This window comes from Ranitomeya variabilis, chromosome 2 (genome assembly GCF_051348905.1).
Source record: "Ranitomeya variabilis isolate aRanVar5 chromosome 2, aRanVar5.hap1, whole genome shotgun sequence".
In the NCBI taxonomy this organism is placed as follows: Eukaryota; Metazoa; Chordata; class Amphibia; order Anura; family Dendrobatidae; genus Ranitomeya; species Ranitomeya variabilis.
The window spans coordinates 375423370-375495458 of record NC_135233.1 but is presented as its reverse complement, the minus strand read 5'-3'; the positions used below and the strand labels follow the sequence as shown (position 1 = coordinate 375495458).

Below are 72089 nucleotides of genomic sequence, written 5' to 3'. Positions count from 1 at the left end.
ATAAAGCAGTTTTATTCTTCGGGTCAGTACGATTACAGCGATATCTCATTTATATCATTTTTTTTATGTTTTGGCGCTTTTATACGATAAAAACTATTTTATAGAAAAAATAATTATTTTGGTTTTGCATTATTCTCAGGACTATAACTTTTTTATTTTTTTGCTGATGATGCTGTATGGCGGCTCGTTTTTTGCGGGACAAGATGACGTTTTCAGCGGTACCATGGTTATTTATATCAGTCTTTTTGATCACGTGTTATTCCACTTTTTGTTCTGCGGTATGATAATAAAGCGCTGTTTTTTGCCTCGTTTTTTTTTTCTTTTCTTACGGTGTTTACTGAAGGGGTTAACTAGTGGGGCAGTTTTATAGGTTGGGTCGTTACGGACGCGGCGATACTAAATATGTGTACTTTTATTGTTTTTTTATTTTATTTAGCTAAAGAAATGTATTTATGGGAATAATATATATATATTTTTTTCTTTATTTAGGATATTTTTTTTTATTTTTTTTTTACACACATGTGGGGAATTTTTTTTAACTTTTTTACTTTGTCCCAGGGGGGGACATCACAGATCATTGATCTGGCAGTGTGCACAGCACTCTGTCAGATCGGCGATCTGCTGTGCAGGGCTGCAGGCTTACCAAGTGTCTGCTCTGAGCAGGCACTCGGTAAGCCACCTCCCTCCCTGCAGGACCCGGATGCCGCGGCCATCTTGGATCCGGGACCTGCGGCGAGGAGGGAGGTAGGAGACCCTCAGAGCAACGCGATCACATCGCGTTGCTCCGGGGGTCTCAGGGAAGCCCGCAGGGAGCCCCCTCCCTGCGCGATGCTTCCCTATACCGCCGGTACACCGCGATCATGTTTGATCGCGGTGTGCCGGGGGTTAATGTGCCGGGGGCGGTCCGTGACCGCTCCTGGCACATAGTGCCGGATGTCAGCTGCAATATGCAGCTGACACCCGGCCGCGATCGGCCGCGCTCCCCCCGTGAGCGCCGCTGATCGGTGATGACGTACTATCCCGTCGATGGTCATACGGGCCCACCCCACCTCGACGGGATAGTACGTCAGATGTCAGAAAGGGGTTAAAGAGTGGCAGGAAGACAGTCATTTTTGAAAGCCATAAAAACTCCTGTTTGCAGTTTGCAAAAAGTCATGTAGGGAACACAGCTAACATGTGGTAGAAGGTGCTCTGGTCAGATGAGACGAGACCAAAGTAGAACGCTTTGGCTGAATGCAAAACGCTATGTGTGGCGGAAAACTAACACTGCAAATCAACCTGAAAATACCATCCCCACCGTCACACACGATGGTGACAGCATCCTGCTGAGGGGAGACTTTTCTTCAGCTGTGACAGGGAAGCTGGTCAGAGATGATGGGCAGATGGATGGAGTGAAATACAGGACAATCCTGGAGGAAAACCTGATAGAGGTTGCAAAAAACTTGAGAGTGGGATGTATTTTCACCTTCCATCCATTCCAAACCTTACACTATTGCAATGCTATTACTCATTATTGAATGTCATTCAGTAACCATTAACCAAGAGTCTCCTCATCTGACCCCAACTGATCACTTAAGGGAAATTCTAAAGAGTCAAGTTGTCATCGCTCACCATCCAGCATCCCGGCTCTAAAAGAGCTTGTTCTTGAAGAAAGTAAAAAGATTGTTGTTGCAATATGTCGCCAACTTGTCGATTCCATGCCTATGAGACTTAGTTCTGCCCTTAAAAATCATAGAGGTCATACAAAATTCTAGATGTTGTAGTTTTTGATGAGGGGTATACTCATTTTTGCATCAACTAGTTTGAGTCAAACTGAAGTTTTTGCAATGAAAATTATATTATTAAGCCCTTAACCCCCGAGCTTTTTTCGGTCTTGCATTTTCGTTTTTTGCTCCCCTTCTTCCCAGAGCCATAACTTTTTTATTTTTTCGTCAATATGGCCATGTGGGGGCTTGTTTTTTGTGGGACGAGTTGCACTTTTGAAAAACACCATTGATTTTACCATGTCGTGTAATAAAAAAATGGGAAAAAAAATTCCAAGTACTGTGAAATTGCAAAAAAGTGCAATCCCTTACTTGTTTTTTGTTTGGCTTTTTTGCTAGGTTCACTAAATTCTAAAACTGACCTGCCATTATGATTCTCCAGGTCATTATGAGTACGTAGATGCCAAACATGTCTAGGTTCTTTTTTATCTAAGTGGTAAAAAAATTTCTAAACTTTGTTAAAAAAAAATAAAAAATTGTGCCATTTTCCGATAGCTGTAGTGTCTCCATTTTTTGTGATCTTGGGTTGGGTGAAAGCTTATTTTTTGCATGCTGAGCTGACATTTTTAATGATAGTACTTTGGTGCAGATATGATTTTTTGATTGCCCGTTATTGCATTTTAATGCAATGTCACGGTGAGTCGGCGACCAAAAAAACATAATTTTGACGTTTTGACTTTTTTCTGGCTACGCCGTTTAGCAGTCAGGTTAATCCTTTTTTATATTGATAGATTGGGCGAGGCGATTCTGAATGCGACGATACCAAATATGTGTAGGTTTGATTTTATTTTTATTGTTTTATTTTAAATGGGGCGAAAGGGGGGTGATTTGAACTTTTATATTTTTTTAGTTTTTTATATTTTTATATTTTTAAAAACATTTTCTTTTAATTTTGCCATGCTCCAATAGTCTCCATGGGAGACTAGAAGCTGCCATAGCCAGATCCGCTCTGCTACATAGAGGCAATGTTCAAATCGCCTCTATATAGCAGATTTACTGACTGGCTATGAGCACCGACCACGGGGTGGTGCTCACAGCAAGCCGGCACTGACATAGAGGTCTCCATGAGACCTCAGGTTGTCATGTCAACACACCGGTTACCCGCGATCACGTGGCGGGGGTGTGCGTATTTTCGACCCTATGGCCGGAAGCGCAATTTAAATGCCGCTGTCAGAATTTGACAGCGGCATTTAGCTGGTTAATTGCCGCGGGTGGATCGTGATTCCACCCGTGGCTATTGCGGGCACATGTCAGCTGTTCAAAACAGCTGACAAGTTCCCAGAAAGATGTGGGCTCCGGCGGTGAGGGAGGGAGGCCAACATCGACGTAAATGTACACCCGATATCGGTAAGGGGTTAAACTTATTTTCATGCTATGGGTTAAAAAAATGTTCTATGAAACTCGGAATTGTCAAAATTTTAGAAACTGCTCTTGGGTTCAGTGAGATATTGATTGACATCTTACTTTTAAAACGGGGTGTACTCATTTATGTTGCACACAATGTACACTGCTCAAAAAAATAAAAGAAACACTTAAATAACAGAATATAACTCCAAGTAAATCAAACTTCTGTGAAATCAAACTGTCCACTTAGGAAGCAACACTGATTGACAATCAATTTCACATGCTGTTGTGCAAATGGAATAGACAACAGATGGAAATTATTGGCAATTATCAAGACACACTCAATAAAGGAGTGGTTCTGCAGGTGGGGACCAAAAGACTGCTACCTCAGCCTTTGTGCAAGGAGGAACAGGAGGAGTACTGCCAGAGCCCTGCAAAATGACCTCCAGCAGGCCACAAATGCGCATGTGTCTGCACAAATGGTTAGAAACCGACTCCATGAGGATGGTCTGAGTGCCCGACATCCACAGATGGAGGTTGTGCTCACAGCCCAACACCGTGCAGGATGATTGGCATTTGCAACAGAACACCAGGATTGGCAAATTCACCACTGGCGTCCTGTGCTCTTCACAGATGAAAGCGGGTTTACACTGAGCACATGTGACAGACGTCACAGAGTCTGGAGACGCCGTGGAGAGCGATCTGCTGCCTGCAACATCCTTCAGCATGACCGGTTTGGCAGTGGGTCAGTAATGGTGTGGGGTGCCATTTCTTTGGAGGGTCGCACAGCCGTCCATGTGCTCGCCAGAGGTAGCCTGACTGCCATTAGGTACCGAGATGAGATCCTCAGACCACTTGTGAGACTATATGCTGGTGCGGTTGGACCTGGGTTCCTCCTAATGCAGGACAATGCTAGACCTCATGTGGCTGGAGTGTGTCAGCAGTTCCTGCAAGATGAAGGCATTGAAGCTATGGACTGGCCCGCCCGTTCCCCAGGCCTGAATCCGATTGAGCACATCTATCCCATCCACCAACGTCACATTGCACCACAGACTGTCCAGGAGTTGGTGGATGCTTTAGTCCAAGTCTGGGAGGAGATCCCTCAGGAGACCATCCGTCGCCTCATCAGGAGCATGCCCAGGCATTGTAGGGAGGTCATATAGGCACGTGGAAGCCACACACACTACTGAGCATCATTTTCTTGTCTTGAGGCATTTCCACTGAAGTTGGATCAGCCTGTAACTTAATTTTCCACTTTGATTTTGAGCATCATTCCAACTCCAGAGCTCCGTGGGATATTAGTTGTGATTTACGTTGATCATTTTTAGGTTTTATTGTTCTCAACAAATTCCACTATGTAATGAATAAAGATTTACAACTGGAATATCTCATTCAGTGATATCTATGATGTGGGATTTTAGTGTTCCCTTTATTTTTTTGAGCAGTGTATGTATATATATTGTGGTGCAGTGACCAATGTTACAGCCAGGGGGCGCTGTGTATGCACTTCAAGGTGCACTTGGAGGCATAGTTGTGATGAAACAGTGACTTGCAGTGTTGTGAATGGCCGATAAGTATCGCAGAGGTGGGTGGCCCTGTGATGGAAGACTGGGTATGTTTTGCTCAAGCAGATCTACTGCTGAGGGATTTGTTTACATTGGGAAGGCTTCCAGGTGATTGGAGAGATGGGTGGGTCCAGTCACCTACAAACCCACCCAAAGAGGCGAGTCTGAACACCTAAGATGGTTTTGTGTTTAAGGACCTGTGGTGATGTCACACTCACATGACTGGCCATGTGACAGGTACCTGGGTGTGGTTACACCTATGTAAAGGAGGTGTGTGTGTGTAGCACATGGTGAGTGTTTTGGGAGTCTGTCAGGGTGGACACACTTCCATGTGTCCTGGCTGGACACTGCAGAGTGGCCTGTGTGCTGTAGGTCCTGGATGGTCAGTGTTGGAGGCTCCTGGGAGTGGAGTCATCCTGAAAGCACCTAGAGACCATAGACCTGGATGGTCAGTGTTGGAGGCTCCTGGGAGTGGAGTCGTCCTGGAAGCACCTAGAGACCATAGACCTGGACGGTCAGTGTTGGAGGCTCCTGGGAGTGGAGTCATCCTGGAAGCACCTGGAGACCGTAGACCTGGACGGTCTGAGTTGAGGACCTGGGACTGATGTGAAGTCAGCATGAGGAGTGGAACTCCTGAAAGGTAACCCCGGACAAGGAGATTGTAATATATGGCAGAGAAGTTTATCTGCTGCATGAACAGACTGGTGGTCGTGATAAGTTCATGGACATAATGAAATAGACTGTATGTCATGTGGTTTATGATATTTAATAAACCGGATTTGACCAGATTTGTGTGAGGTACCGTGCCTGAGTGCTTGAATCCTATGCCAAGCGAGTGTCCCCCAACACACTCAGATAGCGTATCACCACAATACATACAGTACAGACCAAAAGTTTGGACACACCTTCTCATTTAAAGATTTTTCTGTATTTTCATGAAAATTGTACATTCACACTGAAGGCATCAAAACTATGAATTAACATGTGGAATTATATACTTAACAAAAAAGTGTGAAACAACTGAAAATATGTCTAATATTCTAGGTTCTTCAAAGTAGCCACCTTTTGCTTTGATGACTGCTTTGTACACTCTTGGCATTCTCTTGCTGAGCTTCAAGAGGTAGTCACCGGAAATGGTTTTCACTTCACAGGTGTGCCCTGTCAGGTTTAATAAGTGGGATTTCTTGCCTTATAAATGGGGTTGGGACCATCAGTTGTGTTGAGCAGAAGTCTGGTGGATACACAGCTGATAGTCCTACTGAATAGACTGTTAGAATTTGTATTATGGCAAGAAAAAAGCAGATCAGTAAAGAAAAACGAGTGGCCATCATTACTTTAAGAAATGAAGGTCAGTCAGTCCGAAAAATTGGGAAAACTTTGAAAGTGTCCCCAAGTGCAGTTGCAAAAACCATCAAGCGCTACAAAGAAACTGGCTCACATGAGGACCGCCCCAGGGAAGGAAGACCAAGAGTCACCTCTGCTTCTGAGGATAAGTTTATCCGAGTCACCAGCCTCCGATATCGCAGGTTAACAGCAGTTCAGATTAGAGACCAGGTAAATGCCACACAGAGTTCTAGCAGCAGACACATCTCTATAACAACTGTTAAGAGGAGACTTTGTACAGCAGGCATTCATGCTAAAATAGCTGCTAGGAAACCACTGCTAAGGACAGGCAACAAGCAGAAGAGACTTGTTTGGGCTAAAGAACACAAGGAATGGACATTAGACCAGTGGAAATCTGTGCTTTGGTCTGATGAGTCCAAATTTGAGATCTTTGGTTCCAACCACCGTGTCTTTGTGCAACGCAGAAAAAGGTGAACGGATGGACTCTACATGCCTGGTTCCCACCGTGAAGCATGGAGGAGGAGGTGTGATGGTGTGGGGGTGCTTTGCTGGTGATACTGTTGGGGATTTATTCAAAATTGAAGGCATACTGAACCAGCATGGCTACCACAGAATCTTTTAGCGGCATGCTATTCCATCCGGTTTGGGTTTAGTTGGACCATCATTTATTTTTCAACAGGACAATGACCCCAAACACACCTCCAGGCTGTGTAAGGGCTATTTGACCAAGAAGGAGAGTGATGGGGTGCTATGCCAGATGACCTGGCCTCCACAGTCACCAGACCTGAACCCAATCGAGATGGTTTGGGGTGAGCTGGACCACAGAGTGAAGGCAAAAGGGCCAACAAGTGCTAAGCATCTCTGGGAACTCCTTCAAGATTGTTGGAAGACCATTTCCGGTGACTACCTCTTGAAGCTCATCAAGAGAATGCCAAGAGTGTGCAGAGCAGTCATCAAAGCAAAAGGTGGCTACTTTGAAGAACCTAGAATATAAGACATAACAAAAAGTGTGAAACAACTGAAATTAAGTATATAATTCCACATGTGTTAATTCATAGTTTTGATGCCTTCAGTGTGAATTTACAATTTTCATAGTCATGAAAATACAGAATAATCTTTAAATGAAAAGGTGTGTCCAAACTTTTGGTCTGTATTGTATATATGTTTTATTGTTGCACATGGCTTTACCCACATGTACGGGTGAGATTTGCAGCAAAAAGCAGCTTTTTTTTTGTTTGTTTATTTAATAGTTTTGCTGGCAATGAATCATGATGAACAATATTCGTCAGAAATCTTGATTGCTGCCGGCTGCTTGTGTTTGTACAGGATTGGGTACAACCTACAACCTGTGGTGCCTGCAGTGTGCGCAGGTGAGATGCATGCAAGTGCCACCACACCCATATATCTTTCTGGCTCAGATACTCATCCTGCGGCAATATGTAAATAAGGGATTAAAAAAGAAGAAAATGCACCCGAAGTGTATAATGTCCGGATCTATATATAGTGAGGGAAGCACTGCTATTGGAAAAGGGGAATATTAATGCATCCAGAGGCACAGTACAGTACACAACTGCATTCACAATTCTGCAAGCTTCATAGTAGAAATTTCCCAGCAGCCCCTGCTGGTTCAGTTTCTGCACAAATCTGATGGTGCATTCAGGCCAATGTCCAAATTGAAGTGAAATAGCGTGAGGATAAGTGGTACCAAATTTTCTGGGTGCTCAAAATTTCAGACAGTCAAATGATCCAGTTCACTAGGCAATGCACCTCTTCTTCTTCTTGGCTGGGGTTAGGGTTAGGATTCAGGAGAGGGCTAGACTTAGGCTTAGGGCTAGGTTAATAAAATAGGTACATTAAAAAAAAAACACAAAAATGTAATAAAAATATGTATAAAAATGTTTAACTTTTAGTTTATAAATTGTATTGCACAGCTGGCATCTGTCGGTAACAGTAGTGAAGACTGAAAAAAAAGAAAAGTAAAGCAAAAAAACATTAAAATACTGACTTGGAGACCCTTGGTGCAAGGTACTGTACAAGCAAAACTCAAAATACAATGTCGAAATAGCAGTTTTTTCCCGACTTTACTGCACTTTTAATTTTTCAGTATATTATATAACAAAATTAATGGTGTCATAATTTGAGATGGGCGAACCCAAACAGTAAAATTCGGGGTCCATACTGAACACCTAGTGTCCATGCACGAACCCTGAACACAGACTTCTCCAGGAAATCTGTGTTACTGTTCGGGTTCGGAACCCCAAATGCTGACTGTTTCTGTCATGTCGGACGCTATTCACACTAGGGCGTCCGACAGACAGCGGTAATTCCGCATTCGTCCACTATACGCTCAGTGGCGCCTACTAGATTTTATCTAGGTTGTCCGGGGTTAATTTAGCTGGTACTCGGTTGGAGGCTGGGTCACGCCCACTGCCTTTAAATAGTTCTGCTGGACTTTGGGCGTCGCCGATTGTAGCTTATGCCTCGTGCCTAGTGATTCCGGTCTGGAGTGGTGGTCTTGGAGTAGAAATATCGTATCTGGTGGTGTATTATCCTTTGTCATATTTCTCCTTCCTATATTTGTATTTGTTTTGCCCTGTGCACGTTATAGTGTTTTCCTGTGTGTCTGCGGCGTGGTGCGTTTTTTGTTTTCCCTGTCTGTGCTTTCTGTTGAGGTTGGTGTGTGGTCTAATCACTGGGTGGCGGGTGGAGGTTTCAGCATAGGGCTGAAACAGGAGTCAGGGTCAGGCCTGGTGGCCCAGACAAGCACACCATTAGTGTAAATTCTGGGAGAGGGACAGACAGGGTTTTCCCTAGTCTGAGGGATATCACAGGGGCCCGGGTAACCAGCCTTAGTCTACCCAGTACCCCCGTGACATTATAATCGGCCCCAAAATTTTGTATTCCATGGATCCCATGACTTCCATAACCCACCAGTTGGAGGCGCTGTCCTTACAGGTCACTGAGTTGAAGGGGGCGGTTCAGCAACAGGGTCTAGTAGTATCTAATGTGCAAGCTGAAACTGCAGGTAGAGTTGCAGAGCCAAAGATCCCTTTACCTGAGAGGTTTGCTGGGGAATGCAGTAAATTTGTTGTTTTTCGTGAAGCTTGCAAATTATTTTTTCATGTGCCCGATTTCCTCAGGTAATGAGGCTCAGTGTGTGGGCCTGGTATTGTCCTTACTGAACGGAGACCCCCAAGCTTGGGCATTTTCTTTACCATCTGATTCAGCTGCATTTAACTCAGTGGAGAGGTTTTCTGCTCTTGGGCTCATTTATGATGATCCTGACAGAATGGCTCTAGCAGAATCTAAAATTCGCGCTCTCCGCCAAGGGGAGCGAATGGCGGAGGATTACAATTCTGAATTTCGCAGCTGGGCGGTGGACTCACAATGGAATGACCCCACACTGCGGAGTCAGTTTGTTCATGGGGTTTCGAGAAGGGTTAAACAAGCCCTCCTGATGTATGAGACTCCTGCTATGAGTCTTGTCGTCCGCATTGATCGCCGTTTGCGTCAGGGGGTGCAAGAGACGCCGCCTATGGGGGAGGACGTAGGTGCATGAGAGGTTGCTGCAGGTGAGCCCACGGAGCCTATGCAAATCGCAGGGGTGTCACATCATCGAGCCCCCTCGCTCAGGAAGCAGGGAGCCTGTTTTTGCTGTGGTAAAAATGGGCATTATGTAAATGCTTGTCCTCTGTTATCTAAGAAAAGCGCAATGGCGGAAAACTACTAAGCTCAGAGGGTGTGGAAGAGGCTAATCTGAGCTTATGCATGTCTTCCATTGTGGTCTCTCAATGTATGCTTCCTGCCAAAGTTATGGTCGCTGGCAGAGAGCTGCCAATCACTGTTTTTGTGGATAATGGTTCGGCCACTAATCTCATTGATGAGGAGATTGCGCGCACGGCCGGGTTCACGGTCGAAAAACTGCCTCATCCTATCCGGGTGGTCACCATCAATTCTGCTCCTCTCCCACAGGGGGAGATTACTGAGTTTGTGGCTGAGGTGAAACTCCATATTGGGGTCCTACATTTCGAGCAGGTTACATGTACGGTACTCAGTAATCTTCCTGCACAAATGGTTTTGGGTTTTCCATGGTTATCTATGCACAACCCGGTGATTGACTGGAAAACTCAGGACATAATCCAGTGGAGCGGATTCTGCCAGGAGAATTGCCTGGCCACATGTGTGTCCGCTGTGACTCCTAGCATTCCTGAGTCACTGCTGGATTTCGCGGATGTGTTCTCAGAGAAGGGTTGCTCAGAATTGCCACCACATCGCCCCTATGACTGTACTATTAGGTTTAAACCAGGGGCCAAATTGCCGAAAGCAAGGATATTTAACATCTCTGGTCCTGAGAGGCAAGCTTTAAAAGACTACATTGCTGAGAGTTTGAGCAAAGGGCACATCAGGCCTTCTGTTATGGACCTGGTGGTTAGGAGCACCCGGAATGACCTGATGAGTAAACTAGTAATCGGAACAAGCTCTGGGAAAGTGGGAACTCTGCTGACCGCAAATCCTACTCCTATCACACACACACTAGAAATAGCCGTGGAGCGTACCTAACTCTCCCTAGACGCCTCTTCACAGCCTAAGAGCTAACTACCCCTAAAGATAGAAATAGAAGCCTAACCTTGCCTCAGAGAAATTCCCCAAAGGTAAAGGCAGCCCCCCACATATATTGACTGTGAGTTAAGAGGAAAGTCACAAACACAGGAATGAAACAGGTTTTAGCAGAGGAGGCCAGACTTCACTAAATAGTCAGAGGATAGAAAAGGGAACTATGCGGTCAGCACAAAAGACTACAAAAAACCACGCAGAGTAAGCAAAAAGACTCCCCACACCGACTCACGGTGTGGAGGTGCCACTCTGCACCCCAGAGCTTCCAGCTAGCAAGGGAATATCATGATAGCAAGCTGGACAAGAAATTGGCAGTACTAAGAAATATATTCAGGAAGCAGTAACAACAAATGAACTAGCAAAGACTTAGCTTCTGCTGGAGTAGACAGGTCCTCAGAGAAGTCCAAGAGAGATCTGAACCAATACTGAAACATTGACAGCTGGCATGAAGTAACGATCTGAGTGGAGTTAAATAGGGAAGCCAACATAGCAATAAACGAGAGCAGCTGAAAAAGCCAACCTCAGTGACCAGCAGTTCTGCTCAAAACCACCAGAGGGAGTCCAAGAGCAGAACTAACCAAAGTACCATTCATGACCACCGGAGGGAGTCCGAGAACGGAATTCATAACAGTACCCCCCCCTTGAGTAGGGGTCACCGAACCCTCACCAGGGCCCCCAGGCCGATCAGGACGAGCCAAATGAAAGGCACGAACTAAATCGGCAGCGTGGACATCGGAGGCAACAACCCAGGAATTATCCTCCTGACCATAGCCCTTCCACTTAACCAGGTACTGAAGCTTCCGTCTCGAAATACGAGAATCCAAAATTTTTTCCACCACATACTCCAACTCCCCCTCAACCAACACCGGGGCAGGAGGATCAACGGAGGGAACCATAGGCGCCACGTACCTCCACAACAACGACCTATGGAACACATTATGGATGGCAAAAGAAGCTGGAAGGACCAAACGAAATGACACAGGGTTGAGAATTTCAGAAATCTTATAAGGACCAATGAAACGAGGCTTAAACTTAGGAGAAGAAACCTTCATAGGAACATAACGAGAAGACAACCAAACCAAATCCCCAACACGAAGTCGGGGACCAACACAACGACGGCGGTTAGCGAAACGTTGAGCCTTCTCCTAGGACAACGTCAGATTGTCCACTACGTGAGTCCAAATCTGCTGCAACCTGTCCACCACAGAATCCACACCAGGACAGTCAGAAGGCTCAACCTGCCCCGAAGAAAAACGAGGATGAAAACCAGAATTGCAAAAAAAAGCCGAAACCAAAGTAGCCGAACTAGCCCGATTATTAAGGGCGAACTCAGCCAATGGCAAGAAGGTCACCCAATCATCCTGATCAGCAGAAACAAAGCATCTCAGATAGGTTTCCAAAGTCTGGTTGGTTCGTTCGGTTTGGCCATTTGTCTGAGGATGGAAAGCCGAAGAAAAAGACAAATCAATGCCCATCTTAGCACAAAAGGACCGCCAAAACCTAGAGACAAACTGGGAACCTCTGTCCGACACAATGTTCTCCGGAATGCCATGCAAACGAACCACATGTTGAAAAAATAATGGCACCAAATCAGAGGAGGAAGGTAATTTAGGCAAGGGTACCAAATGGACCATCTTAGAAAAGTGATCACAAACCACCCAGATGACAGACATCCTTTGAGAGATAGGAAGATCTGAAATAAAATCCATGGAAACATGCGTCCAAGGCCTTTTCGGGACTGGCAAGGGCAAAAGCAACCCACTGGCACGAGAACAGCAGGGCTTAGCCCGAGCACAAGTCCCACAGGACTGCACAAAAGAACGCACATCCCGATACAAGGAAGGCCACCAAAAGGACCTAGCCACCAAATCTCTGGTCCCAAAAATCCCAGGATGACCAGCCAACACTGAGCAATGAACCTCAGAAATAACTCTGCTAGTCCATCTATCAGGGACAAATAGTTTCTCCGCTGGACAACGGTCAGGTCTATCAGCCTGAAACTCCTGCAGCACCCGCCGCAAATCAGGGGAGATGGCAGACAGAATTACCCCCTCTTTGAGAATACCAGCCGTCTCAGGGACACCCGGAGAATCAGGCACAAAACTCCTAGAAAGGGCATCCGCCTTCACATTCTTAGAACCCGGAAGGTACGAGACCACAAAATCGAAACGGGAGAAAAACAGCGACCATCGAGCCTGTCTAGGATTCAACCGCTTGGCAGACTCGAGATAAGTCAGATTTTTGTGATCCGTCAAGACCACCACGCGGTGCTTGGCTCCCTGAAGCCAATGTCGCCACTCCTCGAATGCCCACTTCATAGCTAGCAGCTCCCGATTGCCAACATCATAATTACGCTCAGCAGGCGAAAATTTTCTAGAAAAGAAGGCACATGGCTTCATCACAGAGCCATCAGAACTTCTTTGAGACAAAACAGCCCCTGCTCCAATCTCAGAAGCATCAACCTCGACCTGAAAAGGAAGCGAAACATTTGGCTGACGCAACACAGGGGCCAAAGAAAAATGACGTTTCAGCTCCTGAAAAGCCTCAACGGCCGCAGAGGACCAATTCACCACATCAGCACCTTTCTTTGTCAAATCAGTCAAAGGTTTAACCACACTAGAAAAATTAGCGATGAAGCGACGGTAAAAATTAGCAAAGCCCAGGAATTTCTGGAGGCTCTTCACAGATGTAGGTTGAGTCCAATCATAAATGGCCTGAACTTTAACAGGATCCATCTCGATAGTAGAAGGGGAAAAATGAAGCCCAAAAAGGAAACCTTCTGAACTCCGAAGAGACATTTAGACCCCTTCACAAACAAGGAATTAGCACGAAGGACCTGGAATACCATTCTGACCTGTTTCACATGAGACTCCCAATCATCCGAAAAGACCAAAATATCATACAAATATACAATCATGAATCTATCCAGATACTTTCGTAAGATGTCATGCATAAAGGTCTGAAACACAGATGGAGCATTTGAAAGCCCGAATGGCATTACCAGGTACTCAAAATGGCCCTCGGGCGTATTAAATGCTGTTTTCCATTCATCGCCCTGTTTAATACGCACAAGGTTATACGCCCCTCGAAGATCTATATTGGTGAACCAACTAGCCCCCTTAATCCGAGCAAACAAATCAGACAGCAGAGGCAAAGGGTACTGAAATTCGACCGTGATCTTATTGAGAAGGCGGTAATCTATACAGGGTCTCAGAGAACCATCCTTCTTGGCCACAAAAAAGAACCCTGCTCCCAACGGTGATGAAGACGGGCGAATATGCCCTTTCTCCAAGGACTCCTTTATATAACTCCGCATAGCGGCGTGCTCTGGCACAGATAAATTGAAAAGTCGGCCCTTAGGAAACTTACTACCAGGAATCAAATTTATAGCACAATCACAATCCCTATGAGGGGGTAGGACACTGGATTTGGGCTCATCAAATACATCCTGGTAATCCGACAGAAACTCAGGGACTTCAGAAGGAGTGGAAGCAGAAATTGACACCAACGGAACATCGCCATGTACCCCTTGACAACCCCAACTAGACACAGACATTGATTTCCAATCCAATACTGGATTATGAACCTGTAGCCAAGGCAAACCCAACACGACCACATCATGCAAATTATGCAACACCAAAAAGCGAATATTTCCTGATGTGCAGGAGCCATGCACATGGTCAACTGAGTCCAGTACTGAGGTTTATTCTTGGCCAACGGCGTGGCATCAATTCCCCTTAATGGAATAGGATACTGCAAAGGCTCCAAGAAAAAACCACAGCGCCTGGCAAACTCCAAGTCCATCAAATTCAGGGCAGCGCCTGAATCCACAAATGCCATAACCGAGTAGGATGATAAAGAGCAAATCAGAGTAGCAGACAAAAGAAATTTAGGCTGTACAGTACCAATGGTGACAGACCTAGCGAACCGCTTAGTGCGCTTAGGACAATCAGAGATAGCATGAGTGGGGTCACCACAGTAAAAACACAACCTATTCTGACGTCTGTGTTCTTGCCGTTCAGTTCTGGTCAAAGTTCTATCACATTGCATAAGCTCAGGCCTCTGCTCAGAGGACACTGCCAAATGGTGCACAATTTTGCGCTCACGCAAACGCCGATCAATTTGGATGGCCAAGGACATTGATTCATTCAGACCAGCAGGCGTGGGGAATCCCACCATAACATCCTTAAGGGCTTCAGAAAGACCCTTTCTAAAAATTGCTGCCAGGGCACACTCATTCCATTGAGTAAGCACAGACCATTTTCTAAACTTCTGACAATATATCTCCGCTTCATCCTGACCCTGACACAAAGCTAGCAAGATTTTCTCTGCCTGATCCACTGAATTCGGTTCGTCATAAAGCAATCCAAGTGCCAGAAAAAACGCATCTACATTAAGCAATGCAGGATCTCCTGGCGCAAGGGAGAACGCCCAGTCTTGAGGGTCGCCACGCAACAAAGAAATAATAATTTTTACCTGCTGAATAGGGTCACCAGAGGAGCGGGGTTTCAAAGCAAGAAACAGTTTACAATTATTTTTGAAATTCAGAAACTTAGATCTATCCCCAGAAAACAAATCAGGAACTGGAATTCTAGGCTCTAACATCGGATTCTGAACTACATAATCTTGAATGCTTTGTACTCTTGCAGTGAGATGATCCACACAAGAGGACAGACCTTGAATGTCCATATCTACACCTGAGTCCTGAACCACCCAGAGATTAAGGGGAAAAGAGAGACAAAACAGACTGCAAAGAAAAAAAAATGGGTTCAGAACTTCTCTTATCCCTCTTTTGAGATGCATTAACACTTTGTAGTCCAGCTGTACTGTTATGGACCTGGTGGTTAGGAGCACCCGGAATGACCTGATGAGTAAACTAGTAATCGGAACAAGCTCTGGGAAAGTGGGAACTCTGCTGACCGCAAATCCTACTCCTATCACACACACACTAGAAATAGCCGTGGAGCGTACCTAACTCTCCCTAGACGCCTCTTCACAGCCTAAGAGCTAACTACCCCTAAAGATAGAAATAGAAGCCTAACCTTGCCTCAGAGAAATTCCCCAAAGGTAAAGGCAGCCCCCCACATATATTGACTGTGAGTTAAGAGGAAAGTCACAAACACAGGAATGAAACAGGTTTTAGCAGAGGAGGCCAGACTTCACTAAATAGTCAGAGGATAGAAAAGGGAACTATGCGGTCAGCACAAAAGACTACAAAAAACCACGCAGAGTAAGCAAAAAGACTCCCCACACCGACTCACGGTGTGGAGGTGCCACTCTGCACCCCAGAGCTTCCAGCTAGCAAGGGAATATCATGATAGCAAGCTGGACAAGAAATTGGCAGTACTAAGAAATATATTCAGGAAGCAGTAACAACAAATGAACTAGCAAAGACTTAGCTTCTGCTGGAGTAGACAGGTCCTCAGAGAAGTCCAAAGAGAGATCTGAACCAATACTGAAACATTGACAGCTGGCATGAAGTAACGATCTGAGTGGAGTTAAATAGGGAAGCCAACATAGCAATAAACGAGAGCAGCTGAAAAAGCCAACCTCAGTGACCAGCAGTTCCGCTCAAAGCCACCAGAGGGAGTCCAAGAGCAGAACTAACCAAAGTACCATTCATGACCACCGGAGAGAGTCCGAGAACGGAATTCACAACAGCCTTCGTCCTCGCCTGTGGCAGCGGGGTTCTTCTTCGTTAAGAAGAAAGATGGCAGACTACGCCCGTGTCTGGATTTCAAGAAGTTAAACCAGATTACGGTTCCTGATTAATACCCTATACCACTGATACCTGACTTGTTCAACCATGTGGCTGGTGCTAAGTGGTTCTCCAAGCTTGACCTCAGGGGGAAGTACAACCTCCTAAGAGTCCATCAAGGTGATGAGTGGAAGACGGCTTTTAATACTCCTGAGGGTCGTTTTGAAAATTTGGTGATGCCATTTGGGTTGACAAACGCACCTGCAGTATTTCTACATTTCATAAATGATGTGTTCTCGCATGTCCTGGGGAAATTCGTTATTGTGTACCTAGATGATATTCTCATTTAGTCATGCGACCGTGATACTCATTTAGAGCATGTGAGGCAGGTGTTACAGCTACTCAGAGAGAATAAGTTCTATGCAAACTTGAGAAATGTGTATTTTCGGTTCAGGAGTTGCCTTTCTTGGGTTATATTGTGTCTGCTTCAGGGTTTAAAATGGACGCCGCTAAGGTGCAAGCGGTGCTGCGTTGGGAACAGCCTGATAACCTAAAAGCACTTCAGCGGTTCCTTGGGTTTTCTAACTATTATAGAAAGTTTATCAAAGATTTTTCTACCATTGCTAAACCGCTTACTGACATGACGAAAAAGGGTACCAATTTCTCCGCCTGGTCTGAGGCTGCTGTGCGCGCATTCGAATTTCTGAAGAACAGTTTTGCTTCGGCCCCCATTCTGGTGCAGCCGGATGTATCAAAACCATTTACCATGGAAGTCGATGCGTCTGAGGCTGGAGTGGGGGCGGTGCTGTCACAAGGCTCATCCTTGGGCGAGTTGCATCCATGCGCCTACTTTTCCAAGAAGCTGTCGCCCGCCGAACGTAACTATGATATCGGCAACAGGGAGTTGTTGACTATCAAGTTGGCTTTTGAGGAATGGCGACACTTCTTGGAGAGGTCGGTCCACCAGGTTACAGTTATCACCGACCATAAAAATCTGCTTTATTTAGAGTCAGCCAAGCGTCTGTCCCCCAGGCAGGCTCGCTGGGTGTTGTTTTTCACGCAATTCAACTTTTTTGTTACTTACCGACCGGGGTCTAAGAACACTAAGGCAGATGCTTTATCCAGGTGTTTTCCGGGGGGAGAACCTCAGGAAGATCTGGTACCCATCCTCCAAAAAGGTGTAGTGTTCTCGGCTCTCACGACAGAGGTTGAGGCTGAGATTGCCGAGGCTCAGGGGGAGGTACCACCAGAGCTTCCCATTAACATATCGTTTGTACCTCTCCATCTTCGCCTAAAGGTGTTGGGTGAGCATCATGATACTGTTCTGGCTGGCCATCCAGGGGTTAGGGGTACCTTGGAGTTGGTGTCGCGTCGGTTTTGGTGGCCCAAAATCCGACAGGACGTGGTCTCGTACGTATCAGCATGTACCACGTGTGCTAGGGCTAAGACGCCTCGCTCCCGTCCTGCTGGCACATTACATCCTCTAGGGGTACCAAGTAGGCCATGGACGGAGATCTCCATGGATTTTATTACAGACCTGCCCTCCTCAGCTGGGAACACGGTCATCTTGGTGGTTGTTGATTGGTTCTCAAAGATGTAGCACTTTGTGTCCTTGCCTTCGTTGCCTAACGCGAAGACTCTGGCTCAGGTATTTGTGCAGGAGGTGGTCAGACTTCATGGGGTTCCGTCTGACATCGTGTCTGATAGAGGTACTCAGTTTGTGGCAAAATTTTGGAAAGCATTTTGCTCATGGCTGGGGATCAAGTTATCGCATTCTTCGGCGTTTCATCCTCAGTCAAATGGTCAGACCGAGTGTATGAACCAGAATTTGGAGCAGTACTTACGCTGCTTTGTTTCTGACAATCAGGAGGAGTGGTCGACGTTCCTTCCGTTGGCGGAGTTTGCCATAAATAATCACCGCCAGGAATCGTCTGGGGAGTCCCCGATCTTTTGTGTTTACGGGCATCATCCTCAATTTTGTACTCTGCGTCAGGGGGGCTCTGCTGGCTTCCCGGAGGAGGACCAGTTAGGAGCACAACTGTCATCTGTCTGGAGGAGAGTGAAACAGCGCTTGCTGAGTGTAGGTGCTAGTTACAAATGTGTGGCTGACAGTAGACGGGTGCCAGGTCCGGACCCGAGTGTGGGTGACTGTAGCTCCCCCACCGCCGCAGGGCCGAGGGGCACCCGGTACCGGGCCACTGAGTCTCTGCTCTGGGGTTGTCACGGTGGCTAGACCCGGCCCGTGACCCTGCCGAGGGGCGCTCAGTGAGAGGTGTGAATGGTGGTAGTGATGGTAGTGCAGGCCGCAGCAAATAACGAGGACACCAGGTTGCAGTCTCTTTACCTCTTTACTGAAGGCTTCTGGGTCCTCAGTCTGGAATACGGTTAACCGGGCCGCGCAAGTCCGGCCGGTCCGATGGCACCTCCAGAGTTCCCTTCGCAGGTGGAAATCTGTGCCTTCCTTCTAGCGCTTATGTGTTGTGGTCCTCCCCTGCTGTGCTTGCGGGATAGTACCCCACAACTGTTGTGTCTGTTTCTCGTGTTCCCTCACAACAACTCGATTCTGATGTTCTTCTTAATCTCGTCCCCCAGATCTTATGGTAGGACGCACCCGTATGACGGGAAGGCTCGGAGCTCTTCCGGGACCCTAGCGTCACCCCTCTCCACAAGTTGCCCCCTATGTCTGCGCAGGTGATGTAGGTGAGACAGCCAGCCTATAGCTCTCTGTCCTGCCGTTGGTTTGAAGTAATGCTTAGAGCTCTGTACTTCCTCGGTGTTCCGGCCACCGGTTAGTTACGCCTCAGTAGGATGTTGCCTCGGTCTAACAGCACGACTCCTACTGGTATTTCTCCCTGTTGCGTTGATCTCGTTTCTCACTCAGCACAATAAATCTCGCTTCTTGTCCTTTCTTAGGGCACCGCCGCTACGAAGTGCAGGCGCGGTCCCGTAGCTTTCTCTCTGATTGCCAGGCCTCTGTCAGGATCCCACCCCTGACAGGGACCCTACCGAATCTTCCCCTACAACACCCTCTGCCACAAGGTGTTGCCTGGTTCCAACCCAGTCAGCGTTCTCCCTAACTTCCTGCCTAACCCCCAGTTTTACCAGACTGTGAGGAGTGGCCTAATGAATACTACCCTTAGCTCCCCCTGGAGGCCAGACAGTGAAATGTATTGGTGTCTGTGATACCTGGTCAGATGAACTCCTTCAGTGCCATCAGACGTACCATAGCCCCCCATAGCGGCGGAGCCACAGTACTGCAACGACCAGGACTCTGGGGCGCTGCATGACTGGGTGTGGTTGTCCACAAAAAACATAAAACTCAAAATACCATCCCTGAAATTAGGTCCAAGGTTTATTGGTCCATTTAGGGTCGCCGCCATCATTAACCCGGTAGCCTACCGATTGGAGCTTCCTACGGTTTATAAGATACACAATGTGTTCCACAGATCGTTATTAAAAAAGGTGGTGGGTTACGTGGACGTGACACCGACGCCATCTCCAGTTTTGATGGATGGCAATTTGGAATTTGAAGTCTCCAAGGTGGTTGACTCTCATGTAGTGTGCCGCACATTACAGTACCTGGTACACTGGCGTGGTTATGGGCCGGAGGAGAGGTCTTGGGTACCAGCCTCGGACATTCATGCGGACCGGCTGGTCAGTATGTTTCACCGCCACCATCCAGACAAGCCAGGTCCTATAAGTCGTGAGGGCCCTGGGGTCCCTCGTAGAAGGCCAGGGTACTGTCATGTCGGACGCTATTCACACTAGGGCGTCCGACAGACAGCGGTAATTCCGCATTCGTCCACTATACGCTCAGTGGCGCCTACTAAATTGTATCTAGGTTGCCTGGGGATAATTTAGCTGGTACTCGGGTTGGAGGCTGGGTCACGCCCACTGCCTTTAAATAGTTCTGCTGGACTTTGGGCGTCGCTGATTATAGCTTGTGCCTTGTGCCTAGTGATTCCGGTCTGAAGTGGTGGTCTTGGAGTAGAAATATCGTATCTGGTGGTGTATTATACTTTGTCATATTTCTCCTTCCTATATTTGTATTTGTTTTGCCCTGTGCACGTTATAGTGTTTTCCTGTGTGTCTGCGGCGTGGTGCGTTTTTTGTTTTCCCTGTCTGTGCTTTCTGTTGAGGTTGGTGTGTGGTCTAATCACTGGGTGGCGGGTGGAGGTTTCAGCATAGGGCTGAAACAGGAGTCAGGGTCAGGCCTGGTGGCCCAGACAAGCACACCATTAGTGTAAATTCTGGGAGAGGGACAGACAGGGTTTTCCCTAGTCTGAGGGATATCGCAGGGGCCCGGGTAACCAGCCTTAGTCTACCCAGTACCCCCGTGACAGTTTCCCATGCTGTCATCTATGTAACATCATGAGAAACACCGGCGGTTCTGATCGGTGGTAGGTTAGTCACCACCAGTCAGAGAGAAGAGTTCCGACGCTGTCAGATGACACCATAAGCCAGCAGCTGAGATCGGCCACAAAAAGGTTAGCGCCAGTCACAGGCGTCAGCTGATGAGACAATACTACTTTCATCAGCGTACACCTGCTGTTGCTGATAACAGAGGGAGCATGCGCAGCTGATGAGAGTATTCATCAGCCGGCACCTGTGCTATAAATAAATACAAAAATTGATAACCAGAGCAGACAAAACCGAAATAACTTTTAAACGCAGCAGGGGTCACCGGGGATCATCCCCTGTGAACTCCGATGACATTTCTCACAGGGGCTCAGCGCTACACACTGCAGGTGTGTGATTATGCTCCTGTCTCAGTGTGAGCCAGCAGGCATGGATAGAACTCGCCTCACTGATGTGACCGCTATCCAAATAATCCAAATATTCGTGGTACAAATATGGATTATCTTCACGTCGGACAGGTGAGGAATATGGTTGTTTATTAATTTTCTTCTTTTACAGGGGACATGGGCATCATTGGATCAGGAGTAAAGGTGAGTTTAATATTTTCTGTCCTTTCTTTCTTTTACAGGTGACATGTGCTTCAGTGGCGTAAAGGTGAGTATAACTGTGCTATTTAATTTTTATTTCAAATAAAGGAGTCTGTATTATTATTTAAATTAAAGGATTTTATTCAAGGTGGGTTTTTTTTTACAATCTAACTATGGGGTTAGTAATGGGGGTGTCTTATAGATGCCTCTCCGTTGCTAACCTCTGGGCTTCATTATCCCACTTGCCACCGCTCCAGGGCAAGTGGAAAGAGCTGGGCAAAGCACCAGAATTGACACATCTAATAGATGTACATTTTCTGGGGTGGCTGTGGGCTGCTATTTTTAGGCTGGGTTGGCCAATATCCATGACCCTTTACCAGTCCGAGAATACCAGCCCCCAGCTGTCTGCTTTAGCTTGGCTGGTTGTTAAAAATGGGGGAACCCTGCAAAGTATTATAAAAATGGTGTCAGGACCCCTCTATTGTTGATAACCAGCCATGATGAAGCGAACAGCTGGGGGATGGAGCCTGCAACTGTCAGTTTTGCCTACGCTGGTTATCAAAAATAGAAGCAACCCCATGTCATTTTTTCTTTTAATTTGTTTATTTATAGCACAGGTGGCAGATACTGAATACTGAATACTCCCATCAGCGATGCCTACTCTTACTTTTGTCAGTGACAACAAGCCTACGCAGATGAGAGTAGTATTCACTCATCAGTCGATGCCTGTAACCAGTGGTAACCTTTTTTACTGCCAGTTACAGTTCTCTGACCGGTGGTGACTAACTTAACATCAATCAGAGCCGGTGTTTCTCGCACTGTCAGACAGATGGAGATGTCAGTGCTCAGGGTCCGTGCACGAACACTAGGTGTTCAGTACAGACCCTGAACTTTACTGTTTGGGTTTGGCAATCTCTAGTCATAACATTCGAAACTACAACTTATCCAGCAAAAAATAAACCTTATAAGGACGTGTGGACAGAAAAATAAAAATGTTATGACTCTTGGAAAGAAGAGAAAAAAAAAATATGAAAACTCAAGGTGTGCCCAGTATGGATCACTTTATTCCCCAATTACGTCTATTATATTTTTCACCTTCCTGCCATGGCCAATTTTTCATTTTTGAGCTTTTGGCTTTTCTTCCTGTTGATGTCATGCTGATTGACAGCGAGGAGCCGGGTATCAATCAGCATGATGTCGGCAGTGACGCACCATTGACAAAGCAGAGCGGAAGAGAAGAAGCTGCTCTGTCAAGAGCAAAGCAATTAACTTGTGCCCTTAATGCATGCAATTTATGCCCCCCAGATCATGAACCATTAGCACACCTCGAGTTCCTTCCACTTGCCTGGAAGAGATTCCGATAGCGCTAATGGGTTACAGTTTGGGACGGCACAAACAACTTGCCTTGCCCCTGGCGATGGCAACCCATACTATAAGCCACTGTCTAACTGCCCACTTGCATAATAGTGAAGATTTAAAAGTTGTTGTGTGTTTATAACTGGGCTGGTGCCAGCCACCAGTGCAAGGTGAGGTATTTCATTTTTTTTTGGTTTATATGAGGCCCATTCTGTATGGCACATTTTATGGGGTCCAGCATATACTAGAGCAATATATGGGGCCCGTCATATACTGGATCATAATATGGGGCTCATCATATACTGTATGGAGCAGTATATGGGGCCCATTATATATAGAGCAATATATGGGGCCCATTATTCTGTATGGAGTATTATATGGGGCTCATTATACTGTTTGGAGCAATATATGGGTCTCATTATTCTTTATGTAGCATTATATGGGGCCCCTTATGCTGCATAGAGCAATATATGGTGTTCATTATACTGTCTGGGGCAATATCTGCTGCTCATTATACTATATGGAGCAATATATGGGGCTCATTATTCTGTATGGAGCACTATATGGGGTTCATTATACTGTATGAAGCAATATATGGGGCCATTATTCTGTATGGAGCAATATATGGAGCTCATTATACTGTATGGAGCAATATGTGGGGCTCATTATTCTGTATTAAGCAATATATGGGGCTCACTCTGTATGGAGCAATACATGAGGTTCATTATACTGTGTGGAGCATTAAATGGGGTCCATTATTCTGTATAGAGCAATATATGAGGTTCATTGTACTGTATAGAGCAATATATGGGGTCCATTATATTGAAGGGAGCAATGTACAGTATAGGGTTCGTTATACTGTATGGAGCAATATATGGGGCTCATTAGACTCTATGCATAAATATATGGGGCTCATTATTCTGTATGGAGCAATATATGGTGCTCATTATTCTGTATGGAGCAATATTTGGGGCTCATTATTCTGTATGGAGCAATATATGGGGCTCTTTATTCTGTATGGAGCAATATACGGGGTTCACTGTACTGTATGGAGCAATATATGGGGTCCATTGTTCTGTATGAAGCAATAAATGGGGATCATTATTCTGTATGGAGCAATATATGGGGCTCATTATACTGTATGGAGCAATATATGAGGTCCATTATACTGTATAGAGCAATATATGGGGTCCACTATATTGAATGGAGCAATGTAGAGGGTTCGTTATACTGTATGGAGCAATATATGGGGCTCATTATACTGTATGCAGCAATATATGGGGATCATTATTCTGTATGGAGCAATATATGGGGCTCATTATACTGTATGCAGCAATATATGGGGCTCATTGTTCTGTATGGAGCAATATATGGGGCTCATTATACTGTATGGAGCACTATATGGGGTCCATTGTTCTGTATGAAGCAATAAATGGGGCTCATTATTCTGTATGGAGCAATATATGGGGCTCATTATTCTGTATGGAGCAATATATGGGGCTCATTATACTGTATGCAGCAGTATATGGGGCTCATTGTTCTGTATGGAGCAATATATGGGGCTCATTATACTGTATGGAACAATATATGGGGTCCATTGTTCTGTATGAAGCAATAAATGGGACTCATTATTCTGTATGGAGCAATATATGGGGCTCATTATTCTGTATTGAGCAATATATGGGGCTCATTATACTGTATGCAGCAATATATGGGGCTCATTGTTCTGTATGGAGCAATATATGGGGCTCATTATACTGTATGGAACAATATATGGGGTCCATTGTTCTGTATGAAGCAATAAATGGGGCTCATTCTGTATGGAGCAATATATGGGGCTCATTATACTGTATGCAGCAATATATGGGGCTCATTGTTCTGTATGGAGCAATATATGGGGTCCATTGTTCTGTATGGAGCACTACGTGGTGCCCATAATACTGTATGGAGCAACTGATAGGTGCAATGTTCATGTCCTTACCGTCTACTTTGTTGGGTGTGCCAACAACTCCTTGTTTGGCATCATGAAGCTGTCATCACCAGATACATCTAGAATTGTGTAGGCTATCGGGTATTAATGACTAATGAAGCATGTATGGGCAGTATAAATATATTACGGTATTGCAACTAGTTCCCCACCAAGAAAAATGGAGAAGCTTATGTACAAGCACAGAGACAAGGATGCAAGTTTCATGCTGATACCATTGGGTTTTATTTACAAAAAGTTTGAAGCCCCTGAATCTGGGGATGAGGTAACATGGTGTATGTATACTGCAGTTATAGCGCCGCCCTTCTGGACATGTTCTGTGTGCAGCCTGCAATACAAACACAGAAGGCAAATATTAGGATTATTGTACTAATGCGTTTGTCTATTCTGTTGGCAGGAGCGTGCTGGCTACCTGCTTCCCAGGCTGAGGTGCGCTCCTGAAGATCGACAGTTTGGCCCAGCAGCAGGGTCATGCCACTAGTCCAACCTGTGCACTCTCCATGCTTCCAGGAATGGCAGCTTTATCCCTGCTACTTTGGAGAAGTGCAGGAGCACAGGAACTGGCAAGGATTGTACGCTCTAGCAGGCTTCAGATCAGCGCTTACAAACTGGCCACTTCTGGTAGATTGCAGAGGTGGCTGGTAACCTAAGTAATGAGCAGTAAACTAAGCAATTAAAAATCCCACCATTCTTGCGAACGGAAGGGACTTTTAATAAAAAGTGAACTGCAAAGCTGCCTCTTTTTACCATCAGTATACAATTTTACCTATCCGAGGTTATCCGTTTCTTTGGTTCCCGCTATTATACATATTGGACTAAGAACTTACAGGCATTTACTTGCTAACTACCTGCCTGTTCTGCCCTGCTGAGGTGGTGACTGTCCGGCTTTATTTCATCCTTCACCAACAGAGCAGCTTCTTCTCTTCTGCCCTACTCAGTCAACAGGACTTCACTGCTGATGTCATGCTGATTGACAGCTGGCTCCCCGCAGTTAGGCAGCGGGGAGCCAGCTGGCAATCAGCATGACATCTGCAGTGATGCACCGCTGACAGAGCAGATTGGAAGAGAAGAAGCTGCACCGTCGACGTGACATTACTGGAAGCCGGAGAATCGCAGGCAAAATAGGTTCATGTCTGCTCTGAGAGATCTCTGCCGGGCAGAACAGGCAGGCAGTTGTCAACTACCTTCCTGTAAGTTCCTATCCCCCTTTAAGCACAATATAGCAACATATATTTTTTACCAAATGATGTAAATATAAAATATCTTTTTACTTATATTTTTTTAATGCAATTTTTCAAAAAAATAAAAAATGGCGCTCATGAACATCACAATAACTCACTGGATGTTTTTTTTACGACAGACCCCTCATCCTATTAGGGCATAGTCATGCAAACATCGAACTGTCGACTGTAGACCCTCCTTACAGTACCTCCATATCTGGCAATGATTGGAGCGGAGGTCATGACCACCGGTTCCCGGGTTCTGGAGCCGCATTCTTCCAGTCTTGGGAATGACCCTTTACACATTTGGACTCTAAACAAATCAGTTTCTGATGTTTAGCCCCCATAAACTCATCTCTTCGTCTCCGTACTGACCTGTTTCTTACATGCTGCGTTCGGAGTTGTCCGCAGGCTCAGACTTGGATCCCTAATGGATTGGACACAAACATGAGAATTCATTGGTGCATGAGCCGAACATTGATTACGTGCATTACTAGAGCCTAGTACGACCCATATAGAATAAAACCTCTTATACACCTGCAGAGAATTGCACCCAAACATTGTCAGGGAGGCGCCGCAGACTTTGTGCAACTCATCATCTTTGTTTCCATTCATTTGATTTTTTTTCTCCTTTTTTGTGTTATTTTACTCTCTTTTTCTACTCACCTGGAATTGCACAGATACATGGAGGATTTCCAATAATACCTAAAAAGCAAAAGCCATTCATGTGTTAATTTCTTGCATTTTTCCCAGCTTCCCCAGGGGTTGTCAATCACCATTATACACTCCCATTTAGAGACTATTTTGAACAACTGGACCTTGCATTTGACCTCAGAGGGAAATACTAGCAGTGAATATACTGTATGACTTGACCACTTTTAGGTCTCCTTAGGTCACCATGTCTAATATGGCTCTGACAGGGGATGACACCAGATAGGCATAGTGGGTGCCAAATCACCCCTCTGCACATGCCAGTATAATAAATGCACATGGTTATAAGGGTCTTTGTTATAGATTTTACATTGAGAGTTCACAAATTTTCTCTATTCAGATGTCCTAAAAACATGACTAATGGAGTTTGCCGACTCTTAACGAGAAACTGTCACTTGTCATAAATATGCATTTTTTAACGTTGTGGAAATGCTGCTGTTCTCCTGAATCTGGCGATGTGTTTCTTTTCTTCCTGCGCCTCTCCGTTCCTGAGATATAGCCCCCTCTTCCCTGTATATAAACTGTTTTTTTTTCCAAGTGGGTGTGGTCTTCAACTTTTCTTTGTGCTGATTTTGTGAACCATTCCCAGTTGGCTAAAAAGCCTAGATTTATATATTGGGAAGAAAATGTTATATCTCAGGAACAGAGAGGAGCAAGAACAGAGGAAAAATAACAGAACAGAAGCCTTTATACTAGGCTGAAAAAAAAAAATATTTAGTGTAAGTGACAGGTCATATTTAAAGTGAATCTGCCAGGTCTCTATCTGAAGGCAGCATGAGATAGAGGAAAAGACCCCGAGCTCGGTGATATATAACTTTCTATTATTTGTTTCTTTTTTTTTTTTTTTAAATCATGAATCATGCAGAAAGCCTGTGAGTCCAACTTGCTCCGCCCACACAGTTTGTATACAGTCAGAGCTGCCAATCACTATGTGTGGGCGGAGAAAGCAGGACTCACAGGCTTTTTCTATCTTTTTAATTTTACATGAAAAGACTAAACCAAAATATAGAAAGTTATATATCCACAAACTCAGTGTTTCCTCCTCTATCCAATGCTGCTCTCAGATAGGAGAAACGAGAAATAAGATGAGTCTTATTTTTTGGGGTTAATTATTTGACCAAATTTATAACTAAAGTATGAGAGAAATAATACAGCAGAGTTTGATGTGTGACAGATCAGGATGTATTTACGGCTCCGATTTCAGGCTCAGCTTGTTTCAGCTTTTAGTTGAGTCATTTAATCTCTCATTTTATTTGATCTTCTGCCTTTTGGCACAATAACTCATGTCAATTCTAATCATAATCTTTTTTTTAACTTTCTCTGTCTATACAGCAGTGGCTGCTGTGGCTAAATTACAATTCCCAGCAAGCCCTGAGAGTTGAAGGTGGGAAATTGATTCTTCACCCCAAAACAGCGCCACACTTCTGTACAGGTTGTACCTGGTACTGCAGCTCAGCCCCAATTATTTTAACAGAGCTGAGCTGTAATACCAAATATAACCTATTGACAGGTGTGGCGCTGTTTCTATAAGTAAATTTTTCAAACCAAGAAAAACAACTTTATTAGTATTTTGTCGGTCCCGCTCATATCCTTACCATTGGGGCACTGGTCTGGGCAGGGGTTGAACTCGGGTCCATTGACTATTGGAGGCCTGATTCCAGATGAGACGGGGTTGTTAGGTTGTGAGTCGGTAAAGGCTAAACGTAAGAAATGTGAAGTGCAGATAGTTATGTAAAATAATAGACGACATAACACATAATAAACATATTGTGAGTCACTTCTATTGTCAGGCCACATCTCACCCCCGGGCTGTTGTGTGCCATGCTGCGCCCTGGTAATTTTATTTTAACCATTGTTTTTATTTTAATTGGATAGGACTACTCAATTTACTTGGGATGGATGTGTTAATTTCAATGCTGCCATCTAGTGGCCAGTGTTGGTATTGTATCTATTTAGCTTAAAACTAAGTTATTGTCTAAAAGGAAAAAGTTTTGAAAACTTTCTAAAACTTGTTTGGTCCCTGAGCATTTGCAAGATCTTTTCTTGCTGTTGGTGAAAAAGTAATTTTTATCATCCAGAAAATAAAAAAAATTGTCCTAAATATGTCCAAGCATAATAAAGGCATGGCTCCTTGTAAATCTACAGGAAAAAACTCCTGTGATGTCATTGAGGGCTCATTTTGGCCCTTGGTTTTTGTGTACTAATGAGTTGTGTGTACTACATATCACATGTTAGGTTTATTCTACTGCTCTGCCCGTCCCCTATGATTTACACTGCAGCTCTGCTTGCTCTGTGTATTTGCACTAGCCCTGCGCCAGTACAACAGGAAATCCCAGGATCAGAGGAGCCCCCTACTCCACCAGTCACTGTACATCCTATTCCCAGTCATATAATGTGGGCATTATAAGAAGTATTATGTTTCCTTATCTAACGGCGCTTTTTTAAAAACAGCTGGAAAAAAAGTGATATTTTCTTACCATGAATGGGGAAAGTGCTGATGTTTCTATTATTCACATTGAAGATTGCTGCAATATATAAAATGTGATAATAAGCTTGAGTTCATAAATCACAAAGATTTTGGATTGGGGCCCTTTTACCCTTCAGATTTCCTAAAATTATGACTCAAGGACTTTACTAATTCTTAAAGTGGACCTGTTATATCGTAATCTGAAGGCAGCATGGGATAGAGGAGGAGACGCTGAGCTCGGTGATATATAATTTTATATCATTTGGTTCAGGTTTACTTCCATAAAATCCAAGAATCATGCAGAAAGCCTGTGAGTCCAACTTGCTCCGCCCACAACTGTTTGTATACAGTCCGAGCTGCCAATCACTGTGAGTGGGCGGAGAAAGCAGGACTCACAGGCTTTTTCTTTCATTTTAATTTTACGAGAAAAGACTAAACCAAAACATAGAAAGTTATATATCCCCGAACTCAGCGTTTCCTCCTCTATCCAATGCTGCTCCCAGATAGCAAAATTACAGATTCACTTGAAACAAATTCTGTCTTACATTTTTTCTGAATTATTTAGCCAAATGTTTAGCTAAAATTTGAGAGAAATAACACAGCAAAGTAAACAATGTGCAATAAATCATGGATAAGGGTTTATTTATAGCTTGTTACATCTCAGAAAATAATATAAAAGTGATGCAGCTTTTCATTACTACTTGTTTTTCAATTCTGCTTGCTGTCAGTGAATAGAACACTATTGTTTTACACTCAGAGGCTGAAACACGCACCGATCAAATCCTGTTTCGCACAGCTGGGCGGATTATTGAAGCTTGCACTGGTTTGCATATGAATTAAGGGTGTCCTTATTCACTGACAGTAAGCAGAGGAATTGAAATAAGTACGTTAGAAAGTTGCAGAAAATGTTGGTATACTACGAGTTACATAAAAGTAGAAAATCTCTCTACAGAGGCAGAATTTGACTTACGGACGGTTCCTGTGACTGTACTTGGATGAGCGTCAGCTCTTGGGGTCACAGAGGGTCCTGCTGCAGCAACATTATGTCCAGTCACTGATCCTAGAAACAGGTCAGGCGAGTCAAAAATTACCGATAGAATAAGTCTTCTATTTTGCCTAAACAGATCTGGCTGACAGGGTGGAGACAGTTCTGACAAGGGCACCTGTGGCCTAATGGAAGGCCTGCACATCTACCCAATTATCATTAAAGGGGTTTTCTATGATTGCTTACTTCCATTCACTTCAATGGAGCTGAGCTGCAATACCAAGCACAACCAATAGACAAGTGGGGCACTGTTTTTGGAAGAAAGCAGCCATGTTTTCTTTCTTATGGAATATTAAAGATTGTCCATTCAATTTAGAAAACTGTCAGCATTCAGCCAACGTCTATTTGTCCCGTTGCCCAATATATATGGAAGCTCAGTTCGGCTGAGCATGCATGTGTTCTCAGTGGAAAGAGAGCAATAAGCACCAGACACCCTTTGGTGGCAGCTTATCTTCGTAAAAACAACAGAATAAAACAGTGTAAAATCCAATATGTCCGATTCGTCTTTCCTTGCTCCCTAAATTTGTTGACCGGTGGAGTTGGGACACCCCAATACATGGCAATGTTCTAACTTGGTGCGTTTGGACAACATTCATTAAGTGTTTCTAGCCTCAAATTAATTATTTGAACAGATTCACAATAAAAAAAAAGATCCTGAATAGCACGGGATCTGCTCCACCTTTGAGGTGGTTGTCTACTTGTTGACCTTCTGGACTTGGTCCATTGGAGGATCCTAATTCTACACTGTCACTAGTATCATGGAAAAGAAAGTTCTCCAGGATTGAGTTTCACATAACAACCTCTCTAGATCAAGAGGTATGGTTTCCTCTAACGCTCTTCAGCCACTCTGTCCTAAGGGTTAAGGGGTCTTTGTACTTAAGGGAACCTGTAGGCCCATTAAGGAGACATATGTTCTATCACATGCTTCCTACCGAAGAACCATTGACGGTAGAGGACCATATGGGTCCATATGGAGGCACCATACTTCACACTGGGTGCCTAATGATCCATAATACACACTCCTTGGGCCTCAGTACAGACGAGCATGTGGTCTACTATTCTTAAAGGTGCCTTGTAAGTTGGTGGTTAGATCATCATGTCTACCTGTGGTGGTGCTGGATGAGCCAGGGGTGGTGATAGAAGATGATACGCCTGGAAAACAGAAAAAATATTTATTAGGAAAAGTAAACAATAGCATCAAGGATATGCCCGATAAGGTATGACCCTGACATAGTCTACTTTTTTGGGGACTGTAGGGTAGCTAGAATTTGAGCAATTGCTTGGAGACTCCTAGGGTCAAGTGGCTGCCTACAAAGCCCTACTCTTCAGTGGTTAAAAACATGTACATGCCCAGAAAGCCTACTTTGACCTATTCCTTGAATGCACGGTGACTGAACTTTTTGGTGTCCGTCCCACTCTCCAAAGACATCCTGATAGGGAATTACATTGTGAGCCCCAATGGGGACAGTGATGATGTCTGTAAATCGCTGTGGAATATGATGGTGTCATAACTTCTGCCGCTCTCCTTGGCCACGCAAGGCATATCATATCTTCAATATGAAGATATGGTGGACTTCATGGACAGCTTCAGATAAGCCCCACGGCTAGGAGCTCCACTAGTGTAACAGTACCCATGCCCACCAAGAAAAGTCTTTGTTCGTTGGGTGGACCAGCCTAGGTGTTGCCACAAATGCTGGATTATGATGTGAGGCTCATTTGCATTTTTAATTTAGACAGATTAAAATGACTGACACTGACAACCACAGCACAAGTGCCGACTGGTGATCAACTGCCCTGAGAAACTGAGCAACGCTAAGAAGTACTTGGCGTCTGTACAGGCCACTCATTGCGTGTGATCTTAAGATATTCACAGAATATATTACAAATATTTACAGTAAGGTAGCACCTATTTACCAAAAAGACAGAGCTCTGCTCCATCTTTAAAAGCAGAGTAATGATTGGACTTACATCTAACCACCACTAGTAGCGCTGTTGCACAAGTGTTTATTATACAGATCTGCTGCTACCAGTGGTGAGAAGTGGTAGTGCAATATATTACTCTATTATTGTGCTTGTGTCTGGTGTTACATATAGTGATTTATTATGTATTATATTTAGTGTTCCTTCTCTCTTTTAAAGATGAGAAAGAAAAATGTGAACCATTTCACATCCATTTCAACCATTTCAATCTGCTTTAGTCATTAGATTGTGGGAGAATAATAAGTGTCAGAGGAGCCCAGGATGCCGAGCAGAGGATGCACCACATGTCAAAAAATGCACCATGTGAATGAGATTTTAGAAATTTCATTTATTTTGCTGGAGGTTTAAAGGTAAAAGTTCTCCTTGTGGAGAGTAACAAGTTAGTATTAGGAAACTTATAGTCCATGAACTGCTCCTCTAGAATTTATATATACAAATCGCCTCTTCAGAGAGGAAGAGGACCGGAAATCTAGTGCTACCTATTAAAAAGTAGCAATCCTAAAACTGAATGTTGACCCTTTAAAGAGCCTTGCCACATGACTTAGGATTAGAAATCAAACCAGAAATTCCATTTGAAGACATATGTTTAGGGGGTGGTTGCCCCTCATCAGTGCAAAGCAGGAGAACTAATTTGACATGGTGACTCATTTGGCAATGTTCTTTAAAGGGCAGATATTGACTTTTTGGAGTGGTAGCCCCGAAAACTCGCTCTAAAGTTCTAGTCCTCTTCCTCTCCGAAGAGGCAATTTTCCATATATAAATTCCCAGAGGAGCATTGAAAGCCCTAAAAGTCTTCCTACGTCAACTTGGTACTCAAGAAACGTTTCCCTTAGATTCCCTATCAGAGGTTTCTCATCCAGCCAAATCAGTTCTCTCTTGCTCAGCACTGATGAGGGGCAAACAACCCGAAACACATGTCTGCAGGTAAAGATTATGGTTTCTTATCCTAAGTCATGTGATAAAGCTCAATGTTGACTTTTAGGATCGTTCCTTCTAGCAGGTGGCACTAGAGTTTCGCTTCTTCTAGCTGGTGGCACCAGAGTTCTTGTTCTTTCTCTCACGGATGAATCTTTCTATTTATTAATTTTCCTGTTACGCATTTTTTTTCCCACACAAACAAATTCCATGTGGTGATGTTACGTCAGTGTCTTGTTGACGAGTCAAGAACCCTCAATCCACGAGTGGCTGCTAGTCTCTGGCTTCAGTTCCTGCACTCTGAAATACCAGGCTACTCACCATTGCTCGGAGAGACTGGTTGACTTGAATTATTGTCTGGTCTGGAGGTGACCACTACGGGAGATCCTGTGCTTTTCACTCCTGTCACAGATACTACAATGAAAATTAGACCCAAATTACCAACAATCGGAAATATAGTATAACCTACAGAGTTCAACCTCTCAAGCAGGACTCTGGGACACCTTACCAAGTCTTGGGGCGTTAGAAGATACGAGGTTGCCACCAGCAGGCGTGGGAGCATTAGAGGCACCGCCTGAGACAATGCAAAAAGAATCAGTCAGCATAAACAAGCCACAAAAGATTGACCATCACTTCCAAACAGAAAATAGGTATGTACGGGTGCAAACTAAGAGTAGAAATCTCCATATATAACCAACAAATAAAGTAGTAGAAGACTGAAAAAAATGAGGCAACTTAGCGCATAAATTGGCCAATTCATATGTACCGGACAACTGCGATAAGGCGATTCTCTTTGCTCAGTTACATATAGCGATGGCTTCTCTTAGTTCGCACCTGTACACACCAGTTTTCTGTTTGGAAGTGACGGTCAGTCTTTTGCTATTTGTATACCTAGGCCTTCTGACTTAGCACTCCACCCATAAGCCTGGGGCAGTTTTAATAGCAGTAGGATCCTGTCTACCCTTATAAGTGTAGGCTTCAGCCTAGGAGAGGATTCACGTTAGCCAAGTTCCCAGCAAAGAAAATCGCCTTATCGAGGCTGCTGGGTATACATGAATTGGCCAATTGATGTGCTAAGTATTCTAATTTTTTTTGTATTTTAAAGAACAGTAATGCAGTTCAGATTTCATATATTTCATGTTTTCATGCTATAGCGCTACTTTATTTGTCAGCATAAACAAGAGATTGATAAAAATGAAAAAAAGCTGGACTATCTATATATCCAATATACAAACATTCAATATATGAGATGTATACTGCGTTACTGTTTATAGAAAGCACTTATAACACTGTGTTACTTTAGTGCATTAATTGGAAAAATTTGTGTGAGCTCACCGGACACAACAAGGCGACCTTTCATTGAATAGACTCAAATCATTTCTATCAGACATCCCTCCCCCAAGCCCAGGCTTACACATTTAACAGGCAGGTAGGATCCAGCTCTAAATAAAAACAGCCTTATGGTTTATTTTGATTTCACATATGGAAACAAATCGACTGAGTTTCATCATTGCTTTTAATCAGTGTTTCATCCGCGTTTCAGCAGTGTTACCAGAGTTGGTCCAACTTTTATCAGCTTTTCACAGATGGGTAAAAAAAGTTTCTCCAGCTTTTCCTATTAGACAGTCCAATTTATTGCCCATGTCCCGTGGTGCGGCAAAAAATCATGTGTGCCCACCGCCCATGACAAAGCAACCTCTCTGGGACCTCAAACTCTAAGTAAAGTCTATAGGGAGTGATGCAGTTTAAAATGTATTTATTAAATGTTTGCATATATCCTGGCCAATACTGTGTCTATCTAACTGTGTCTATCTATCTATTATCTATCTATCTATCTATCTATCTATCTATCTATCTATCTGTCTGCCTATCATCTATCTATCTATCTATCTATCTATCTATCTATCTATCTATTATCTGTCTGTTTATCTATCTATCTATCTATCTATTATCTATCTATCTATCTATCTATCTATCTATCATCTATTATCTATCTATCTGTCTGTCAATCTATCTGTCTATCTATTATCTATCTATTATCTATCTATCTATCTATCTATCTATCTATCTATCTGTTATCTATTTATTGTCTATCTATCTATTATCTGTCTGTCTATATATTATCTATCTACTGATATCTATCATCTATCTGTCTATCTATCTATTATCTATCTATCTATCTATCTATCTATCTATCTATCTATCTGTCTGTCTGTCTATCTATCTATCTATCTATCTATTATCTATCTATCTATTATCTATCATCTATCTATCTATCTATCTATCTATCATCTATCTATCTATCTATCTATCTATCTATCTGTCTATCTATCTATTATCTATCTATCTGTCTATCTATCTATCTATCTATCTATCTATCTATCTATCTATCTATCTATCTGTCTATCATCTATCTATCTACCTGTCTGTCTATCTATTATCTATCTATCTATTATCTATCTATCTATTATCTATCTATGTATAATCTATCTATCTATCTATCTATCTATCTATTATCTATCTATCTATCTATCTATTATCTATCTATTATCCATCTATCTATCATCTATTATCTAATATCTATCTATTATCTATCTATCTATCTATCTATCTATCTATCTATCTATCTATCTATCTATCTATCTCTGTCTATCTATCATCTATCTATCTATTATCTATCTATCTATCTATCTATATATTAGTTATCTATCTATATATCTATTATCTATATATCTATCCTTGTTATTCCTGCCTGCTGTATATAATCTGACATATAATTAGGAGATACAAGCCTTGATTTGTACCAATGAGATACTGACTCAACCTAAAAGCCACAGAATTCCTTCAGAGAACACGCAGGTTGCCTCTTGTTTTTTAATCCTTCTTGCTATTTTCTTATTTAGTGTTTGGCATATTCTCTAGTACACAGGATATTGCTGACATCAGCTAAAAGCTTATTATTCCGCAGGGTCCTTTAGGGTTTTCCATCCTGATCTTGCTGCACATTTATAGATTTTTTTCCCCTTTCTGCATAGGTTTCTTGGATGTAAACTTAGAGGCCCCCACCTGTCATAACAAGTTCAACTGTATCGGCTGGATGGTGATACAGTGGAAAGCAATGATGAGAGAGGGAGTGATACGCTCGCTTGTCCATCATTCCCCCTATGCATCTGACGTCAATGACGCAGACATTGACAGCGGGCGCAATGACATCAGTACTTGGTGCCCGCTGTGCTGAGATGAGCAGGCACCAGGAGCAGCAGGGAAATAAGGAGGAGAGGTAACTGGTGAGTATTGTGTTTTTTATTTAGGGAGTGCATTATACTATATTGAGGCCTTTGGAGAGTGCATTATACTGTATAGAGGCCTTTGAGAAGTGCATTACACTATATGGAGGCCCATGGGGAGTGCATTATACTATATGGAGGCCAATGGGGAATGCATTATGCTATATAGAGGTCTATGGGCAGTGCGTCATACTGTATGGAGGCCTATGGGGAGTGCATTATGCTACATGGAGACCTATGGGGTGCATTGTACTGTATGGAGGCCTATGGGAGTTCACTATACTGAATGGGGGCCTATGGGGCATGCATTATACTATATAGAGGCCTATGTGGAGTGCATTATACTATATGGAGGCCTATGGGGAGTTCATTATACTGAATGGAGGCCTATGAGAAGTGCATTATACTATATGGAGGCCTATGAGGAGTGCATTATACTGGATGGAGGCCTATGGGGAGTGCATTATAAAATGTATAGGCCTATGGGGAGTATACTAGATGGAGAACTACAGGATGCATTATATAATTATGGAGGCTATTTAGAGGGCCATCATACAGTCTGGGAGCTAATGTGGGGTCTTTGTACAGTGTGGGGGCTATCATACAGTAGGGGAGCCACCAAACAGTTTGGGGCTACTAAGGTGTCAGTGGGGGCATTATTACTGTGTATAGGTGGAGTATCATACTGTGTAGAGAGGAGCTGCACAGGGGGGGAGACTCGGGACATTGTTAGTGGACGCTTATTGTTATAGAGGCATTCCGGTTATTATGACCGTCAAAGGGGCACACAGGGCATTATTACTTTCTAGGGGGCAAAATATGGGCACTGTTTTCTAGGGCACTTGCACACGGCATTACTATATTCTAGATGGTTTGTTTTACCATCTAGAGGCACACCGCAGGTGCAGTAATAGGGAGACGGCAGCATCGGCTTACTATTGGGGTATCAGCAGGATGAGGAGTTTGTGCAGGTCTGAGATAGATGGGGACGGTGCTGGAAATATGAGAGGTCAGATGTGTCTGTGCTGTAATCTCTGAAGACGAGTTCTGGCTGGAAGAAGTCGTCATGTCGGTCTAGGCCAGATGGAAAAGACGGGAGAAGGTAAATAACTCCACCAGAAAGAACGTCAGCGGTAAGTCACTATGTATAACTGTGCTGTGGTCTCATATATGGCGGCAAGGACTGGAATCTACCACTATGCCACCATATGGCGGTAATTTCAATGTTGGTCTTTGTATGGAGATTTTATATATTTATACAGTCCAGTCATCTGCTGAGGTTCTCCTCCACTGTTAGGGGGAGCCATCCATAGTTGTAATCAGGGTTACCTGGTCAGAAGCCCACTCAGAAGTTTCGCCCTCCCTGAACCAAACCCCTAGCTACGCTTCTGGATGCCCTGTAAGTCTTTACACAGAAGGTGAGACTCCGGCACACTCACCTGTAGGGAGCACAGTTGGCTGCTTCTGTGTGGGAACTGAAGGGATGCTGAGGATTGTGGCTAGAACTGGATAGAAGTAATACAAATCATTAGGTTTACAAAGAGATGGGGCCCACATTTAGGACCCTCCTCTATTAACCAGGATAGCGACGACGCTACTCACCTTCTATGCTGTGTATATTGGTAGGAAGATCCTGCAGAGGTTTTGGAATATCGACCGGCGCAGAGTCTGTCAATACAATAGCAATAATTACAGAGTCTGTGTGCTACGAAATCTATTATGCTCTCTTATATAGCGCCATCATATTCCACGGTGCTTTACAGACATCATCATCACTGTCCCCATTGGGGCTCACAGTCTACATCCCCCATCAGTATAACTTTGAAGTGTGGAAGGAAACCCACGCAAAGAGAGGGAGAACATATAGAGTCCTTGCACATGTGTTCCTTGGTGGGATTTGAACCCAGGACCCCAGTGCTACAATGCTAACTACTGAGCCACCATGCAATATACATACACTGCCCCACCTGCAAGTGTATGAAGAAATATAAGGAGAAAGTGCTTAACTGCACTAGATCTTTCCAAAAATGTCAACCTTTGCTTCCTTAAAATGTGCTGTGAGGCTATGTCTCATGAATGGTGCCCCTCATGCCACCAAAACGGCAATGAACAATAAATCCATGGACTCTACAACAACCTTGAAGGTGTCTTGTGGTATGTGCACATTAGCTGTACCTCCCAAACATTCTGGGTCCAACACTGACAGACCCAAATTTAGGGAGCTGTCCCACTGTCCAGTAAGTGGGGGTTTGTCCCCAGAAGACAGGTACGGTTCCCTATGATGGAGCAGAGACCCGACAGATCCAGATTCAGTTTGGGTAGCGACTGAAGGACCTGCAAGGATATTCTCAAGCGACATGGCTGACAGCAGAGCCCAGCTTGCAGGGGGAAAAACACACAGGCAAGTGGAATGTTTCTGTGTGGGCATCATATTACTTGGGAAGGACAGTGGGGGGCATCACGCTGTGTGAGGGGCATGGAACTGAGTGTGGGAAACACCAGAGGCATCAAAATGTGTGTGAGGGATTGTGGGAAGTATCAAACTGTGTGGAAGACCTGTAGGGGCTTCATACTATGTGTATGTGTTTGTGTGCGGGGGCATCATACTGTGTGTAGGGAATGCGGTGGCATTATACTTTGTGTGTATGGGACTGTGAGGGGCATGATACTGATTATTGTACTGTTGGAAGTATCATACTGTGTGTAGGATATTAAAGGCATCATACTGTGTGGGTGGACTGTTGGGGCATAATACTGTGGCTGGGGGGCATCATACTGTGTGTATTGTGGGGTGGTGTTGGAACGCCCGCCAGGGCCGTGGGGTACTCGGTACCGGGTCCGTTACTTAAAGAGAAGTTTCACAGCAGCGGCGACTCGGTCCATGACCCCGGGCACCCATGTTAAAGGGAATGTATTTAAAGGGTTTTTGTAGAAATAAGGAAAGTTCGTGACGCCATCTGTGGTACTCGGTCAGTAGGGACCAATGCTGCTTAAAGGGGTCCTCTGGGGTGATGTTATGGCAGCTAGATGGTATAACTTCCCACAGGTGAAGTAGGTCCCCAGGAATCCCGATGTAGTAGTTGAAGATGGTGTAATAAGAAACAGAGGATACATGGTTGCAGTCTCTTTACTGAAGCAGTTCAGGCAGCCACAGTCCAGGGTACTGGATCACTGGTGCTGGTGGTGGTCCGGCTGGCTTGGAAGCAAGTTGGGATTTCCCCCTTACCAGGTGGGGTTAGAAGCCTTCCCTCTAGCACTGTGGTGTAGTTCCTTGCTGCCTATAGCTGTCCAACAAGGTCCTCACGACCTCTGTCCTTTGTGTAAGTGAGACACTAACCTGTATGACAGGTGGCTCGAGCCTTTCTACAGGGTCTCTATCATGACCCGGGCTCTATACGCCACTGTGTCTTCAGGTGTTAAGGCGGGCAAGTGACCTGTAGAACAGTTGTCCTGCCGGTTTCTGCTGTGAGTCTTAGAGCCCCTCACAACCTTGGTTTTCCAGCCACCGGTGTCTGCGTTCTGTCAATAGCTAGCTAAATTGCAGCTATTCTCCTCTGGTCTTAACTTCACCTTGCCTCTTTTCCCTTTCAGTCTCTTTATCAGTTTCTCTGATCTGTCTTTCCTTCCCAGGAGCTGCAGAATCACTCGTCTGCACAGCTCCAGCTTTCCTTCCTCACACGTCGCTCTCCTCTCACCAACTACTAACTATTCCTAACTGCCTAGTAATGGCCTAGCAACTGACTCCTCCTGTCCAGAGAGAGCAGTTCCCCTGAAGTTGGGTGTAGAACTCCCTCTTCTGGCCTGGAGTCAGAACAGTGTTGTATGTGCTGATTACCTGTTAAATGGATCCTTCCCTGCTTCCAAGCGTGACACCACTCTCCCCGTGAGGAAAGCGATGCCACTGTAACAACCGATTACATGGGGTGTTACAGTGTAGTTGGCATCATACTGTGTATGTAGGAATGCAGTATGGGGGCATCAAACGGTGTGTGGCAGACTGTAGAGGGTATCATGTGCAGGGGAACATTGTTGACATACTCCTACTTATGGGGTCTATAGGAAGCATTATACAGTGTGCGGGAGACACTAGAGGTATCATACTGTGTGTGAGGAAATGTACAACTGAGGCATCATACTGTGTGTGAGGAAATGTACAACTGAGGCATCATACTGTGTGAGGAAACGTACAACTGAGGCATCATACTGTGTGTGAGGAAACGTACAACTGAGGCATCATACTGTGTGTGAGGAAACATAAAACTGGGGCATCATACTGTGCGTGAGGAAACGTACAACTGGGGTGTCATACTGTGTGTGAGGAAATGTACAACTGAGGCATCATACTGTGTGTGAGGAAACGTACAACTGAGACATCATACTGTGTGTGAGGAAACGTACAACTGAGGCATCATACTGTGTGTGAGGAAACGAACAACTGGGGCGTCATACTGTGTGTGAGGAAACATACAACTGGGGCATCATACTGTGTGTGAGGAAACGTACAACTGAGGCATCATACTGTGTGAGTAAACGTAGAACTGAGGTATCATACTGTGTGTGAGGAAATGTACAACTGGGGCATCATACTGTGTGTGAGGAAACGTACAACTGAGGTATCATACTGTATGTGAGGAAACGTACAACTGAGGTATCATACTGTGTGTGAGGAAACGTGCAACTGAGGTACCATACTGTGTGTGAGGAAACGTACAACTGGGGCGTCATACTGTGTGTGAGGAAACGTACAACTGGGGCGTCATACTTTGTGTGAGGAAACGTACAACTAGGGCATCATACTGTGTGTGAGAAAACGTACAACTGGGGCATCATACTGTGTGTTGGGGAGGGGTCATACTGAGTGGGGGATATTCTGGGGTACTACACTTTGTAAGCGGGTCCAATGTGGGGATCAAATTGTGTGATGGGCTGTGAGCTTCATACTTTGTGGGGGTCACTATAAGGGGTATCATAATATGTGTGAACACTAATAGGCTGCAAAAGTGCTTCTGCAGCGCCCCAGAGTCCTGGTCGTTGCAGTACTGTGGCTCCGCCACTATGGGGAGCTATGGTGCGTCCGATGGCACTGAAGGAGTTCATCTGATCAGGTATCACAGACACCAATACATTTCACAGCCGGGCCTCCGGGGGGAGCTAAGGGTGCTATTCATTAGGCCACTGCCCACCATAGTGGGTAAACTGGGGGTCAGGCAGGAAGTTAGTTGAGAAAGCTGACTGGGTTGGAACCAGGCAACACCTTGTGGCAGAGGGTGTTGTAGGGGAAGATACAGTAGGGTCTCTGTCAGGGGTGGGATCCTGACAGAGGCTTGGCAACGAGAACGAACGTAACGGGACCGTGCCTGCTCCGGGTAGCGGCGGTGCCCAAGAAAGGATTAGAAGAGAGATAGATTGTGCTGAGTGAGAAACGGGATCACGCAAAGGAGAAATACCAGTAGGAGTCGTGCTGTAAGACCGAAGCAACATCCTACTGAGGCGCACTACCGGTGGCCGGAACGCTGAGGGAGTAGAATAACATTCAGCTTCAAGCAATACTCCAAACAGCGGCAGGGCAGTCAGTCTCAGGCGGGCTGTCTAACTCAAATCACCTATGAAGTCTTGGGAGGCAATTGTGGGAGAGGGGCGTCTCTAGGGTCCCGGAAGAACTCCAGGCCTACCCGTCAAACGGGTGCCGTTCCTACCCGAACCTCAGGGAGGGACGGAGGATTAGCAGAACATCATCTAGTCGAGTTGTGAGGGAACATCAGAAACAGACACAACAGTTGTGGGGTACTTTCCGTAAGCACAGCAGGGAAGGACTACAACACCTAGCGCTAGGGGGAAGGCACAGATTTCCTCCTGTGAAGAGAACTCTGGAAGTGTCATTGGACCGGCCGGACTTGCGGAGCCTGGTGAGCCGTATTCTGGATTGAGGACTCAGAGATCTTCAGTAAAGAGGTAAAGAGACTGCAACCTGGTGTCCTTGTTATTTATCGCGACCTGCACCCCACAACTGCACCGTTACAACACCACTTATTGCACCGGACGTCCCCCACTGACAGACAGGGCCACGGACCGGGTCTAGCCACCGTGACAACCCCAGGACTGAGACCTAGAGGCCCGGCTCCGGGTACCCCTCGGCCCTGCGGCGGTGTGGGGGCGCACCACCTTGGCGTCACAAACAGGATCTACTTAAGCCTGAAGAATCAGGTCATGTGTGCCTTGGAACTGTGATTTGTTGTGCTTGGACTGTACTTTATTGAGAGACTGTGTATTGCCATTGACCCAGAGAAGTTCCCGCCAAAACCGCCGCCATTGCAGCGCTGAGGAGAGGCGCAGGAAGAGAAGAGGGGCGTGGAGTAGGCGTAGACGAGCTAGAGAGCGCGAAGGGCAATGGCCGCCCAGTCTAAACATTTCCTGGTCTTGAGGACGTGTCCGTCAACGGCCGAGGTCCGCCTCCTGATCCTGTTTGGAGGGTGGAGACCATGGAGACGGGGCTGCCCACGAAAGAGACCGCGGGAAGAGGACACCGAAGGAGGAGAAAAGATGGCGACACCGAGAGCACCGCGTGGGACTGCCCCGATCCAGCCCGAGGCTGCACCACCCGACACAGCCCCAGATGCGCCAGCGTTGCGGGAGCTGACCCTTACGGAGCTACCGATGGGCCGATCCCCCTTGCCGCCGTCGGCGGAGTGTGTAGCTGCAGCCGAGGCCCGCCAGCTAGCGCGCCGCGTGGAGGCCGAGGCCCGCGTGCTCGCTCGGCTGGGCCAACCCACGGAGGTCCGTCTAACTCCGGTGTCCCCTGCTCCTCCTGACCCGGCCGCGGCTGAAGGTGCGCTGCAAACACAAGGCCTGAAGATTATGCCAGAGGCCGAGCACCTGCGGCGCTTGATGGCTGCATGGCGGAACCGACCGCAACCGGCAGCCCAGATCGATTTAACCACCGTTGCGGAGATCCCATCGTCCCGCTGGGGTGTAGTGGTCTCCTTTAACCCCCGATACGGAAGAGGGGTTATACAGGAGATCGGGGAGCCGCTACAAGTTCACGTGGACCGAGAGGAGGTGGAACATTGCGGTGGAAGGTTCGATCGCGACCTGGAGCCCGGTGATGCCGTAGCTTATACCAGGTGGAGGAGAGCAACAGGTGAGGCTGGCTGGATGGCGCGGGGCGTCCAGCGGTGTGTCGCGCTACAGGCCGCCGCTGCAAACCCCGAAGATGAACCTCCCGCTGAAAAGACAACGGAACCCGACCTTGCGGAGCAGCGGGGGACCCGGACCCACCATGTACCCTGGGGGCGTGCCGGATCCTCGATGAAAAGAACATCCCGGCGAGGGATCCTGTCGTTGTTGGGGCGGGACCCGATCCTTGAACCAGCAGGACGACCCGTTGGTCTGGTGAGACCCGGGAGGAAACCACCTTCCTCCCCGAAAAATGAGTAAGCATGATCGCTCTAAAAATGTAAATAGTTCTCTCTTTGTTTAACTGTTTGTTTACTGTTTGCTAAACCCGTCCAGGGTTAATTCCTTATGGATCCCCCTGCTGACCTGGGATCCTTGTTATTTGTTTACTTTTCTTCAAGTTTGCACAAAATTGAAAGAACTGCAGTAATCATGGACCGTGCATGATACAAACTTTTTTCCTGTATATAGTTTGCACCTTCTTAAAGGCGCTTCCTACTGGTTTTACTTAAAGACTCTTTGCGAAGATACCGTACCGGAACCTTTGCTGAGCATGGACTGGTAGTCTGAGAAGACGAACTACCTCAGAAAGACTTGATCCCCTCTTAAAGGGGATGCCAAAAGTGTACTTATGAGTGATACTGTTTTAGAACAGTAATGTGATGACAATGCTTAAAGTGAAAATGATAATTTTTTACATGAAACAGTTATATGTATTTGATTGGTTAAACGTAAAGAAATGTAGATGATGTTTCCAGAAAGAAAGTTAGAAGAAAGATGCAGAAGGCCCGTAGGGGTAGACAGAGTGTTCTGCATAGTCAGTAGGAAGAACGTAATAATGAGGATTGATGTTATAAGAGAATAGTTGATAATGTTGATAAGAAAATGGGGATAGAAGGTAAACCCTGAGTCCTCCATAGTAAGTTAGTTATTGTAAAGAAAGAGTTAATAATGTGTTACAGAAGACAGAAAGTGAACCCGTAGGGGTTGGGTAGTGGGTCCTCCTAGGAGCCATACATAGATGGCTCAGTGCTTCTAAAACTGAAAGTAATGTTATAATCTATACTGTGTATAGAAGTTGAAAAGGCAGTAGGCCCTGGCTGAACGGGGCGGTCCTGTAACAGAAAGGAGAGGCAGTAGGTCTGGTGCCGATAGGACAGGTGGTCCTGCAGATTCTAGAAGGAGAATGAAAAAAGTTAACTTACCTTATAATGTGATTATAGGAAGGTCTTTGGTGGATACAGAGTGTATGTCCTTAAAGGCAATGTTAAAGTACTGTTCAGCAATTTTTGCACTTAGTAGAATACCCGGTTGGGTAACAGGAGTTATTTATAGCCTGTAATTTATAGTGTTTAATGTTTAACCATGTTTTGTAACGTTCAAGTGTCCTCACCTCCCATAAAGGGAAGCTTGTTCAAGTATACGTATTGTTATTTGCACTCAACAAAAATTGTATGTCTTTTTGCTAAACTTGTATTGTTGTTTTCTTCCCAGTCCCGGAGTACTGTGTTTAACCAGGGGGGAGTGCAGCGCCCCAGAGTCCTGGTCGTTGCAGTACTGTGGCTCCGCCACTATGGGGAGCTATGGTGCGTCCGATGGCACTGAAGGAGTTCATCTGATCAGGTATCACAGACACCAATACATTTCACAGCCGGGCCTCCGGGGGGAGCTAAGGGTGCTATTCATTAGGCCACTCCCCACCATAGTGGGTAAACTGGGGGTCAGGCAGGAAGTTAGTTGAGAAAGCTGACTGGGTTGGAACCAGGCAACACCTTGTGGCAGAGGGTGTTGTAGGGGAAGATACAGTAGGGTCTCTGTCAGGGGTGGGATCCTGACAGAGGCTTGGCAACGAGAACGAACGTAACGGGACCGTGCCTGCTCCGGGTAGCGGCGGTGCCCAAGAAAGGATTAGAAGAGAGATAGATTGTGCTGAGTGAGAAACGGGATCACGCAAAGGAGAAATACCAGTAGGAGTCGTGCTGTAAGACCGAAGCAACATCCTACTGAGGCGCACTACCGGTGGCCGGAACGCCGAGGGAGTAGAATAACATTCAGCTTCAAGCAATACTCCAAACAGCGGCAGGGCAGTCAGTCTCAGGCGGGCTGTCTAACTCAAATCACCTATGAAGTCTTGGGAGGCAATTGTGGGAGAGGGCCGTCTCTAGGGTCCCGGAAGAACTCCAGGCCTACCCGTCAAACGGGTGCCGTTCCTACCCGAACCTCAGGGAGGGACGGAGGATTAGCAGAACATCATCTAGTCGAGTTGTGAGGGAACATCAGAAACAGACACAACAGTTGTGGGGTACTTTCCGTAAGCACAGCAGGGAAGGACTACAACACCTAGCGCTAGGGGGAAGGCACAGATTTCCTCCTGTGAAGAGAACTCTGGAAGTGTCATTGGACCGGCCGGACTTGCGCAGCCTGGTGAGCCGTATTCTGGATTGAGGACTCAGAGATCTTCAGTAAAGAGGTAAAGAGACTGCAACCTGGTGTCCTTGTTATTTATCGCGACCTGCACCCCACAACTGCACCGTTACAACACCACTTATTGCACCGGACGTCCCCCACTGACAGACAGGGCCACGGACCGGGTCTAGCCACCGTGACAACCCCAGGACTGAGACCTAGAGGCCCGGCTCCGGGTACCCCTCGGCCATGCGGCGGTGTGGGGGCGCACCACTTCAGTATGTGTCCCCCTTTCCTTTTCCTCAGTTAGGAGGTATGGCGATGGGCAGAGTGACCGGAAACAACGTTACCTATCCAGCTAACCAAACATAGAGGATGGACTTCCGGGGAGGAAGGGGACAATTACCTGAGCATCAGTCCTCAGGACTAATGAAGTAGCTGCAATAGCATTGTGTTCTGCAATAATCCAGCCATCTAAAATAACTGTTATATTGCTGTGGCTCTTTAGAAAGGAAATATCCCATTAATAAAGGCGGGAATCATCATGGCAATGCTCCTATGATGTGCCGAGTATTATCTGTTGGGCCTGTAGCCAAAGGAGGATTGTAGCCATGAAGCACAGACCAATTTTTTTACGAAATAACTGATGCAACCCTGCAAGTTGCACAAAGGTGAGGACGGCTAGAGCAAACAGTCACCTACAAGAGACTTATGGCGGCACGGTGTGATGAGTTGCGAGCAGGTACAGACTGGGACTGAAATTCAGCCCTGGCAGTTAAAATCACACAGGCCCATACTGTCCCCGTCCCCAAGCACAAGATGGGAATATGCAGCGCCCCAGAGTCCTGGTCGTTGCAGTACTGGAGCTCCGCCGCTAAGGGGGGCTATGGTACGTCTGATGGCACTGAAGGAGTTCATCTGACCAGGTATCACAGACACCAATACACTTCACAGTCTGGCCTCCAGGGGGAGCTAAGGGTTCTATTCATTAGGCCACTCCTTACAATCTGGTAAAACTGGGGGTTAGGCAGGAAGTTAGAGGAGAAAGCTGACTGGGTTGGAACCAGGCAACACCTGGTGGCAGAGGGTGTTGTAGGGGAAGATTCAGAGGGGTCCCTGTCAGGGGTGGGATCCTGACAGAGGCCTAGCAACCAGAAAGAACGTTACGGGACCGCACCTGCACGATATAGCGGCGGTACCCTAAGAAAGGACAAGAAGCGAGGTTTATTGTGCTGAGTGAGAAACGAGATCAACGCAACAAGGAGAATACCAGTAGGAGTCGTGCTGTAAGACGAGGCAACATCCTATTGAGGCGCATAACCGGTGGCCGGAACGCCGAGGAAGTATAGAGCTCCAAGCCAAACTTCAAACCTACGGCAGGACAGTCAGTCAGAGGCGGGCTGTCTCACCCAATTGACCTAGGAAGACACAGGGGGGTAACAACAGGAGTGGGGCGACGCTAGAGTCCCGGAAGAGCTCCGAGCCTCCCCGTCATACGGGTGCGTCCTAACCATAAGATCTGGGGGACGTGGAAGAACATCAGAATCGAGTTGTGAGGGAACACGAGAAACAGACACAACAGTTGTGGGGTACTATCCCGTAAGCGCAGCAGGGGAGGACCACAACACACAAGCGCTAGACGGTAGGCACAGATTTCCACCTGCAAAGGGAACTCTGGAGGTGCCATCGGACCGGCCAGGCTTGCGCAGCCCGGTTAACCGTATTCCGGATTGAGGACCCTGAAGCCTTCAGTAAAGAGGTAAAGAGACTGCAACCTGGTGTCCTTGTTATTTACTGTGACCGGCACTTCACCGCACCATAACATCATCACCATACCCACACCTTTTATTGGGCGCCCCTCAGCAGGGTCACGGACCGGGTCCAGCCACCGTGACAACCCCAGAACAGAGACTCAGAGGCCCGGTACCGGGTACCCCTCGACCCTGCGACAGTGGGGGCGCTGCAAACTTGGCGTCACGAACAGGATCTACTTAAGCCTGAAAAATCGGGTCATGTGTGCCTTGGAACTGTGATTTATTATACTTGGACTGTGACTTATTGCAAAGACTGTGCTGTGCCACTTGCCGCCAAAATCTGCCGCCATTACAGCGCTGAGGAGAGCGCAGGAGAAGAAGAGGGGCGTGGAGTAGGCGTGGACCAGCTGAAGAGCGCGAAAGACAATGGCCGCCCAGTCTAAATATTTTTGCATCCTGAGGACGTGTCCGTCAGCAGCAGAGGTCCGCCTTCTCATCCTCTTTGGAGGGTGGAGACCATGGAGACGGGGCCGCCCACGAAAGAGACTGCGGGAAGAGGACACTGGAGAGGAAGCGAAGATGGCGACGCCGGGAGCACCGCGTGGGAATGACCCGACTCAGCGAGAGGCTGCACAACCCGACACAGCCCCGGATACGCCATCGTTGCGGGAACTGACCCTTGCGGAGCTACCGATGGGCCGACCCCCCTGGCCGCCGTCCGAGGAGTGTGTGGCTGCAGCCGAGGCCCGGCAGATAGCCCACCGCCTGGAAGCCGACGCCCGTGTGATCGCTCGGCTGGGCCAGCCTACGGAGGTCCGCCTAACTCCGGTGTCCCCTACTTCCTCCATCCCAGCAGCGACAGGGCGTGAGCTGCGGGCACCGGCCCTGAAGATCCTGCCGGAGGCAGAACACCTGCGGTGCCTGATGACAGCATGGCGGAACAGTCCCCAGCCTGCAGCCCAGGTCGATCTGACATGCGTTGAAGAGACCCCGCCGTCACACTGGGGTGTTGTGGTGTCCTTTAACTCCCGGAAAGGACGGGGAGTTATCCAAGAGATCGGGGAGCCACTACAGGTCCGTGTTGACCGAGAGGAAGTGGAGCCCTGCGGGGGAAGGTACGATTGCGACCTGGAACCTGGCGACGCAGTGACCTATACCCGGTGGAGGAGGGAAACTGGCGAAACGGGCTGGATGGCTCGGGGCGTCCAGCGGTGTGTCGCCCTCCAGGCTGCTACCGGGACATCTGAGGACGAGCCTCCTGCAGAGAAGGTGATGGAACCTGTCTCCGTGAAATCTCCAGAGGTCCGGGCTCACCATGCGCCCCTGGGTCGCGCTTGCCCACGAGTAAGGAGGGCATCCCGGCGAGGGATCCTGTCATTGCTGGAGCCAGGACCGGCCCTTGCTACACCAACGCGACCCATTGGCCGGGTGAGGCCTGGAAGGAGACTGCCAGAAACTGAGTAATGAGTAAGCAAAAATGCTTTGATTGTAAATAGTTCATTGTTTTTCTGCTGTTATGCTGCTAAAACCCGTACGGGTTCACTTTCTGTCCTCATTCTTCTATCAACATTATTAAACATTTCTTACAATTAACTAGCTTGTTACATTTAACTTTTACATATCAGCATTATTACTTCTTCTTTTAAAGCATCATCATTCCTTAAGTGCTATCGATGAACATCCCCTTTAAGAGGGGACCAAGTCTCTATGAGGTAGTGCAACTTCTCAAGCTGCAAGTCCGTATGCAGCAAGGACTCCGGTACTGCTTCCAGGAACAGTTTCTTCGCAAAGAGTCCCTTTCTTTTATAAAACCAGTAGAGAGCACCTTTAAGAAGGTGCAAACTATTTACAATATCAGTTTTTTAATCATTCACCGTCCATGATTCGGCAGTCTCTTGATAACTGAGGCAAAAAGTAGAAAACAAACAAAAGGCAATAGGGATCCCGGGTCAACAAAGGGATCCCTTTAAGAGTTAACCCTGGACGGGGTTAGTCAGTGAGTCCTCCTAGGAGCCACACAGAGATGGCTCAGTAATCCTGAACTGAAAGATGGATGATATGTTCTATACTGTGTATAGTAGTAGAAAGACAGTAGGCCCGGGCAGAAAGGGGCGGTCCTGTAACAGAAAGGAGAGGCAGTAGGCCTGGAGCAGTTAGGACAGGCGGTCCTGCAGATGTAAAGAAGGAGAATGCATAAAAGTTGATTAGCCTTATAATGTGTTATAAGAAGGTCTTTAGTGGATTTAGCGAGTACGTCCTTAAAGGCAAAGTTAAATTATTGTTCAAAGAATTTGCACTTAGTAGAATACCCAGTTGGGTAAGAAAAGTTATTTATAGTATGTTATTTAAAGTATTTAACCATGTTTGTAATGTTCAAGTGTCCTCACCTCCCATAAAGGGAAGCTCTGTTAAAAAGTTTACTTGTACTTGCATTTTCAAAAATTGTATGTCTTTTTGCTGACATGTATTGTTGTTTTCTTCCCAGTCCAGGAGTACTGGATTTAACCGGGGGGGAGTGCAGCGCCCCAGAGTCCTGGTCGTTGCAGTACTGGAGCTCCGCCGCTAAGGGGGGCTATGGTACGTCTGATGGCACTGAAGGAGTTCATCTGACCAGGTATCACAGACACCAATACACTTCACAGTCTGGCCTCCAGGGGGAGCTAAGGGTTCTATTCATTAGGCCACTCCTCACAATCTGGTAAAACTGGGGGTTAGGCAGGAAGTTAGAGGAGAAAGCTGACTGGGTTGGAACCAGGCAACACCTGGTGGCAGAGGGTGTTGTAGGGGAAGATTCAGAGGGGTCCCTGTCAGGGGTGGGATCCTGACAGAGGCCTAGCAACCAGAAAGAACGTTACGGGACCGCGCCTGCACGATATAGCGGCGGTACCCTAAGAAAGGACAAGAAGCGAGGTTTATTGTGCTGAGTGAGAAACGAGATCAACGCAACAAGGAGAATACCAGTAGGAGTCGTGCTGTAAGACGAGGCAACATCCTATTGAGGTGCATAACCGGTGGCCGGAACGCCGAGGAAGTATAGAGCTCCAAGCCAAACTTCAAACCTACGGCAGGACAGTCAGTCAGAGGCGGGCTGTCTCACCCAATTGACCTAGGAAGACACAGGGGGGTAACAACAGGAGTGGGGCGACGCTAGAGTCCCGGAAGAGCTCCGAGCCTCCCCGTCATACGGGTGCGTCCTAACCATAAGATCTGGGGGACGTGGAAGAACATCAGAATCGAGTTGTGAGGGAACACGAGAAACAGACACAACAGTTGTGGGGTACTATCCCGTAAGCACAGCAGGGGAGGACCACAACACACAAGCGCTAGACGGTAGGCACAGATTTCCACCTGCAAAGGGAACTCTGGAGGTGCCATCGGACCGGCCAGGCTTGCGCAGCCCGGTTAACCGTATTCCGGATTGAGGACCCTGAAGCCTTCAGTAAAGAGGTAAAGAGACTGCAACCTGGTGTCCTTGTTATTTACTGCGACCGGCACTTCACCGCACCATAACATCATCACCATACCCACACCTTTTATTGGGCGCCCCTCAGCAGGGTCACGGACCGGGTCCAGCCACCGTGACAACCCCAGAACAGAGACTCAGAGGCCCGGTACCGGGTACCCCTCGACCCTGCGACAGTGGGGGCGCTGCAAACATATTACTAATATTACTCTGGATGGAGGAAAGCAAGATTTCCTACAAGGCCAATATTTCCAATGAAACTCGTGGCCTGCTGGGGTAAGTGACGGAGTCAGTGACTTGGTGCTTCGTCACAACTCTTACAGTATGGGTGTCTTGAGAACACCAATTCTGTTAATAACATAGCTAACAAGGTGGCCCATGGCCAGACAGGCCCTTCTGGCATTTGCCAGATGGCCAGTCCGGACCTGACTGCAAGCCATCAGTCACTTTGGTGCTGTCCAATGTGGTGAGAACTCCTGCAAAGATGAAGATCTCCCACCCTAAAGAAAGGACTGCTCAGAAAGGCAGTTAGTTGTTTGTTATTAATGAAGACTATTTAGCTGCAATATTTGACTTTTTTGGGGATCCCCTTACACATAAGCTCCAGCAACCACAGTCAAACAAATATTGGTGATTAATGCATTGCTGATACTGGCGTGTGTACCAGGGAGGAGGAGAGGAGCATTAACGCAACAAGGAGGCAAAGGCTTGCCATAAGAGAACGTGACTGTACTGTTAATGGTGTAAGAGTCTGGCACTGTTTACGGGCAGGGCATTTAGTGGAGCACATTGCTGGTCCTGTTATGGGGTAATGTGGCTATAACTATTATTGAGGCACTGTTATGAGAAAAGTGCTTACAGTATTATAGCACACTGTGACTGGAACTGTTAAAAGGAAAGTATCGGTCTCTGTAATGGTAAAATGATTTTAAGGGAACAAGGAACTGGCACTTTTATGAGCACATGGCTTGAGCTATTATGGGGCAATTGACTACAAGAGCTCACACAATTTGTGATCGCCCGGTATATGTAGGCTTGCCTTCCAATTGCCATAGATCCAATGGGAATGCTGGGGAGCCATCCTTCTGTCCTGGGAGGTCGGCCGCATGTTATGCTTTTAACTGAATCTGAGTCTTTAGGATATAGATGTAGTTGAATATAGTGGTGGAGCAGGGAGTATTCCTTCAAGGCTCCACCATTCATCTGAAGATCAGCATCGGCTGTACAATGACAACACTACATGGCGCCAAATGCTCTGAAACACTCAAGCTCAGTTCTGCCCCATGAGAACATGGCTAGGTGGGCCCACACTAAATGGGGAATGAGGCACAGTGGGGCATCATACTGTGTGGGGAGCAATATCATGGGATCATACTGTGTGTGTAGCGCTATAGCGGGATCATTCTGTGTCTGGGGGAAGTGAGCACAGCATAATGTGTAAGTGGAGCACTATGGGGATATCATTTTATGGGGGCACTGATGGGATTTCATAATGTATAAAAGGAGGTGCTGTGGTGGTGTGGCACCCCAGGAATTCGGGTACCACAGTGATGCTGCCCTCCTCTCGGGGAGGGTAGTGCCATGCCGGGAGACAGGAGGGATCACCTTTGCAGGTAATCTTGCACACAACACCTTCTGACTCCAGGCCAGATGGGGGATCGCAAAACCCGGTTTTAGGGCAGCTTCCCTAGATCCATCCTAGTCTGGAGGAGGTGTCAGTCAGGGAGAGACAAGAGACAGGGAAGGAGCTGAGAAGAGATCAAGGGCTAGAGGAGGCTGCGATTGGGCCTCCTTGGTCCTCCTTTGAGCCAGAGTGCAGAAACTTGGCACTGGGAGCCCGAGGCTGTGGGGAACTGCAAGCCCCATAGCAGAACCAGAGGACATAGGACTGCATGTAAATTGCCCACACCAAACCTGAGGTACAGCAGCATTTTAGAGCCTGGAGTCACCATGTCAGAGACCCCAAGAGTATGGCTCAGGCTGTCTACCCTGCACGTGCTGTCCCAGGACAGGAGAGAGAGAAAGTGTTCCTTGTTTGGACTACAGGCAGCAAGGGACCAGAAACCAACGCATAAGTGGAAGGCCCCAACCTGACCTGCCAAAGAGATCTCTACTTGTTTGCAGGTTGCCTGGACTCCATCTGTACCTGTACCTGGTACCCTGGACTGTGGTCTGCAACATCAGTAAACCAGGTAAAGATTGCAGCCCTGCATCCTCTACTTATTCACTGGTGACCCACCATCCTTGCCACATACACCTTGGGAGCCCTGGGGACCCCGCTTCACCTGTGGGATGCATCACTATCCAGCCGCCATACCATCACCCCAGAGAACCCCTTTAGGTGGCGTTGGTCCCTACTGACCGAGAACCACAGGTGGCAACACAAACATAGACTTTATTAAACCCTTAAAAGACAATCCTCTTTAATTTGAGTGCCCAGGGCACGGACCGGGTTGCTGCCACCATGACCATCCCTTTGACCACAACCGGACCCGGTGCCGAGTACCCCAGGCCCTGGCGGGTGACTCAGTGGCATCATGAGTAGGGGGCATCATGGATGCATCATAATGTGTGTGGTGGGACATCATACTATGTGGAAGAGCAATGAGAGGGCATCATACTTTGAGGTGAAGGGCATAAGAGGAGTATAAATCTATGTGAGGACATCAAGGGGCCTCACAAGGAGCATTACTTGTGTGTGGGAGTGCAGCGCCCCAGAGTCCTGGTCGTTGCAGTACTGTCGCTCCACCACTAAGGGGAGTGATGGTATGTCTGATGGCAATAAAGGAGTTCACCTGACCAGGTATCACAGTCACACATTACACTTCACACTCCGGCCACCAGGGGGAGCAAAGGGTTCTATGTATTAGGCCACTCCTCACACTCTGGTAAAACTGGGGGTTGGATAGGAAGTTAGGAGAAGCTGACTGGGTTTTGCCCAGGTAAGATCTAGTGAGAGAAGAGCGTTGCTTGGGAAGATCCAGGGGGGTCCCTGTCAGGGGTGGGATCCTGACAGAGGCCTAGCGAAAGGACAGATCGTTACGGAGCCGCGCCTGCACTTCATTGCGGCGGCATCTTAAGAAAGGACACGAAGCAAAGTATATTGTGGAGAAGTGAGAAACGAGATCACAACACAAAGGCGATAGCACCAGTAGGAGTCGTGCCCTGAGATCGGCAACATCCTACTGAGGCGCGTAGCCGGTGGCCGAAACGCCGAGGAAGTATTGGGCTCTACGCATTACTTCAAACCAACGGCAGGGCAGTTAATTTTAGGTTGGCTGCCTCACCTTATTCACCTAATGAAGACAACGGAGGCAATTGTGGGAGAGGGGCGTCTCTAGGGTCCCTATAAAATAACTCCAGGCCTCATATGGGTGCGTCCTATCCATACCATCTGGGGGACGGAGAGAGAAACAGAAACATACACAACAGTTGTGAGGACTATCCCGTGGTGCTTAGCAGGGAAGTACTACGACACCCAGGCGCTAGTAGGTAGGCACTGATTTCCACCTGCAAAGGGAACTCTGGATGTGCCTTCGGACCGGCCGGTCTCAGCCAGCCCTGTTAGCAGTGCTCTGGATTGCGGATGCCGAAGCCTTCAGTAAAGAGGTAAAGAGACTGCAACCCTGTGTCCTCGTTATTTACTGCGACCTACACCACCACCTACACCTTTTATTGGGCGCCCCTTAGCAGGACCACGGACCGGGTCGGGCCACCGTGACATCCTCAGAACCGAGAGACCCGGATCCGAGTATCCCGCTGTCCTGCGTTTGGGGGCCGCTCCAGGAGCACAAAAAAAGAACTGCATGGAGTTTGGGGTTAGGACTGTGGCTTAACTGTTTATAAAAAATGTGTCCCCAGTTCCTGCCTTGCAGAGTTGGGAGCTCTGATTAGTAGCAGATTCTTTAAGGTTTGCATGGAGCCTCCTTGGATTGGACACTCAATGAGCCTTAGGTCACTGGTTCATCAATTCTCCTTTTTTGAACCACTTTGGTAGGTGCTAACCATTGTATAATGGTAACACCTCAAAAGTCCCATCAATCAATGAAGAGCAATAGATATCACATTCCCACTTATTTAAAAGAAAGCTCCATCAATTGACCTTGGATATAAAGTCAAAACTTTATAGGACCTTTCATTCTAATAGGTCCTCTCTAATGCTAACTACAAATATCACCAAATAAAATGTCAGAAGATGGCTTAAATGGATTATTTTCCCTACAACAGTTGTTACTTATGCAAAGATATGTGTCCTGTTTTGGTCCTACCGCTGGAACTACCACTAATCACAAAAAGAGTTGTCCCATGTTCCCCATGTCACTGTCTAGCGGTGGTCATGTATCTGCACTAGCACTTCACTCATATAGGACTTTTTTTTACCCATTCTAGGGACTGGTGAGGGTCTTATAGATCTGTAATAGTCAATTGAGTGGTGGCTACTCATGCACTACCACACCACTAAACTGGCACTTTAGGACCTCTGTTCCCAGGATTGTTGGGGGTCCCATCTAACAGATCCCATCCATCATGTGGACAGATGACACATTTTATATATGCGCCTATAAGCCATTTGAAAAAGACAATCCTTCAGTAAGTTTGAGTTTTGATGTCGGCAAAGACTTGACATATACCTTGACCAAACCAAGGTGAACCATCCACATGTAAAGGACATTATCTAATTCTAGACACATTATCCAGAGTTAGAAAAACCAGTTGTAGTCAGAGATGAATGTAAAAGAGGATGACAAATACTATCAAAAAATCCCAAGTATTATGGGCAAGCCATTGAAAAACCTGAAGACCCCAAGAGAATGAGTAACCTTCTTGAAGAAAGCTATTAGTATGGTCGCTCTTAGGATGACCCAATTGTTACCCAACCATGAATGTACTTACAACTCAGATGGAATCCAGCCACCAGCAAAAGTGAAAACACAGCTTTGGGTTCCACCATTATTAACCTTCAGGGAATCTTCTAGGAAAGATGACTTGGTCTGCTACCTCTAGAATGAGCATCTTCCTTCTACGAAAGCCAATACTTATATATGTCATGCATCATCCAGACCTAGCCCAACACTTAGCATCTTTCTCCACCCTTATTGTAAAATCATTCCAGGGTCAGGAAACACTTACTGAGGGTGACAGGAAGGTCCACACCTAAAAATTACTGTCCATACACCAGTTTTTATGGTTAAGATGTTAATCACTAATAAGGCAGAAGGTCTGGGAGTCAGAGTTGACTGAGCACGCTACTCCCTTAGAGGCATAATGCATGTGAGTCTTAATTGCTCTTATTATCCCGCTATTCCATTTTTTTGTTCATATAGAGAGTATGATCATAATGAGCCCCACTGAGCTGCACAACTGGAAGAGCGAGACAAACTGCAGAAGAGAGAGTGTGATCCGTGAGCTAATGAGCAAGGATCTAAGAGAGATTTCCATAAATCCTATGAATATTAGGTCCGTTAAGACACCTTAACGGCAACTTTATAGTTACAAGAGTTCAGGCTGTGTTAAATTATTCTTAATTACTTAGTTTACTATATTTTATCGTTTTATATTTTTTATCCTATTATCCTTTAATCCTGAGTACATCAGTAAGTTTGCCTTAATGGCCAGAATGAAAAAGGGGATATATTGTGAGCACAAAAAGGAACGAAAGAGTAAGGATGTGTGATAGGTATAAAAAAAACAACTTCTTTATTGAAAACAAGAACCACAATTATTTTTTTTTTTTGTTTGACTTGGACCTATTGATATTTGACTAAGGTCTCATTCACTTCATTTTTTTGGGAAGTACAAGTAAAACAAATCATTTTTTATTATCTGACTTTCATCCATTGTTTATCTGTGTGTTCGCTTTTACCATTGTGTGCCATTCTGTTTTTCTTGTTTTACTCATATGCAAAAAATAAAGTTTCTGAGGTTCTTCTAACTCTTAAAGGGGTTGTCCACTACTTTCAATTAGCCCCCCAATGTATCCCCCCGGGGCCCCTAATAAATTGTGCAAATATCTTCCGCTGCCGTTTTTGCCTGTGAGCGGCGCTATTCCGGTGGCTGAGTCCAGGTCACGTGAACCCCAGGCTACAGCCGCCGCTTATTTCCGCCGACGTCACATCAATTTCCAGACTCTGGAAATTGACGTGACATCAGCAGCAGGCATGACCCAGCCTCCACAGTCAGCAGTCACTCATCAAGAGTGACTGGGCTGTGGGCGGGGCTGGGGGGCTGCCTGCGGGGCTGTGCTGGGGGCGGGCGGGGCTAGGCAGGGATGTGTACGTCCGATCACGATGTGATGTGCGAGTGCGGGGGTCTGTGTGCCGGCGCCGGGGGTCTGCGTGCCGGCGCCGAGATGTGCCGGAGCCAGGGGTCTGCGTGCCGGCGCCAGGGGTCTGCAAGCCGGTGCCGGGATGTGCGGGCGGTGCTGGGGGTCTGCGTGTCGGTGCCGGGGGTCTGCGTGCCAGCGCCAGGATGTGCGGGCGGTGCTGGGGTCTGCTGCAGGGGGGGTCTTTGCTCTGTGTCTCTGTGTGCAGGCATCGTCCAATGGGACTACAAGTCCACACATATACAGTACATACATACATACAACACACACCAAGTGACATGTAACATGTGACATCATGCAACATGTGACAATGACAACATAAAAACCACAAGAAAAAGGAGAAAAAACGTCCACTTGAACATATTTAGATAAAAATATTCAAAACTTTATTAGAGTATAACAATCACATACATGCATAAATGCATAAAGTACAGAATGGGTGTGTTGTCAACACAGCCATATAGCAGGAGACACAAAAAGGAGAAACGTGGCAATGACCAAGTTAGAGGGGGAGTACTCGAATATACCCTGCGGGTAGCAGCATCAATCTAAATCTAGAGAGTCATGTGTGACCATGTACCATCATTATATCCAATATGCATTACAAGATCACCCTGTATACATAATCACACACTCATATGTGTTTGCTGCTTACCCATTAGTGGTCAGGGCTGGTATCTCCTCCTCGCTTGGTCCCCCCAGACGCGCATTTCCCGTGGCTTTTTCAACAGGGTGACACACCCTGCAACACGAAGCGACATGCAACATGCGATGACATGCGACATTTGACAACATGCTACGACATGCACCATGCGACGACATGCAACATGCGGCAACATGCAACATATGACATGCAACATGCGACGACTTGCAACATGTGACATGCACCATGCGACATGCACCATGCGATGACATGCGACATGTGACAACATGTGACGACATGCACCACGCGACGACATGCAACATGCACCATGCGACATGCACCATGTGATGACATGCGACATGCAACATGCGACGACATGCACCATGTGACATGCACCATGCGACGACTTGCAACATGCAACATATGACATGCAACATGCGATGACATGCGACTTGCATCATGCAACATGCGGCGACATGCAACGTCATGCGACATGCGACGACATGCGACATGCGATGACATGCAGCATGCGACATGCGTTAACATGCAGCATGCGACATGCGGTGACATGCAACATGTGACGACATCGACATGCGACATGAACCATGCAACATACGACATGCGATGACATGCGGCATGCGACATGCACCATGTGACATGCGACATGCAACATGCCACATACAGTACATACATACAGTACATACATATGACATACATATAGACATACAGTACATATAACATAGAGTACATACTCACCATCACTTGTCACCTTGATCCCCGAAGCCAGTGTCACCTGTAAAAAATATTAAAATAATAAACAAACACTATACTCCCTGATCCGCAGAAATCCAATTAAAACGAGTGTCCCTCGACAATCTCCCGTGGAGAGCAGGAGCATCAGCTGATGCGACCGCTCTCCAGGGGCTCCAGGAATACAATGATGGAAGGTATCCGTTAATTAACGGCGCTGTGGTTTAAGTACCCTTAACTGCCGCCGTTAAAAGGCGTATCGGTGGTCGTTAAGAGGTTAATTGCACTTTTGCAGTTTACTTTACAGCAGGGTTTTTTCTCATTTTGTTTCTTGTAGGTTTTGTAAGTTAGAAGATAGTAGTTTGTGGAAATTGTTTAAATTGTTTGTATTGAACATTGTATTGCCATAGCTGGAACCCAGCTTGTGTACACACTCCAGCTATCTCTCATTGTATCTATTATTGCTGTTATCATTACAATAACTATTAGTCTTATTTTCTGGCATATAATCCTCTGTCTTTCAATAAAGTCAGTGTTTTGTTTCTGCCTCCTCATCTACTGTATTGTATTGTATTTGAGTCCTGCCAGCATTGTCGTTCAGGCACTGCTACAAAGTGTCTTCATACCCTAGTCCAAGCAACGCAGTGAGGTCATGACGAAGTCCAAAGACTGCAGTGAGTTCATCATCATTTACATACAGTTACCCAAGATCATCCTGTAGTACATACAGTGAGAACATCACAGAGTTCATAAAAGGCTGTGATATCATCATTAGGTCCAGAAAATGCAGTACGTTATCACCAACTTCATACAGGGCAGTTGGGTTTTGAGGACAGCATTGTATCTTAATTAACCAGACATCTATTTTCAGCAAGCCAGGAAGAATAGACTGTTATTTATATGTTGACCTTTGAATTTATGTTTTTCTTTGTGGTTGGTCAAGAAAACAGACTTTTGCTTGTATAAACCTGTAACATTGACTTGTAAGTTGACAATTTGTTATAATATATTGTGCTTTTATCCTTGATGACTAGTAATAAAGGGTCATGGAAAAATGATGTTTGCTGATATGTTGATTACACATTTTCCAGGCCAGCTAGTTTGCAGACTTTTAAAATAGAGGACTAAAAACTATGCAAATAGATTACTTAATCAAATAATGCAACTTGATTTTGTCTTCCCCTTTACCTGTGAATACTGAATGAAGGACACTTGTGAACAATAAAAAGAGGTTATATGCCTTTGTATCAGTAGTCAGATATTCAGCCCAGACATCCAAACATCCAAAGGACCATAGAATATTTATAGGACATCAGTACCCAGAAATCATGGCTCCATCGTAAGGGACACAGATTTGTCATTCTACAGGATGCCAGCTTAAGGGACCACAGTCGCAGCTGGAAAAATAAAGATCTGCTCCATTGACCATCACTGAAATATGGATACGTCTGTGAAAGCCAGGAATGGGACCCACCAGTTACCTGGCTCCATTGTGATGTTTGGAGAAGCCCGCTTGTGACCCTCCCGTCAACTGGCCTTTTACCTGAATGGACTGTAATTTGTCTAAGCTTATCCTTACCTTCTCTCTGTGCGTGCCACAGGTGGGGTATTCGGCCCTGGAAGCTGAAGCCAGGTTGTAACCCTCCAGTCAACTGGCTTTGTAAATCAATGGACTGTCATCTTTCTAAGCTTGTCATTACCTCCTCTCTGTGTGTGCCACAGGTGGGGTATTCGGCCATGGAAGCTGAAGCCAGGTTGTGACTCTCCGGTCAACTGGCTTTGTACCTGAATGGGCTATCATCTTCCTAAGCTTGTCGTTACCTCCTATATGTGCGTGCCACAAGTGGCTTATTCAGCCCTGGAAGCTCTGATGTAACAGCTGCTCTTATCCCGGCGAGTCAGCGGAAAGGTGACAATCTGTAATGTGCAACATGTTAGGGTATTTTGCAGGGACTGTTTTGCGTGTTATCTGCCTGTTTTGTGGTTAAATAAAGTATTGCCACACTGTTTTACCCTCACCCTATGTTTTCTGAGTAGCATTACACCCACCTTAAAAGGAGAGAGGGTGTTTGGTGGGACGATCTCTGGTCCATGCGGTTGCAGCTAACGGACTGGGATACCTGCTGACCCCCCGAGTCTCCACATTATGGTATCAGTGGTGGGATACTACACAGCCCGGTGGAATCGGGGGAGCTACAGGGGACTGGTGTTCTCAGACACTGTCCAGGGCTCCACATCCAGGGAAGCAAACAGACAGACCCAGTAAACCATTGATGAAGCTTGTACAGCAGGTTACAGATGCCAGTATGTCCAACCTCACCAACTTTGCTTTGGGAAGAGGACCAGAGTGGATGTATAACCTCAACAAGAAATGGCAACTACAGGAGCTGTGCCAGCTCCGACGGATTTAAAGGGATTTAATCCAGGAACTACGGAATACGGAGGATGCCATTTGTGGACACAAGGGACATGAGTCATTTCTCCTCAATTACGTGTGGAGTTTATTTTTGCAAGGAAGACATGGAATATGCTCTGAGAAAACTGGATGATACAAAGTTTTGCTGTCATAAAGGTGAGATCTCTTACATTCGTGACTGTTCTTAAAGACATGCTATGGACTGTTCCCGATAACTGGAGAAGGATGAACGGATGGGGGAGCAATGTGAGGACACAGCATTGTATCTTAATAAACCAGACTTCCTCCTGCTGCGCCAAGGAGAAAGATAGCTGACTGCAATAGCTCCTTGGCCACAACAGTGAACTGGAAATAGAAATATCAACCTCAACTTCCAGCAGCGAGCTGGAAGTTATAAACACCCCAGTCCAGGTGTGTCAACTAGAGCCAGGGGAAGGCTGCCACTGGGTCATTGAGTCAGAAGGCCCAGGAAGAAGTCTGCAAAGCAAACTGCTGAGACCTTCTGCAGTCAGATGCAGAGTAACAGTCTGCAGCTTCTGACACACCCGTGACAGTACCCCCCTTCTACGAGTGGCCTCCGGATACTCAGGACCAGGTTTCTAAGGATAAGAGGTATGGAACAAGTGAACCAACCTGGGGGCATTTGGTGTGCCCTCTAGGGCTGTGGGGATACTCGGTACCGGGCCAGTTCTTAAAGGGATGTGTCATGGCAGCGGTGACCCGGTCCATGGCCCTGGGTGTCCAATAAAAAGTAAATTGAAATTAAAGGGGAATAAAGTTTATGGGGAGACTGTTCGTGACGCCACCCGTGGTGTTCAGCCATGGATGGCCGACGCTGCGGTTCAGGTCCACTGGGGCAGTTGGTGACACAGCAGAGTTGGTACAGCTCTCCATGGGTAGAGCTAGGTGCCAGGGCAGTAAAAGTGTTAAATGTGATGGTGGATGTTGTGGTGCAGGGCAGGTGGCGCAGCAATAATTCAGAGGACACAACAGGGTGCAGTTTCCACAGTTTACTCACAGTTCTTATATGCAGTCCCCAGCCAGGTGCTGTGTCCCCCAGGTTTGTGGTCCAGACAGCTCCCAGGTAATTTTGGGTGCAATCCACCAGAACCCATTGTTATGTTCCTTCCCAGGCCATCTCTCTGTGTTGGCTCTCTCCTCTCCTGCCCTGCGCCTTCACACACATTGTCCCAATCCAGCAGCCTCGGATCTTGTCGGGTGACGTCCCCTTGGTCCCCTTGATCTTCTATGGCTGCCTTTTCAGCGAATATGTGTGGATGTGGCTGTGGCACATACAGATACCACAGCCTCCTCTGGCTGGCTAGCTGAGCCTTGTAGTTCTCCACTAGTCTTGGCGGTCCGGTTCCCCCACTGCGACCTGGTCCCTCCACCTAACTACAGTCGGGGTGGATGCGGGCCCCACGGGTGGATTGCTTTCTACCCGTGCCCCTAGGACCCCTTCTTTCTCTCTTACTCTCTGGAACTTATCTCACTCTCTTCTCTGGTGCTGGCACGAGCTCCTCACTCCTCAAGTCCCCAGTTCTAACTGTCTCACTCTTTTACTGATTCCTCTCTTTTGTTTCTATTACAACTCTACTTTCTCCATGCACACCCTCTACCTAGTTCCTCCCTGGCCTTGAGAGGTCTGATGTTGGATGTAAGTGTGTGGGTTCTGGACTATGCCCCCCTCCTTACCTGAGAGCTGAGCACCACACCTCGTCCAAGGTGCAGTACCTCTGTGGCGACTGGACCTCAGGGGCGCCACACACTCACCTCTGATGCAGAAACCCACATCCTTTCCTCTGGACCATGTGGAGATCAGACTGAAAGAATCCATTGTGTCTTTCTCCTGAGACATCTGGCTTATATCAGGAAACTTAAGCAAAGTTGACATTTCCTTTTATGGACGCATTCCTTCTTGATATTGTAACCTTTTACCTACATACCAGAAGCTGTACCTTATCTCTAGTATAGACTGTTTTTGTAAAAGGATGTGAAATATGAGCGCTTGTGCGCATGTCTGTAAATGTATGACTCTTTTCTATATAAAGGAGGGGTAGAGTCCAGTGAGTCAGACGTGCTCCTGGGCTTCCCCTGTATATGATCACACAACCTTTTGTGCTGCGTGTCATTTCACTCGGATCCCTACCTCTAGTAAGCCAGGGACTGAGAAGGACTTAACATTTCTTTGGTGCACCGAACAGGGACTCGAGGTGAGAGTATTTGCTCGAGATTTACCTGCGGATACGGACAACGGAGATCTGGGATAATGGACGGCAAATGAACTGAAAAACCTGGCCAGGTAAGAGACATTATTAGTTCTCTTTTATCTGCCCTGTATTATCCGAAAGATCTCTATGAGCCGTGTCACGCTGGGTTAGTCTAGTAGTGAGTAGATACCTATAAAACTCGGGTTACCATATTGTATAGATTTATGAGTCCTGTCACTGGCAGTGTGTGAACAGTGTGAAGGTTGTGGTATGTTGTGAAAGAAGAGCAAAAGTGCGTAGAAAAATAAGCCGAAATAGTTGGGGTATAAGCCTTATACACGGAAGTCAGCCTAACTGGGTCATGTGGTTGCGTCCTTCTGGGAGACCTCCGCCCATGCTTGACTCTCATTAAGTGCTTAACCTCCTTCATTTCTGGATAAGGTTTGATAGAATGAGCCCAGGACGCGGTTTCATGAGCCTGGGACAAGTATGCTAACTGACACAGAAAGTTTTGTGATCTGTATGGTGTTGCTGGGTCTGTTTGCGTGTATAATAGCACTTAAGTACGTTCTGCACTTTAGGAAGAACGGAGCAGACAAGCCTTTCAATATTTTAGCTCCCTAGGAGAGAAGGCAACGAGACATCACCATAGAGTAAGTGATTGTCCAAACGTCACCTGGGGTAGAAATAGCTAATATTGAAGAGAAAAATGGGAAATAAACAGACAAAAACCGTCTTAGGACAAGTGGAAGAGGCAGATATCATACAGGAAAGATGTGGAAAGATAGTCAGAAGGCAGATTAGGAGGGTAAGAGAAAAATTGGGAATTTCAGAAGCACTTATGTTCAGTACAGAATGGGAAAAACTGAGTAAAGAACGAGGTGGAATTATCAAAGACAATGGGTGGGAAGAAATCATACATTGTATGATAGAGGTCTCAAAAACAGCTAAAGAGGAGAATTGGAAGTACGATCCAGACACTTCCAAATGGATCATGGGGAAGGGAAAAAGTTGTGACATAATCCCGCCACCTTACCTAGATCCAAAAGCCCAATCATTTGTACCATCTGGAAGAGCAGAAGGAGGAAAACAATTTCCAGCCTTGTATCCCAATCTTGGTGGGGTAGGAGGATGGGAATGTTCACACTGTGGACAACAAAATCCAGATTGCAGAAATGATTGCCTAGCCTGTGGTACACCTAGATATGGCGCTGTACTTGCCCCTGTTAGGGTAGTACCAAGACCCTTTAGGGAACCTGGTGCTGACGGGGTAATGGGAACTAGATATCATCAGACCCGACAGTATTTTCCATGGTCTCCAGCCGAGGGTATGTCCCTCCTGCATAATGCGCCTGATCCCACTCAATATCCTATCCGATTTGCACAATACATACAACAAATCATGCAGACTCATGCTGGGGTCTGGGCGGACGGGGAAGAATTATGTAGAATGAAAATGTCCCCCGGACTTTTTCAGGAATTATTGACACACCTACAGCCCAATAGACCAGTGGCAGAAGGGGGTGCCTTACAGACAGAAGCATCAGGTACTCAGTTCACAGAGGCATTAATAATTTTCATGAGAGGAAAACAGAGGGAAAGGGGGTCTACAGGTGTGATTATGCAGAAATTTGGGCAAAGTATTGAAGAATATAGTCAAGAACTAGAAAATAGCTTTAGGGATGAAGGATTGGATTTGACTGATGCTTCAGTAAGGAGACTTTTTACAAAACAATTAATAGAGGGGCTAGATCCGAAAATCAGAGAAAAATTTAAATCCTCTACTCCAGATTGGAGAACAATTGAACAACCAAATATTGTGAAACAACGATGTTTAGGAATAGCCATGGATATGAGAGAGAATCGTAAGCCTGTTAGAATAGCACAAGCTAATACAGGAGGAAGAGTGAGACACAATTTTCCTTGCCACTACTGTAAAAAGCCAGGTCATTTTCAAAGAGAGTGCAGGAAGAAGTTGGCAGATATAAAGTCAGGCAAATTTGTTCCCAGAAATAACCCTCCCCAAACGGACAACCAGCAGAAATCTACCATCATAGATGGTCCCATACCAGATTCAGATTGACTCGATGTGTTACAAACTTCCCTACCAGCTAGAAGACCTATGATACAGGTGAATGTGGGGGGGAGAGAGATTCCATTTTTGATAGATACAGGTGCAACTTCCTCAATTTTGAATCAAGATTTTCTTCCGAATCCGGAAGATATTTCAGAACAAACAACTTTTGCTGAGGGTTATGATGGGGTAATTCGAACACTGCCATATACTGTGCCCCTAGAGGTCTCATTAGGACCTAAATGTTTTGCATCCAGATTTTTGTATGCCAGAGGTGCCCCAACATGTCTGTTAGGAACTGATGTACTAAAGAAATTAGAAGCTAACATCAATTTTAGGGAAGATGGCACAGTTATGCTGACTATCCCTGATGATGCAGAATCATTAGAACAATATGTTAGAATTCAGGCTTTTGAGGATTATACTGAAGAAAAAGAGTACACCACAGATCTAGACCTCTCAACGGTCCCAGAAACACTGTGGGCACAGGGTGACACTGATGTGGGATTATTGCATATAGCTCCTGTAAAATTATCTGTGCAACCAGGAACTGTTCTCCCACAGCTCAGACAATACCCTGTGAGTGCCCAGCAGGAATTAGCAATTACAAAACAGATAGAGGGATATAGAGAGAAAGGAGTTTTGGTAGAGATACAATCACCTGCTAACACTCCTCTGTATCCAGTCAAGAAGAGAACTCTTGATAAGGGTTCTATGCCCAAATATCATATGGTACATGATCTAAGAGAAATAAACAAAGTTCTAGATCCAATCACCCCAGTTGTACCCAATCCTCATACGTTACTATCACAGATACCAGCCAGTTCTCAAGTGTTTACTGTAATAGATCTTTCAAATGCATTTTTCTCGGTTCCTTTACACCAAGATAGTTGGCATTTGTTTGCATTTACATTTAAGGGCAAACAGTTGGCGTGGACACGCCTTCCACAGGGAATGATACACTCCCCTACTCTTTATTCAAATGCTCTACAAACAGTTCTTCAGAGGTTTGAACCTGAACCACAGGTAGTAATTTTACAGTATGTGGATGACATACTACTTTGCTGCCCAGATCTAGAAACCGCAGAAAGGTCCACTGTAAGTTTACTATGTTTTCTAGAAAAAGAAGGGTGTAAAGTGAATAGACAAAAGCTACAAGTTTGTCAGACCAAAGTGGTCTTTCTAGGTCATTGCATTTCTCAAGGTAAAAAGCATCTTACACCTCAAAGAACTGAAGCAATAAGACAGATGAATGAGCCTAGAAATCATAAACAGCTACGAGCATTTTTAGGAATAGTGTCTCATTGTAGACAATGGATTATACATGCCAGTCAACTAATGCAACCACTGTATGACTGTGTAAAAAGTGAACCTTATTTGTTGACAAAAGAAGGTCAGATTTCGTTCCAACAATTAAAAGATGCCCTTGTTTCAGCTCCAGCGTTAGGGCTACCAGACTACACCAAACCATTTCAGCTTATGGCTGCAGAAGTTGATTCTCATGCTACAGGAGTTCTTACCCAGAAGCATGCAGGGAAACAAAGACCAATTGCATATCTTTCAGCAAGGTTAGATCCCGTAGCTAGAGCAGCGCCAACCTGTGTACGTGTAGTTGTTGCTGTCTCACTATTGTTGGACAAAGCATCAGAAATTGTCCTAGAGTATCCACTCACAGTTCAAACTACGCATGATGTTTATGGGATATTAAACCAGGTCCAACCAAAACACATTTCCATGGCCAGACATTTGCGGCTACAGTGTTCTTTGCTGCTCCCCTCTACTATCACATTTGCAAGGCTTCAGACTCTTAATTTAGCAACACTGCTACCTCTCGAGTCTGAAGGGGGGAATAAGGACACTGATCCACACGCAAATTTTTTCCCTACAGACACACATGATTGTACAGAGCTCATTTTACAAGAAACGGCAGGCTTACCCAATGTATCCGAAACACCACTTCAAAATCCAGATTTAGAGCTGTTTATAGACGGTAGTAGGTTTGCAGATGACACAGGTAACTTCCATACAGGGTATGCAGTTGTGTCAGAATCTGAAACTCTCAAAGCAGAACCACTTCCACCAAAACAGTCTGCACAAGAAGCAGAACTAACAGCATTGATCGAAGCGCTAAAAATAGCTGAGAATCAGACAGCTAATATATACACTGATTCTAGGTATGCACATGGTATTGTGTTTGACTTTGGAGTAATCTGGAGAGCTAGAGGTTACATGACAGCGTCAGGACAACCTGTAAAACATGCTTCTTTGATCAAACAGATCTTAGAGGCTGCACAAGAAACAAAAGAAGTAGCAGTAATTAAGGTAGCTGCACATGTGAGACTCGACACTAGGGAATCTAGGGGAAATGATAGGGCTGACAAAGCAGCCAAAGCAGCAGCGGTCAAACCCTTACAACAGGTTCATACTGTAAATCCCACAGAAAATACTGAAGATAGACTGAGACAAGCACAGGAAGATGCAGGAGAAGAGGAGAGGGACAGGTGGAAAAAGGAAGGGGCAGAAGAACAAGTGGGAATTTGGAAGAAAGATGGACTAATATGTCTGCCTAGAGCCTGGTACCCGATTGTAGTTGGTGGATTGCACCACCCTACGCATGTGTCTGCAAATGCAATGACACTACTGGCAAAGCAAGTCTGGTTGGCTCCAGGTTTTGGCAACTACGCAAGAGACTATTGTGCTGCATGCGTTATATGCCTGGCACATAATCCCGGACAGACAACAAAGACCCCTATGAAGCACCACGTCCGACCTCTCTATCCGTTTCAGCGATTACAAATAGACTTTATCCAGCTGCCAAAAAGTAATGGGTATGAGTATGTGTTGGTGTGTGTGGACATGTTCTCAGGGTGGCCAGAGGCCTATCCAGTTCGGAAGGCTTCAGCTAAAAACACTGCTGTAAAGCTAGTTGCCGAACTGATACCCCGTTACGGTCTCCCTGAAGTGATCGAGTCAGATAGGGGTACTCATTTCACTGGAGAAATATTTCAAAATGTACTGAAAATGTTGGGTGTTGAAAGTCAGTTACACACTCCGTACCATCCTCAAAGTTCTGGTAAGGTGGAACGCATGAATGGAACTTTAAAATTAAAAATACAGAAAGCCATGGCTGAAACAGGAAAGCCTTGGACAGAATGCCTTCCACTGGCCCTTTACTCAATACGCAATACCCCAAGGGGTAAGACTAAACTGTCTCCATATGAAATTTTGTTTGGCAGGACTGCCAATTTAGGATGTTATTTTCCACAGCAGCTTGTGTTAAATATTGAGTCATTGACTTCTTATGTGCAAAATCTTCAGAAACAATTAACTAAGGTGCATGCACAAGTTTTTGCTTCCCTTCCAGATCCTGACAACACAGAAGGAAGTCACAAGTTGGAACCAGGTGATCAAGTCTATGTAAAAAGACACACCAGAAAGGCTCTAGAACCAAGGTTTGACGGACCCTTCCAAGTCCTGTTGACAACACCTACATCAGTCAAGCTTGAAGGAAAGGCATCATGGATACATGCAAGCCATTGCAAAAAAAGCAGTATAAACTCATGATATTGATGTTAATAATGATAACCTCAACGGAGGCATGGGATAGACTGAATTCTCTAGCCTCTTTGAACAATAGATTCGTACAACATCATAAAAAATTAGTGCATGACTTGTTAAACAATACACAAACCCTGACAGATTGTTGGATCTGTACCCATTCACCGGTATCAGCCACAAGTATACCTTTTCTAGCAGTTCCCGTATCAGCAGAAGAAATATTCGCTTGGCCTAATTGTTCAGACAACCTGGCCAACAACCAAACTGGTAATGCTAGGCTGTGGAATACTACAATCGCCATACCAATTGTGGGATGGGTAGAATTTCCTTGGTGGCAGGGTAATCTCTCAGGGACTGGTACACATCTACAATATTTGGCCTATAAGGGTGGGGCCTGGGTACCTAGGAATAAGACTGGATTAACTAATTTAGGACAGGTCCCCACAGAAAATCTACAGCTCAGTTTCAGTACAACCGCCGATCCCTCTGATGCTTTCAAACCTGTAGTATTGGAAAGATACATACACAATAGAAATTGGGAACATTCTGAGTTGTTCCCTCAAGGTAATGCAAGCGATTGTACAAGCAAACCGGGGAACCTGGTTTGTAATGAATCTGATGAGTATGTCAATGGAATGCCTGTATGTGGAAATCCCGCAGCCGGGTACTGTAGCCCCTTGGGACAAAAACCCTCTTGGTGTATGCTTCAGGATGTATCTAGATTTGTGGATTTGGCTCACAGATTGGTATTGCAGCACTCAGCTCTATGGGATCTGCCTGAAGGTACATTTTGGATATGCGGAGAAGGAGCATATAAATGGCTTCCCGTAGGTATAAAGGGTACTTGTACATTAGGACGCCTAACCCCAGCTACATTCATAATTTCAAATAAACAAGTGAATATGCAAGCCGTGCCCAAGCACACACTATATAAAAGAGCTGCAGATAACTCACCACGTCCCTCGGGGAGGCCACATATAGTACAAATGGGAATTCCTAACAAAATTGCTAGTACCATTTTTATTTATCCTATGTTAACACAAATGTGGGATAAATTAGTTAGAGCCACGGATTATTTAGATGATCAGATCTGGGATATATTGGATATACTAAACACTAGTATAGCTGTACAGAATCAGCTTATAATAGTCGTCAACCAACATACCCTGGTATTGGATTACCTAACTGCCTCACAAGGGGGTATGTGTCAAATCATCGGACCCACCTGCTGTCATTATATAGACCCGAATAGTACTATGAGTATGACATTTAAATTAAAGGACGTACAACGACTCAGAGATCAGTATGACAAAGATAATGACCAGAATAAGGATAGCTGGTGGTCAGATACCTTTTCTTTTCTTAACCCAGCCAACTGGTTCAGAGGAATCGGTGGGTGGGTTGCTGGGATTATGCAGAGCATAATACATATAGTTATGATTATTGTAGTCATATACGTACTATTCCAGATTGTGCTCAAGGGTATCTCAGTATGCACAGATAAACTTTGTGTAATAGATGCAAGAGTATAAATTTTTTTTTTCTTTTCTTTTATTATCCTCTAGTGATTCTAATTAATATTACCGTACTAATTTTTGTTTTTATATTTTAGTATACTGCTAAAGAAGAAAATAATTTGCGATAGAAGAATTAATACTAGATTTGATTCTCTTATTAATAATATAAGTGTGTGCATGTGTAATACCAAAAATAAAGGCTTTGTCTTTGGCCCTGTGGTAATAAAAAAAGAATATGTCAAAGGGGGGAATTGTGGAGATCAGACTGAAAGAATCCATTGTGTCTTTCTCCTGAGACATCTGGCTTATATCAGGAAACTTAAGCAAAGTTGACATTTCCTTTTATGGACGCATTCCTTCTTGATATTGTAACCTTTTACCTACATACCAGAAGCTGTACCTTATCTCTAGTATAGACTGTTTTTGTAAAAGGATGTGAAATATGAGCGCTTGTGCGCATGTCTGTAAATGTATGACTCTTTTCTATATAAAGGAGGGGTAGAGTCCAGTGAGTCAGACGTGCTCCTGGGCTTCCCCTGTATATGATCACACAACCTTTTGTGCTGCGTGTCATTTCACTCGGATCCCTACCTCTAGTAAGCCAGGGACTGAGAAGGACTTAACAACCATAACCTCGCCAGTGCACCAAGTATTCTAGGGAACAACGAATGGAGGCGAGAATCTACAATCCTCGAGATTTGAAACTCTAGATTTCCATCAACCATTATTGAGGGAGGCGGAAGGGGTGGGGGCTCAAGGGGTTCCACATATCTCTTGAGCAAAGACCTGTGAAAAACATTGTAGATCTTAAGAGCCTAAGGTAGCTCAAGACAAAACACTGCTGGACCAATGACAGTGGTTATCCTATAGGGACCAATGAAACTAGGTCCCAACTTCCAGGAAGGAACCCTCAACTTGAATCTCCTGGAGACAACCACACATAATCATTCACATTGAGGTCCGGACCTGGCACGCATTTACTGACAGTTTATACCTGTCTCTCCTGACCCGGTTAGGAACAGGTAGTGGCGAAACAGGACCAGATGGACGGGTATGCGGTACTTTAGAACATGTGCAAACATTGCAAGTAGACACTTGTTCAACCATATCCCAATGCAGCCCAGGCCACCAAAAACGCCAAGAAAGGAGGTCCGGGGTTGCCTTACCATCTGCCTGGCCAGCAAGTACAGAGTCATGATATTCTCTAGCTACTTTGCAGCACAATTTAGATGGCATAAACAACCTCCCCGAAGGGAAGGAAGCAGGGAGATCCCCCTGAGCTTCCAACAATTCACCTACCAGATCAGTGTACAAGGCCAAAATGCCTACCCCATTCAAGCAAAATTGGGGCAGGGTCCTCAAAGCCAGACAAAAATGTAGGTAAGGTCTCTGTAGATACAGCAGAAGGAGAAACGTTTAGGCAGTTACCATGAAAGTAATCTCCCCACTTTACCATCTCGCTAGATTGCCAATCCACAGTTGGATTATGCTTCACCAACCAGGGCAAACCCAGAACCATTGGAGTATGGAGACCCTTCAGGACATAACAAGGGGTTCATTC

The 72089-nt window shown here is 45.8% G+C and overlaps 1 protein-coding gene across 1 annotated transcript; it reads right to left on the bottom strand.

The window, feature by feature from the left end:
- Nucleotides 1-24824: 24824 nt before the first annotated feature.
- LOC143809467 (uncharacterized) lies at nt 24825-56034 on the bottom strand. Its single transcript, XM_077292536.1, has 12 exons — nt 55932-56034; nt 37845-37910; nt 37682-37747; nt 33464-33529; nt 33277-33369; nt 31165-31212; nt 29986-30075; nt 29026-29073; nt 28144-28245; nt 26504-26542; nt 26213-26264; nt 24825-24945 (listed from the first exon to the last, which is right to left on the bottom strand). The coding sequence occupies exons 1-11, from the start codon at nt 55987-55989 to the stop codon at nt 26251-26253; spliced, it is 690 nt and encodes a 229-aa protein (XP_077148651.1). The 5' UTR covers nt 55990-56034; the 3' UTR covers nt 24825-24945; nt 26213-26250.
- Between the last annotated feature and the right edge of the window lie 16055 nt (nt 56035-72089).

Bases quoted from the DNA above. Each gene is read 5' to 3' on its own strand.
- LOC143809467 (XM_077292536.1), bottom strand. From the start codon at position 55,989: ATGGTGGAACCCAAAGCTGTGTTTTCACTTTTGCTGGTGGCTGGATTC. The intron at 33,370-33,463 runs GTAAGGTGTCCC...TTTTCATTGTAG, and splicing joins TTCTAACGCCCCAAGACTTG to TATCTGTGACAGGAGTGAAA. The intron at 29,074-29,985 runs GTAAGTCAAATT...TATATATTGCAG, and splicing joins TACAGTCACAGGAACCGTCC to CAATCTTCAATGTGAATAAT.